The sequence below is a fragment of the Xenopus laevis genome, chromosome 3L, assembly GCF_017654675.1.
Source record: "Xenopus laevis strain J_2021 chromosome 3L, Xenopus_laevis_v10.1, whole genome shotgun sequence".
NCBI lineage: Eukaryota > Metazoa > Chordata > Amphibia > Anura > Pipidae > Xenopus > Xenopus laevis.
Genome location: NC_054375.1, coordinates 71,894,070 through 71,966,158, shown reverse-complemented (window position 1 = coordinate 71,966,158; position 72,089 = coordinate 71,894,070). Strand labels below are relative to the sequence as shown.

At 37.1% G+C, this 72,089-nt stretch overlaps 1 protein-coding gene across 1 annotated transcript; it reads left to right on the top strand.

The window, feature by feature from the left end:
• Positions 1-20,516: 20,516 nt before the first annotated feature.
• cntn1.L (contactin 1 L homeolog) lies at positions 20,517-67,395 on the top strand (the record flags this gene model as incomplete). Its single annotated transcript, NM_001085869.1, is given in 22 exon segments — positions 20,517-20,635; positions 35,718-35,844; positions 36,382-36,554; positions 37,796-37,891; positions 39,509-39,721; positions 40,617-40,716; positions 42,149-42,330; positions 43,116-43,240; positions 45,807-45,924; positions 46,242-46,392; positions 47,705-47,832; positions 51,582-51,757; positions 52,713-52,833; positions 55,081-55,239; positions 56,222-56,371; positions 56,698-56,768; positions 58,291-58,525; positions 59,003-59,106; positions 61,871-62,057; positions 62,638-62,750; positions 64,369-64,525; positions 67,214-67,395. Coding segments are annotated over 22 exon segments (3,018 nt in total). The 3' UTR covers positions 67,294-67,395.
• Positions 67,396-72,089: the final 4,694 nt, after the last annotated feature.

Genomic DNA, 72,089 nt, shown 5'->3' with positions numbered 1-72,089 from the left:
AACTCTTTTAAATAGGAAGTGTGGAAGGGTCAGCTCCCTCGTCCTGACGAAGCGCACATGCGCGGAACATGTTGAGGACAAGTGAGCAATGAGACATTTTGGTTTGTGCGCTGAAGCCTCAATATCTTGTAAGTGTATTTTGTTGTCCAATAAACCTGCTGTGTCCAAGTTGTGGCACTTGGAATGCGTCTCCTTTGTTTTAATTTTATCACTAAGCAGTATTAAATATACTTGGACTGAAGCAACTAGTTATATTGACTCTTGGTATAAAGCTACCGGGCCTACAGGCCCACTCTCTGCTTTCCCATTGGAAGATGAACTTCTCCACTAGCATGCTCCTATGATACTGGGTGAGGTGGCAATGGCATGGGACCTACAGTATATTCTAAGGCGGGATTATAACAGGCTCTACCATACCTCCCAACTGTCCCATTTTCAGAGGGACAGTCCCTCTTTTGACAGCTCAACCCGCAGTCTCTCGTTTTTCTCTGCACTGAACAGCCAAAAAAAGAAACAAAGTTTCTAATTTAATTGGCTTTTGGCAGAGAGCCCAGAACAGCCACAGCTGCATATATGATATTTTTGTAACAATTTCGAGATAAGCAAATAAGTAATTGTAACAATGGAAGATACCAGGTACCTTGGGAGAAGTTAGACTCACAGCTTAAAGGGCAATTCACCTTCATTAGCAAAACTGTAATAACTGGAAAGAAAAACACAGAAATATGTTCAAACTTTCATAACCTGCCAAATTTTGTTAAATGAACATGGTACTTAGGGGGTGTGGTCACAAAAATGGACATGGCCACAAATGTTGCCACAATATGTGCGCCAAATTATTTGTCCCTCTTTTTATTTACAAAATGTTGGGAGGTATGGCTCTACCATTTGGAGGCTTCAATAAGGATTCTTCAGCATAAGTTTCCTTGATCTTTTTAGTCAACACAAATGTGGCATAAGATCCCTCACTGACTTTGGACTTTGTCTTAATAATAGCTAATGCTTTAAGGATACAACATTTGTGTACAGAAATGAAGGCACATACCAATAGAAATATAGTGACCACATGTTTTATTAACTGTGTAATGCTTCCCAAGAAATACCCAAACCAACTAGGCCCTTAGATAAGTTTCCAACTCTTGGGTCTTATTTACATGTCCTACTATTGAGTCATGGTGATCAGAAACATATGTGCAACACTCCTTTCCAGGCAATTTGCACACCACACCCTCTTTAGCCAGCAGGAAATTAAAAGTCATTTGATTTTGTAGGACAACAAATCTGGATTTGTTCTTCATTTAATATTTGCAAAGCATCATATGATTAATTCAGTGTAACATCCAGAACTCCTGCATAGACTTAATGATCCCATAGTTTGGAAAAAGAATAGAAAATAAGTGTTCTTTCTCTGAGATGTTCCAACTATCTGGGATTGACCTTTTCCTAAACCTTTTATCAGGGGTGCTTCGCCAATGAGGCGAGTTGAGGCTGTCGCCTCAGGCAGCAGCGCCCCACTAGGTACCAGGGGGCAGCAAAAATGCTGCTCCTGGTACTTTAAGAGCGAATTTCCAGGTGAGGGGGGGGCAGCAGCAACTGCTGCTGCCTCAGGCGGCAGAGGGGCCAGGATCGCCCCTGCCTTTTATGTATGAAACCTGGTTCTGACTGATGAATTGTGGTAGAACAATAGAACACACTCCTCCTACACCCCAGGGCCAATCTTTGTCTGAACAATGTAGATGAATCTGAATCAATTAGAGTGCAGTGAGCTGTAGATAAATTGTATTTTTTTATTAGTTGAAGAACATTCTTTGTAAACCTGTCATATAAACATGTTTTATAAGATTATATTATACAAAGGACGTGTCTATAATATTTACTTAGGGGCAGATTTCAAGTTTGAAATTTATACCAAACAACAGCACTTTATATTGTGTAAATTCAAGTATATTTAAAAAGCTATGCCATTAAAAAAAATAACAACAATGATTTTTACATAACATTGTTTGTACTATTGACTTGACTGGGCATTGCTAGGTCTATGGTGGTGTAAAATAATAGAAAAGATCTTTGCAATGTAAATGTCACCTTTAAAAAAAACCCATCATAAATAATAATTTTTTAAAGTAATGACTTTTTCAGTTTCTTTCTAAATTTTAAAACACATTTTTTTTGGCATAAAATACGTTACATGTATAAATATACCCTTAAATCATTTAGAATGAATATATACAGTATTTGTCAATTGATTAACTGAAACGGTTTTCTTTTATTGAAGATACATTTAGTATTGAAACTTAATTTAAATGTGTAATGTATAGGGATGTAGCGAACTGTTCGCCGGCGAACTAGTTCGCGCGAACTTCGACTGTTCGCGTCCGCCGCAAGTTCGCGAACGTCGCGCGACGTTCGCCAATAGGCGTTCGCATCAAAATCGTTCGACCATTCGACCATTCGATCGCTAAAATCGAATGATTTTCGTTCGATTCGAACGATTAAAATCCTTCGATCGTTCGAATCGAACGATTTTCGGATGTTCGAAGTTCGCGAACAGTTCGCGAACTGTTCGCATTTTTTGCCGGTGTTCGCGAACGGCGTTCGCGAACACATACTCGGTTACTATGGTTAGCAAGAGGTTATGAAAAGTCAATCTATAAAACTAAAGCAATGATTTCTTTAGGTGTCATCACGAGGTTTCCCTTTTCTCTGCTGCAGGAATTACTATGCAAAACATTTTGATGGGACTTGGTTCTATATGCTTTGCAAGATCCCTGTAACCATGCTTTGCAATCGTATTCACCACTGAAGGTAGGAAGCTCAATTTCACTTTGTTTTGGTGGCAGTAAATGGAAAAATGCTGTGATAGAAATGTCAACTGTTCAGAATCCTGTACACAAATGCCGATTTAGGATTTTTTGATATCCGCTATTGAATGTATGCGGTACTTAAAAACACTGTATCATTCATTCACCGTTGTTGTGAGTGTAATAAATTGCTTGTATCATTATATTCTCGCTTAGATGGATATTCTTATGAGTAGAGACTTCTGCAAACGTTGGTATGGCATACAGTTATGATGTATTTAATACCATCCAAGCTTAGTAATGCACTTATAATGTATTTGATAGTGTTTATTCCAGGTGTAGTTGTCTTCTGACATTGCCTATTTCTGGGGCATTAAAGTAGAACAAAAAGCTTTAATGACACCTCGTTCCAGGTCACAAATAACAAGATAATCCAAATAATCACCCGGATTTACACTGCATTCCAATTTCAATTAAGAAATTACATTGATGTGCACAACTGGGCCCCCATTCATATACCTCAGCATTTTTATTTTTCTGTAATAGGATTATTGTAAGAAGGATTCTGTGGCATGTTTTCAAGTAGTGTTTGAATAAAGAGCCAAGCTCTTGCAATGTAGGAATTTGTGACCCATGTTGATGTCTATAATCTAATACAAACACAATACAAAACAAAAAATGGAAATTCAATCCATTCCACCATTTGATTTTCCGAGTTTGCATTGGGAAAATGCTCTTTTTCCTGCACCAGTGTTCTGAAGTATTTCTCAATTGTAGAATACTTTTTAGCAGCCAGCAAATTAGAAATTGAGTTATCCTAAAGATTTTAATTTGTCTCTCTCGAACGCCAAGCCACCAAGACTGTATGAATAGATCCTATCTTATCTGTGATTTCCAATGATTCTCCTTGGTCAATCTGAGGAGTTGAGGAATCCATTCTCTTCTTGGGCACCAAGGAGTGATCAAGACCACATCTGCCTTGTTGTCTAGTATTCTATTGATTGCTTTTGTAATCAGCATGATTGAAGGAAATATGTATAGAGGACCCCAGTTCCAAGTTGTTAAACCACATCCACAAATACTGTCATCCTTCCACCATGAACAAAATTTCTGTATCTATGCATTGCTCCTGGATGCCATGGGATCCATTTTGAATGGACCCAATTTGTTCCAGATTTTGTTGAAAACTTCAATTTCCATTCTACCAAGATTGGTAGGGATCTGCTTAGTCTGTCTGCAATCCTTTCTTTTCCCCTGGTATACGGATGGCTTTCAATTCCATCACGTCCAATAGCCCAGACTAAAATAGTTGTGTCAAGGACAACAGACTTCATGATGTATCTCACAGTAGAAGTGTTGTCAGACCTGATCAGAACTGCTTTGCTCGTTATAAGATTGCTGAAAGCTAAAAGACTTAAATGCAGTGCTTTTAGCTCCCTCCAGTTGGAAGATCTGTCTGGAAGACTATCTTCATTGTTCCACCATCCTTGGGCTTTGTGTTCTCCTAAATGAACTCCCAGCCCTGAACTGCTGGCATCCATAGTGATCGTGATCCAAAAGTCTACTTTCATCAGAACTGGCACAGATAGATTTTCTTTCTGCAACCACCATATTAGACTGTGGACTGTTTCTTATGTCAGAAAGATGAGCTGATTTGTAGCAAGAGGATCCTGGTTCTATTGCAAGAGAAAGTTGAACTGTAGAATTCTGGAATGCAGTCTTGCCCACCTGACAAACTCTATTGCAGAGATTATCTTTGCCAAAATTCTATGACAAATTTTTGCTATCCTGATTGGATGCACTATGAACTGAGATACACTCCTGGTCAGTTCTTCCATTCTCGCTGCTGGGAGGCTCAAACTCATGTTGCTGGTATCAGGATAGTGCCCAAAAATTCCAGAATTTGTCTTGGAATCAACATTAACATTTTCCAAATTATTTTCCAATAATCTGTAATTCTGTTACTGTCCTCAGATGATCCAGAACAATGTGCTGGGATGGGGCTTTCTGCAAAATGTCATCCAAATAAGCATATATTTAATATCCCATGAGTCTCAAATTTGCCAGTACTGGTACCAAAATCTTTGAAAAAATTATTGGGGTTGTGGCTAGCCCGAAAATTCATTGCTGTGTATTGAAAGTTTTTTCCCAGTATTTTGAATCTCAGAATACCCCCAAGATTGGTATGTGTGGGTAAGCGTTTTGTAATCTAGCTTCACCATCCATTCTTCTTTGGACAGAGTTATGAAAAAACCTTTAGGTAATAGTTCAGATGTTTTAGGTTCAAAATCACCCTGCATTCACAGTTTGGGAAAACCAAATTCCCAAGTGATTTTGATTTGGTGGAACTTTGGCAATTACTTTCTTGTCTAAGAAATACTTGATGATCAGTTTTAATTGTCTTGTAGCCTCTTTTGTTCTTGGTCTGATGACATAAAATAATTTTGAGGATACTTGAGAACTTCTAGGCGGTATTCATTTAATATGATGTCCACCGCCCATTTGTCTTGAATATTTTCAGCCCACACCATCTTGAAACCCACTACTTGTCCTCTTATATAAGACATCGGAGCTCTCACACCTTCATGCTTTATTCTTTTCAGGCTTGGGTTTCCTTTTGAATCCTTGGAAAGTCTTCCATTGCTTGGACTAAGCCTTTCCTGGTCTATATTATCTGGAGTCCTGAAAGGAACTACTCTGATTTTTGTTAGAAAATCTCTTTTCTCTCTTCTCTTGTGGTAAAACGGCTCATGCTTTGGAGATGATCTGATCGAGTTTGGCACCAAATAATAATTGTGCTTTGTAGGGCAAGGAGCACAAATTGTGCTTTGATTGCGAGTCTGCATCCCAAAGTCTCTACCAGAATGATCTTCTAGCTGACACTGCAGTGGCTGACAGCTGCAATTGCACTGAATTTTTCAGTTGGTCTCTTTTCCGATGGACATGTCTGTGAGACATGCATGCCGTACGCTTTAGATGCAATGTGCTGTGGTGACTAATTTCAACAGACAATTTAACTTTGCATTAATAAAAATTCTCTTTGCATTGATGTAAATCCACATTTCCAGGTTAAATTTTTCATGTGGATATTAGCCAGTTTACTGCAGAAGAATAATTTTTTTCAGGTTGAGCTGGTGCACAGCCATTAGAGCACTTTTGTATCTTGATATTTGCTTAAAATTCTCCATGCTTAAGTCTCACATATGCCATTCTTTTGGCATAAATTGGAGGAAATTAATTTTCACAGATCATTTATTCCACGTGAAAATTCACCATATTTCTATCTTAACCCTGTACAGTTCTTTTTTTTTAGTAAATGAGTCCAAAAATATGGCTGACGAGTAGTGATCACCGAATTCATCAGTTTTTGAAGTTGATGGCCATTTTTTGCATCATTTTTTACATTGAAGTTAGTGGGTTTTTTCCTGCTTTTTTCACACAAAATGTATTGAATTCAATTGATTTTTGTTCTCTTCAACATTTGACTGTGGCTTTGAGAAAAAATTTACAGACAATCCATGCCTGCCAAATATTTTTACAGGTACAGGTCTGGGATCCACTATTCAGAAACTCATTATCTAGAAAGCTCTGAATAACGGGACAGCTATCTCCCAGTGACTCTATTTAAAATGCATAATTCAAATTTGTAACAATTATTATCTTTGTCCCAGTAATAATAAAACAGCACCTGGTTATTGATCACAATTAAGATAAAATACCTTATTGAAGGTAAACCAATCTTAATTATTTTTTAGTTGACCTAGGGGCAAATGCACTAAAGGGCGAATTTTCACCTGCGACGGCTTCACCACACTTCACGCCACATCATCAGCCTCTAACTTGCTACCACTACGCTAATTCACGAAAATGCAAAGTTGTGTCTCAGCAGCCGAATGCTGGCGAAGTTTAGCTAGTGTTAATTTGTCAGTCTGAGCTTTTCTTAGTCAACTTTTGCTAATCGAAACTTCGTTAATACACTTACGCTTAGGTCAATTTGAATACGGTGGGTATATACTGTATAGGTAATATATACAGTGTGTCTTAGAGATGCTGGTGTAAATGCTTGATGTGGCCACTTATTATTAAAAATGTCCAAGGAAGCAAAATAAAGACAAAAGAGATCCTCTAATGCCCTAGACATGAGCTCACCCTAAGACAAATGTGGCATGCCCCTCAAATGGTAAAAAAAAGGTTAAAACAAAAATGTTTAATAGTTACAACTTTTAAAGGCAATCCCGCTTAAAATATGAAAAAACGCCAGCATTTTTTATAACTTTTATGACATTTTCGGCATACAGGATATGATGTCACTGACATAAGATTGAGGAGAATGTAGCTTCATCTTCATCAGTTTGCCAGGTCTAAGCTGGCAAGGAAAATCTGGCAAAAGTGTTCTGTAAAATTCACACTAGTGAATTTGCAGAGTAACAATCGTTCGTCTGAGGGAAAATTCACTGGCTATAGAGATGTACACTTTCGCTAGCGAATGGTCCTCTACTCCTGCTAGTAAATGAAAGAAACATGGAAATTTGCTGCAAATCCATGCCTGGCAAATGTAGTCGCCCATCACTACTTGAATAATGCCAGCTGTATCTGTGAAGATAATGTCTTAGATAGATACACTGGGGCAAATTCACTAAAGGGTGAATTCTCGCCAGCAAATGCTCCAACACACTTCGCGCCACTGCACCAGGCATAAATTAGTTAACGCTACGCTAATTCACTAAAATGCGAAGTTGCATCTCAGCAGCTGAATGCTAGTGAAGTTTCACTAGAGTTAATTCGTCAGGGTGAGCATTTCTTAGCGATCTTTTGCTAGCGTTAAGTTCTGCCTAGCGAAACTTCGTTAGTACTCTTACGCTTAGGTCAATTTGAATATGGCAGGTATAGACATCTTTATTAGACGTTTAAAATTCTTGAAGTGGCTACATATATACAATGAAGCAAAATAAAGATATCCTCTAATGTCCTAGACATGAGCCCACCCTAAAACAAATGTGGCACGCCCCTCCAATTGTTTAAAAAAATTGATAACACAAAAATCTTTTATAGTTAAGTCTTTTGAAGGCAATTCCGCTTTAGGAAATACAAAAAAAGCGAGCGTTGTTCATCTGATCTAAGGTGGTGATGGAAACTCTGGCGAAAGAGTTAACGATCTGTAAAATTCACACTTTAGTAAATTTGCAGAGTAACGACTCTTCACCTGAGCGAAAATTCGTCTGGCGATAGGGAGCAAAACTGTGCTAGCAATGGTCTCTTTCGCTAGAGAATTGTCATCTACGCCTGTTACTAAATTGGCGATGTTCCTGCGGATGAGATTTTTGGCTAGCGATGGCCAAAATCTGCCCCTTTGTATTTGTGTAATGGATTAGAGATAATTTTTTATTAGTATATAAAGTGTTACAAAGATTTTGTTTCCCCTATCTTCTGATAAGGATTTTGTTCTTGCTGGTATTCTTTAAGAAACTCTAGTTTACCTTTTGATAAATGAATATAGTGTGAAATGAATATAGTGTGATGCAGCAGGTATGTGTCAGGTTGCCCCATTTACAGCTAAAGGCAATATTTTCACATATAATCTATATAAATGTGAAGAAAATAGAAAAAATATAAACATTTTGATGAACAAAGATATAAATGAGCATCGTTCAGCTATGAGAAATATGACCTTGAAAATTGTATTAGAGATGTGCTTTTAAATTGGCAAAGATAGATGATATATTAATAATCTGGCAAGGAACACATACAGAATTTACTAGCTTCTTAGGAGAACTAAATACTAACAATTGGAATATTAAACTAACTTCCCAGATAACAGATAGAGAAGTGTCCTTCTTAGATCTCAATATATCAATAGGAGAGAATGGTGAATTAACAAACAGTAATTATCGGAAAGAAACGGCCACTAACTCCCTGATGAGTCACTCCAGTTTTCATCTGATAAGTGTAAAGAAAGCCCTACCTATAGGGGATTCCTTAGGCTACGACGGAATTGTACCACCCAGATAGAATTTAAATTACAAGACAAGGAATTAAAGAACAGACTAAAAGATAGAGGATATTCCAATAAACAACTTAAAAATGCCTATCATAGGGCCCTATGTACATGTGTTTTTTGAAGGTAAATGTTGCATATGACACAGTACATTCATTAATATATAGCATATAGTGAAGCTAAACTTTCTTAATCCTCACAATAAGCAACATTGTAATTATTATTTATATAGCCTGGTGTTATCATCTTATTTTAAAGACTTGAAACAAAGTATCAAGTCGGGTAATTTAGGCAGATAAGGTTATCCCTTTCAAACTATACAACAAATAGAAGCTCAGTAACCATGATCATTGTTACAAATATTAAGGGAAGTGTTCGAAATATAGGAGGTCTGGTGAATCGATACAGTCACAAAACAAGGTTCTTTTTCTTTCCTTTCTCCTATATATTTAAATTGGCAAAGGACATGGTGAAAATAACTGTAAAATATAATTATTTGTATTATTATTCAAACTGCATTTTTGTTAGCTAATGTGTTAACGAAGATAATGAGAGAGCTATAATTCAAGTGTGGTAGTCCGGCATCAAAATTGCAGATTCACAAATTTTTCACTCGTTTCGCAAGAAATTCACAAAATTCGTGGCGAAACGGGACAAATTCGCCCATCACATCTAGAAATGTGATTTATACTACTAAATTCATGAATTTTATGCTCTATATAAATTTAAACATATGCTCTATATAAATTTAAACAAGTATCTATCAGTGTTTCTGTTTGTTAAAAATATCAAACTGCTGGAAATCTTTCAGAATTCCTTGTTGATGTTTAATTAATATGTCCCTAAGAATAGATTGAAATATATAGCAAGAATATGTGGTACAGAGCTGGCTATGCATTTAATGACAGATTTGTGACCTTTGCTAAAATACACAGCACAAATCAGAACTTTACGGGTGTATTAACTAACATTGGAGATAAATATCACTGGTGATTTTTCCCATAGCAACCAGTCGGCAAGTAGATTTAGATACCTAGAGAACTGCCGTAACTATATTGGTCTGCTTTTTCTGTAGATGTGTATATTTTGTATATAAACCCCCTCCCCAGTCACTCTTCTACCTGAAAGCGAGGACATTAAAATATGCATAGAACACCCTGAGTGCTGACATTATATTCTGCATATTAGCATGTGTCTCAGAAAGGTGTGGAATGTAGATTGGGTCTTATGAGTGCCTCAGGTATGTGATGACATTGGTATTTTGTGGAAGTTTGATATCTGCAACATGTAACTTAGTGCGCATCTGTCTGCCATGTAATAATTCAGCAGGAGATGATTGGGTTGTTGCATGGCACGTTGCTCTGTAGTTATGTAGGAACTCTGTTGTAAATACTTTCCAAGATTTCCCAGTAAGATTTGCTGTCTGTAGTGCTTCTTTCAGACTTCTGTTGAATCACTTGATTTCTCCATTTGCTTGTGGATAATACACTGAAGATTTCCTATGCACAATATTCCTCTCTCTCAAAAAGAATTCAAACTCATATGAGACAAACTGTGGTCCATTGTCCAATATTAACTCCTTTGGATTACCTTCTCTGCTGAAGACTGTAGACAGAAATGTTATTACTGTAGCTGATGTTATATGAGAAACAAATGCAATTTCTGTCCATTTACTGTAATAGTCCATCAAGGTTATAGCAAATCTATAATCTATAGGAACATCTGTAAAAGGACCGACAATATCAATAGCAAGTTTTTCCGATGCTGAATCAGGAGATGGTACTGGTTTTACATCTGATCTCAACTTAACATTGTGTACAAAGTTCTTTGCACAGCCCAGTGAAGTGTTGCTTTGTGGTGAAATTTTAGACACTCACTATGTGGCAGGCACTGGTGCTTTAGTAATGAGACCATCAACTAATTGTAGGTTTAATGCAGCAAAGAGATCCCTTCCAAGTATAGCAGTACCCTTATTCACAATGTAAAAGTCACATTTTGCAGTATTTGATTCAAATTGTACAGTCACTGGCAAGCAACCAAGCACAGGGATTGGATCCTTTAAGTAACTGACCAGTTTCAGGGCAGGTGCAACAAGCGGATCTTTTGCAAAGTATTTCAAGAAAATATCCTTTGGTAGTATAGAAACAGCTGAACCTGTATCAAGCATCAGGTTAATGGAGTGTCCCTTGTCAGCCAAAGCAGTACTGACACTGACAGTGCATATAAACTTGTCTGGAATAAATGTACCAGCTTTATCCACACTCAATACTGTGACATTTGCAGTAGTGAATTCATGAACATCTTTAGCAGAACTACGGCAGATCTTAGCAAAATGTCTACTTTTGTGCATTTGCGGCACCGTTTAGCTTTTTCGTAGTACATTCTGAGCAGTTACTATATATGTATATGTGTATATATAAATATATATATGAAGCTACTTCATAATACCCTTGACATATCTTTTTCTCAGTGTCAATGCAATAGGGAAATCCTACTGTTACAGTTTACCACTGTCTAAAGTCATGGGTTTCTTAAATGGTATGTGTTCAGCTTTGTTTATCTCACCCTTCTCTCCAGTGTCTAGTTTAGAGCATGTATAAATATGATCGCACTGCAGGAAATCACAAGTGACATTCTTCGCTCTTCAGATGATTACACAGGCTATGGTGCCTCTTGTTAAAAAATGAGAAAGCGATTTTCATCTTGATTTTTATCTTGACCAGCAGTAAATATATATTTTGCTTTGTACTTACCAGTTCTCACTCTTTTATCTAAAAAATCATTGCATAAATAGTATTCACCTTGCATCCATATTGGTTTTTTTAAATGCATGCCAGTTCTGCACTGTCCAGCACACACACGCATATATATATATAATACACAAAAGCCATGAATATCCTGTAAATTATATCCTTATAAACGGTGAGTAGTGATGTCATCAGTTATAAACGGTGAGTTCTGATGTCATTTCTGTCACATGACTTACTAATATTTGTGTATTATAATAAATAAAGTACCCCCAGTTGTAAAATATGAGGATATTAGAAGTTACCTCGGAGTTCCATGACCTGTATAAAACACTCGGCCTTCGCCTCGTGTTTTATATGGTCATGAACTCCTCGGTAACTATAATATCCTTATATTTTACAAGAGGGGTACTTTATTCACTATATATATATATATATGATATATATATATATATATATAATATATATATTTATATATATATATAAATTTCAAAAAGAACCACACTCACAGGACTTGATAATAGTGCAAAAGTTATTATTTGTTTATTTCAACATTTTGGCTCCTAACTCAAGCCTCTATACTAATAGAGAGTGCTAATCCTGCATGATCATATATAGATATACTGTATATGCATGGATGCATTCATAAAGGAACAAGAAAGCTGCAGCCCAACGTAGAACATGGTATAGGGAGTTTGCTTCAGGTACAGGGTAGGAGGCTTAGCCAAAGAGCCTGACCCAGAAGGTAAGTGACGGAGTCTACCATAAGAAAATGTCTTACATATTAGTGTGCTTTCCTATGGATAAGTCAATGATCATGGAGAAATGGCATTGGCTACAGTTAGGCAGTGACCCAGGCTTGTAATAATGTGGACTCTTCTGTATGATTTGCAATTTACGCACAACTTGTTATATCCCATCACAGAACTCCCAGTAAATATGGTAATAATTCCTTGTTTTCACTCTTTTAACCTAAGAGAGAGAGAGAGATTAATTACTGTAAAGTGTTTTCACAAAAAGGATAATTATGAAATGTAGAATCTTTAATTAAAATGTTTGAACAGAGAGAAGCTTTCCTGGCTTTTTCTGAATTGTTGAGCAGCTGTAAATTTAACTAATGATGGGCGAAATAATTGGTGATGAACGTCCGCGTTTTTTATTATTTACTACTACATTTTCCCGAAAATTTGCTTTGCGGGGAAAAAATCTGATTTTCATGAATTTTTCTGACTTTTTCATCTGATTTTCACAAATTTTTTTGACTTTTTCATCCGATTTTCCAAATTTTTTTGTAATTTTCACCCGAAAATTGCCCGAAACCCAGCGCACATCAAAAAATTATTGGGACTTCTCCCATTGACTAATATGCAACCTCGACAGGTCTGAGATGCCGGATTTTCAGATTCAGACTTTTCCATCCTCATCCTCTGGGTTTAATAAATTCTGAAAAATTTGTGATCTTTTAAAAGTCCGATTTTTATTTAAAAAAATCACGAATGTTTTGTGATTTTTGCATTCGGAGTTTAGTAAATAACCCCCCAGGTGTGATGAGGACATGTTTTGTAGTAAAGAATTTGCCTTAGTCATGCAAGGTACAGCAGTTAATTATAAATCAGCTTTTGATATTTTAAAATTGTAGCGTTGGCTGGCTTTATCTCCATATGTTTAGTCAGCTTAACATTTAATACAGATTTTCCACATTTCACTTCATGAGCCCAATATTTTTAAGGAAAGGAAATGGTTGCTCTGTCATCTGTGGGAAATCTCTTTTTCCACAGGTGACAAATCACAAGAAAATAACTTGCCATCAAGTCGGTATTGGAATCACCGCCTGTAAATGTCTTTATACTAAGAGCTATAATTCTTAAACATGAAAACAGCTTTCTTGGCAATCTTGTAGCTCCCCTCTGGATAAATTAATCTACTGTTCCTAGGAGCAGACCTACCCTGTAGACTTCCTAGGCCTATGGAACATGCAGCATTTTAACCCCTGGAGTGCTTTAAGGTAGAACCATGGCAATCAAAAAGCTCTTCCCTACCTGCAGCTGATCGCTGTGTGGGAAACACCATTAGCAGATGCCATGGATAAAGTAGTGCACTTCCATGTTTGCCTACTCATGCGGTTCACAAACAATATCAGTTTCAATGCCACAGGGAACAGTATTTTTATCTTCTTGTTCATCATTTATTCATAGTAATTATAATCATTGCTAGAATTGTTTATAGAGCTAAATTATAAGCAAATGGGTGTGTCAGTCTTAAAGGAACAGTTCAGTGTGAAAATAAAAACGGTGTAAATAGATAGTCTGTGCAAAATAAAAAAATGTTTCTAATATAGTTAATTAGCCAAAAATGTAATGTATAAAAGCTGGAGTGAACAGATGTCTAATAAAACAGCCAGAATCCAACTTCCTGCTTTTCAGCTCTATAACTCTGAGTTAGTGAGCGACTTGAAGGGGGGCCACATGGTACATTTCTGTTAAGTGAGTTTGTAATTGATCCTCAGCATTCAGCTCAGATTCAAAAGCAACAGATATGACCCATGTGCCCCCCCCCTCAAGTCTCTGATTGGTTACTGCCTGGTAACCAGGGTAACCAGTCAGTGTAAACCAAGAGAGCTGAAAAGCAGGAAGTAGTGTTCTGACTGACATGTTATACATCAAATCACTCCAGCCTTTATACATTACATTTTTGGCTAACTAACTATATTAGAAACATTTTTTATTTTGCACAGCCTATCTATTTACCCAGTTTTTATTTTTACACTGAACAATTCCTTTAACGAGAGCACAGTACAAACCTTTGATCACTTGGACTTACACCCTAGGACTGGGGTGAACTGTGAGTATATTCCACATGATTCACTTCATTAATATTTGATTATGAATCACTAATTCGTTTTGTAGTAGTACCTATATAGATTTTTTGGCACCAACATAAACCATATTATTATAGCAACTGTAATAGCCTTTGCAAGAGTTAAATCCTGCTCTAGGAGCAGTCTCTCTCTAATGCGAGGTGAGTTTGTTTTTTCCACTATTTGGTCTCTTAGCATTTCATCTGTTAGATTCCCAAACTCACAGGTAACAACCAGCTCTCTCAAAGCTGCTACACATTGTTCTGTGGATTCGCCATTACGTTGTCCACGTTGGCGGAATTTAAATCTTTCAGCAGCCACATTTACTCTTGGCACAAAAAAGTTCTTTATAGCAGTAAGAGCAGTTTCATACGTATCATCAGGTAATGGTAATGTATAGAATATATGCTGCCCCTCTGCTCCCAGGCAGTGAATAAGTAAAGCACGCTTTCTAGCAGCAGAAATCTCCCCTTGGTCAGCAGCAATAATGTAATTTTCAAACATACGGATCCAAGCAGTAAAAGATATGGTAGGCTCACCAGGGTTTGGAAGAAAAGGTGCAGGCTACTGCAGAGGTAGAAGAGCCATCCTTGTCACCATTTGTTATGTTTTGGGTAGCCGAGGATGAGTAGAGTATAACAGTGCTTTATTAGCAGAGAATCATGCAGCCATTACACAACAGTAACTTTCACTTTCACTTTTAAGTTACCAGGAAGTATGCACATTATGTCTGAGCACAGTAACATCTACAGGCCATTTGAATAAACACCACAAAAGGCTGTATGGTTCTGCCTCCTCATGACTTAATGCTGCTTTTCTCTGCCCCTGTCTATCAGCCACAAATAAATAAATATATATTTATATATATATATTTGTATTTCAAAAAAGAACCCCACTCACAGGACTTGATAATAGTGCAAAAGGTATTATTTGTTTATTTCAACGTGTCGGCTATACTAATAGAGAGTGCTAATCCTGCATGATCATGATAGATATAGATATACTGTATATGCATGGATGCATTCATAAAGGAACAAGAAAGCTGCAGCCCAACGTAAAACATGGTATAGGGAGTTTGCTTCAGGTACAGGGTAGGAGGCTTAGCCAAAGAGCCTGACCTAGAAGGTAAGTGATGGAGTCTACCATAAGACAGTGTGCTTTCCTATGGATAAGTCAATGATCATGGAGAAAATGGCATTGGCTACAGTTCTTCAGTGTTCCTGGTTAGGCAATGACCCAGGCTTATAATAATGTAGACTCTTCTGTATGATTTGCAATTTACGCACACAACTTGTTATATCCTGTCACAGAACTCCCAGTAAATATGGTAATGATTCCTTGTTTTCACTCTTTTAACCTAAGAGAGAGAGAGAGAGAGAGAGAGAGAGAGAGAGAGAGAGAGATTAATTACTGTAAAGTGTTTTCACAAAAATGATAATTATGAACTGTAGAATCTTTAATTAAAATGTTTGAGCAGAGAGAAGCTTTCCTGGCCTTTTCTGAATTGTTAAGCATCTGTAAATGTAACTTATGATGGGCGAAATAATTGGTGATGAACGTCAGCATTTTGCCAGCAGCGAATAAATTAGAGAAACTGTGGCGAAAATTGGCCAGCGAAAAATCTGGCGAATCAAAAAAAAAATTGTTGCGTGTCAGAGTTGTTGCACATCAAATTTATTTGGATGCCCATTGACTTTTGACAATGTATTTTGCGAAAAAACTCTGCTAGGCTTTATTACTCTTATTTATTATTAAATTTTCCCGAAAATTTGCTTTGTGGGGAAAAAATCAGATTTTCATGAATTTTTCTGACTTTTTCATCTGATTTTCACAAATTGTTTTGACTTTTTCATCCGATTACAATTTTTTCGTAATTTTCACCCCTGAAAACTTCGGGGCATTGCCCGAAACCCAGCGCACATCAAAAAATCATTGGGACTTCTCCCATTGACTTATATGCAACCTCGACAGGTCTGAGATGCCGGATTTTCAGATTCAGACTTTTCCATCCTCGGGGTTTAATAAATTCTGAAAAATTCGTGATCTTTTAAGTCAGATTTTTATTTAAAAAAATCACAAATGTTTTGTGATTTTTGCATTCGGAGTTTAGTAAATAACCCCCCAGGTGTGATGAGGACATGTTTTGTAGTAAAGAATTTGCCTTAGTCATGCAAGGTACAGCAGTTAATTATAAATCAGCTTTTGAGATTTTAAAATTGTAGAGTTGGCTGGCGTTATCTCCATATGTTTAGTCAGCTTAACATTTAATACAGATTTTCCACATTTCACTTCATGAGCCCAATATTTTTAAGGAAAGGAAATGGTTGCTCTGTCATCTGTGGGAAATCTCTTTTTCCACAGGTGACAAATCACAAGAAAATAACTTGCCATCAAGTCGGTATTGGAATCACCGCCTGTAAATGTCTTTATACTAAGAGCTATAATTCTTAAACATGAAAACTGCTTTCTTGGCAATCTTGTAGCACCCCTCTGGATAAATTAATCTACTGTACCTAGGAGCAGACCTACCCTGTAGACTTCCTAGGCCTATGGAACATGCAGCATTTTCAAACTACTCCTTGCAGCACTGGATTCCAGGAATGGCATACTTCTTAACGTTCCCGTTTTTCACGGGACAGTCACGATTTTGACAGCTCAGCCCTCAGTCCCAAATTGTTAGTGAAATGTCCTGACTTTCTTTTTGATCTCCTGCACTGAACGGCGAAAAAAAAGAAGTTTCTGAAATGTAATTAAAGAGACTCTTGGCAGAGAGCCGAGAATGCTCAGCACCTGTACTTTGATATATTTGTAGCAATTTAATATAAGCGAAGGTAAGATTTTAATTATTTTAAGATAAGATAGTCTCTTGGAAGAACTCAGCTTAAAGGGCAATTCACCTTCATTAGCAAAACTGTTATAACATATAAAACATTGCTCTAAAACTCCCAGAAATGTATTCCAACTTTCCATAACCTGACAAATTTCGTAAAATTAACATGGTATTTAGGGGGTATGACCATAAAATTGACTTAGTCAAAACATTTTGTCCCTCTTTCTATTTAAATGTTGGGGGTTATGGTATAGCATTGCAATGATTTCTATTTTTTGCATGGGTTTTCTGGTTTCTTTAAAAACATACAAGCAGGGTAAATGGTTCCTGATAGAATTTGACCACAGTGGGGATCATTTATCAACACTGGGCACATTTGCCCATGGACAGTAACCCATGGCAACCAATCAAATTGCTGCATTCATTGTTCTACTTGCAGCTGGCTTTAAAAAGCTAATCACTGATTGGTTGCTATAGGTAATTGCCCAACTGTTGTATGTATGTGATAGGGACCTTAGATTGTAAGCTCCACTGGGGCAGTGATTAATCTATTATCTCTCTTAAGTACTGAAGAATACATTAGCATTATCTAAATAAAGAAAACTAATAATGCATATTAATTATATTATATATATAATAATAATAATATATATAGAACTCCAATAGGTACACGCACACCGTTTTTATCTCATCATAATTTATTTAGAAAAAGATGATAAACATCGCATCGACGTTTCGCTTCTTGATTTAGACCCTTTCTCAAGATGCCATACTTTACAAATACATATATATATAATATATATATATATATATATATATATATATATATATTTCTACGAAACTGGAGCACTCATACATTAAAAAAACAACTGGCTGGGTGCAGTATTCAAGAATTATGTAAACCAAATACTGTACAAAAACCGCACTCTCAGGGCTTCATAAAGGTGCAAAAAAGAAAAAATTGTTTATTTCGACGTTTCGGCTTTTGTACTGAAGCCTTCCTCAGGTGGTGTGTATATATATATATATATATATATATATATATATATATATATATATATATATATATATATATTAGAGTCATATGGGTTATAATATCAACAGGGCATGCATGTTATTTTTCCCATCCTGTACAGCACAGGTTTCCAAATGAATATATCAAGCACCCTTTAATTGCTAAGAGCAGTGGATGAGCTCAGCGTAAAGTCACTTTAAGTCTAAGGTTTGCTTTCTGACTTGGGAAATAAAGCAGTGGTACTATTAACATATTTTTGAGCTTATGGGACCTGCCAATATAGATGGCAAACCTTGTTTAAATAGCAAGTATTTCAAGTTAAATGTATGTAAAATAGGAATATTCCTGGCCAAATTGGCAATAACCACCCCTTTCCAAAAAACAAACAAAAAAGATATATGTGTGTATTCTAATTAACGAGTTGTCAGTTCTGTTTTACATCAACCAGTGATTAATAGCCTCTGTTCATTCAGTCTCAAAAATAGATGTTTTTAAGAATCTTCCTTCCACAGATGCAGTCGTGTTGCAAAACCCTGTTGGTGTGGAGAAGGTTGCTAGGAAACATTCAGCTCGGAGATGAAATTCCCTACTGGGCATGTCATCTGATAAGCAATTAAAATTGTTTATAACATAAGCAGAAGCCACTGCAAGTAATAGTATTTTATAAGAAAAGGTGGGAATGATTACCAAGGTATTTAGTATAAATATGTGGCGGTAGGGAAGTGGGAAATTTATAACACAGCTCTTGCTTTCATACTGTAATTAGTGAGAGAGAGAAATTAATTACCGGAGAAGTACAACTCAAATGACATGGGAATGACCCGAAAAGACTTTAAGCTTCCATCAGGCATTCTGTTCATATAATGAAATTAGACAATTCCTTTTAACGCAATTTAGACAAGAATAGAAGAAAAAAAGGGGGCTTGGGTGGAATTACATAATGAGGCCTAAAAATACATTTACATCCAAAACTCTAGCCTTTAAGCTATACATCAGAAACAATGTATCTGTTAAAAGAACAGTTCAGTGAAAAAATAAAAGCTGAGTAAATAAATAGGCTGTGTAAAATAAAAAATGTTTCTAATATAGTTAGTTAGGCAAAAATGTAATGTATAAAGGCTGGAGTGACTGAATGTCTAACATAACAGAACACTACTTCCTGCTTTTCAGCTCTCTTGGTTTCCACTGATTGGTTACCAGGCAGTAACCAATCAGTGACTTGAGGGGGGGGCACATGGGTCATAACTAGTGATGGGCAAATTTTTCCCATTTCACTTTGATGAAAAATTAGCGAAAGGACTGAAAATTTGTGAAATGCAATGGGCATCAAAATAATTTTTATACGTGCGCCTATTTTGTCCAAAAGCATCAAAGTCAATGGGCATCAGAAAATTTTTAATGCGCAACAATTTTTATGCGCGCGACTATTCTGGTGCACGACCATATATTTTTGACGCTGTGAATTTTCGCTGTGAATTTTCGCTGCAGATTCGTGAATTTATTTTCTGGCGGCAAAACGTGGAAGCTCCCGTGAATTCGAACCTGCCAAATTTATTCGCCCATTACTAATCATAACTGTTAGCTTTTGAATCTGAGCTGCATGCTAAGGATCAATTTCAAACTCACTGAACAATTATGTCCCATGTCGCCCCCCTTATAGTCGCTGACTAACTCAGAGTTAGAGAGCTGAAAAGCAGGAAGTAGTGTTCTGGCTATTATGTTAGACATCCAGTAACTCCAGCCTTTATACTTTACAATTTTGGCTACCTTACTATATTAGAAACATTTTTTATTCTGCACAGCCTATTTACCCAGTTTTTATTTTTATACTGAACAATTCCTTTAATTATTGGTTGGTTATGATTATTTGTATAATATAATGTATATGTATTTTTCACCAGTCTTTGTCACATCCTTCTGCTTTGGTATATCTTGGTCTCCTTGGTTTGGAGAAAGAACATAATGAAAGGAGCAAAAGAGAAAGAACATGGTGGTCGTTATTTCTCACCTCATATACACCACCTAATGTTTTATAATCTCCTTACAGTATATCAGTCGGTTGCCTAGCCTAGTTGCCCTGTACAGATAAATAGAAATATGAGAATTTTGAAATAATGTTTAGGAATTGTGGTTATTAAAACTTAGGAAATGGAAAGCATTGCTATTAGTACAGTACTTGGTGATGTTTGTATAAAAATATTGCTGTTTGTAATTAGAATTGCCACTTATTTTTTACTCTTTTACAAATATCTAATGTTTTTTTCCAAACAGCTACAAACAGCTACATAAAATAAATTCAACATTTTGCACTTTGAACTGAACACTGAATTACATCAACATGTGGCCTCTAGTAACCCAACTGGTGATCTACTTCTTCTTCTGCTGGGCGGGTAAGTGAATTCTTATATTCCGAATTAATTACACAATTTTAAAAAATTCACAATAGGGTTTCATTGTAATTAAATTGAATGAAAATAAAAAAAATTGTTGGTGCCTGAAAATAATGTATATGTCTTGGTATACGGAACACTTCAAACTGAGATACTGTGACTCACAGTCCCAACCAAATCTTGCAAATCCACTGAGAAACATGAAAATGAAAAACATTTACTTATGCAGCCAGAAATAGTGACTATAATTTTTATTGTTTAAACAAGTCCACATAGGACAAATCCTTCCCCTGCTTTTCTGTCTGTAACATCATCCAGCCCAGTTGCAGGCTGGAGATCCATCCAATTGTCTGGGTGCCCCAGTGGATCCTTAGGAGAGAGGGTGTGTCTGACTTTGGAGCCAAAATGTACAGGGTCTCCAACAGAGCTTAACATGGGCTCTGTGCTGCATCATCCAGCCAGAACCAGTTTTTTGGGAGACTGTCCAAGAGTGCAGAGAAGCTGCTGCATCTCTAGAAGTGCAGAGAGAATCCATCCTGTTCCCTGCCAAGCTGCTAGAGACTCAGGAGAAGAAAGGTGCAACTGGTGAGATTGATCCTGCTGCAGAGCTGCCTGTAATCTCCAGTGTGACTGCCTCTGAGAGCACCCCGGTGAGTGAGCCACCCAAGGGAGGATGCTGGCAAGGATACAAACATGGGGCCCCGGTTTGAGGGCAGTTCTTGTGCATTTACCTGCTACGTGTGGAGTGGCTGCTAGGTTCCAAAGGGAGAGATACTTTTTGGAAAGATATAAGAGTTATTTAGATATTCTATTTCAATCCTTCAAAAGAAGCTCTTTTACAATAAGGATTTTTATTCTGCCTTGTATGTAGTGAGCTTGCCTCAGCTGCCACAGGCAGTTCCAGCTCTGAAGCTGCAGTAACCGAATTAGTCGCCAGCTGTGCTGTCTTCTCTTGCCTAGTTATGACGTCACACCATGTATATTTCCAATTTGTTTTCTGTTCTTTTTGTTTAATACTTTGCATGTACCAAATTAAATCGAATTCCTCTTATGCAGAGACATGCAGCAATACAAATTCCTCATTATTGGTTAATTGTTTTTAAAGATAAATGCACTTAGCTGCCTGATGAAATAACAAGTACAGTGAGATTAGTTTAACAACTCGAGAGCAATGTATTCAAAAAGTACCATCATTTCTTATGGTAGCAGAAGTAAAGTGCAGGGCTCCCTTTCACCTGTTAATCCAGCGCAAGGCACTATAAACAACAGCAGAGTCCACGAGCATGGGTGCAAGTAATAAGTGAATGGGCTGGAAAAGGTGCTTGTGGATGGGGAGGGACAATGGACCCAAATGCTTACAACCAGATTATGGTAAATGTTAAGCACAGTACTCTTTGTTCTATATTTCTAATTCAAACAAGTGGAAGTGTTCAGCAGCTCAGACTAAGAACAGGAGTGCATATGGTACAAATTTGTGTGTTCAGTGTGTTCAGAAATGTCAGTGTGTTCAAAAGCAAATGTGTCATAAAAAGAAATAAATGCAAGAAAGTATTGTTTGTTTCTCCTTATATAAATTATACATAAGTGCAGAGTGCAGCTGTCTGACTCAATTTAATATAATGCAGTTACAGGAAGGTCAATAAAGGGAGAGAGAACAGCAGATGTTATGTTTTAGCACATGATGCACAGATGCACACATAATTTCATTTACATGGATATCTTTGGAAGTTATGCAGTTAATTTTGAACTTTATCAAGGAAAGCTACATTTGGCTAGTTTTTGCTCAGCTTCTAATATGCGCTTTGAAGGAGGATGACTCAGTGGCCATCAGTAAAGCATGTACAGCAAAGGCATTGAAGAGTAAATAGCATGGAATTTATTTTAGACTTGTGATTTCATTTTTATTGATTAATGAATGGAATCTTTGTGAGTGAACTGGATATCAGCCATTAGTCAATAAAAATGAAACCACACCATGGGTGTCCATTCTTCCATGGCTTTGCTTGTAATTTTTATTACAAACAGCAGACTGCTCTCAGTCTGCTGTCACGCACTATACACTGTGGCAGCTCCTCTACTACAGCGAGTCCATAGAATTCAATGTTTAAAGAAAAATTTCATATATGGTATATATAAATATATGAACATATATACATACTAAATCATTTACATTGCTGACTTTACTATTTTCATCAAATAAAATGTTTTTCAGGTATTAATATTTTCCGATGGTTATACCGTTTTTTTTTTAAAATTGTCTGGGGGGCATTTACTATTCTGAGGAAATCGCTGCGCTCTGCACTTCGCATTGGATATCAAATCTGGCACGGGGTGCAGTGTGCTGTTATAGTATGTAGGCAGGTGGTAGGGACAGGGCCTTTGTCTATTGCCACTCTGTAAGTGACAGGTAAGGGACCAGAGGGAGAGATGCCTACATGCCTCCCCCCACTCCTGCATGCTGCTAAAAGCAGGCAGTGCTGAATTCAAGGGGGTAGATGCAGGTCTCTGCACATCAGAGCAGAATAAGGTTTATAATGTTTTCCGAATTCATTTATTCACTGTTATAGTAAATGTGTCATTGTTTTCCTTGCCCTTTACTATTTGACATAAAGATTGCACAAATTACCCTGCTCTATGATATATCTGAGCCACCCTTTTCTAAAAGGGAGACTATATGAAAAAAGAAATTCCAGCATTGTGCTGTAAAATACAAATGTTCATTTTAATCCGAATCTGTATATTCATATGTAGTATAAAAACAGAAAAATGTAGGGATTATGGCCAGTGGTTGGGCATTCACATGTGTACATAATGTGTATCCTGTTGCACAATGAAACAAAACGTTTTGAATGTTTTATATAAATAATATACTGTATTATAGGAATTGCACACCACAAATCAGGTTAGGAGAGATCTGCTAGGATCTGAAGACCAAAAGAGTCATGTACTACATACCACACTGGCCACAATTGGCTATTATTTTTGCACTTTGCACATTGTGCGATGCTTTATCTGTGGTATCGCAAAGACATCCCCCACCCATCTCCTAGTTAGAGAGCATCAGAAGGCACTTTTTAATTCTGGCATGAGGAGCTGTGAGTAGTTTACCCAGAGGTGCAAGTGTCTTTTAAAGAATAACATTTGTTTTTCTATCACTAAAATTACTCTAAACAGCCCATAGAATAACACATCTTTTTCTCTGCATTCAGGTTTATTTCCTTTATGCATTACAACCAGTTCAAATACAGCTCTTTTAGTACACTCTTGCCTAGCATGAAGCTCTGCTCGCTTTGCTTTCTGGGCTCTCCTGCTCTCTCTGACAATGTAGACCTCAAAGAAGTGTCTACAGTGCAAGCTCACTGCCCCTACTCCAATGAAAATCAATTAAGCATGGGCATTAGGCACCTCTTTGAGGTCTCCATTGTCAGAGAGAGCAAGTGCTGTGCTCTAGCACTTGCTAGAGATAGCATATGGACCCTAAGGGGGTTATTTAATAAGCTCCGAATATACGAAATTGCCCGAAATCCGAAAAATTTGTGATTTTTTTATAAAATCGGACTTTTAAAAAAATCACAAATTTTTTATTAAACCCCGAGGGCTAAAAAGCCCGAATATAAAAACACGGCATCTCACACCTGTCGATGTTGCATAAAAGTCAATGGGAACAGTCCCATTGATTTTTGGTTGTGTCGGGGGTTTCGGGCAATTTCACAATGTTTTTGGAGCTTTCCGGGTGAAAACTCTGAAAAATTTGGAGCTTTTGAGGAAAATGCCCGAAAAAATCGTGAGCTTTTCCCGCAAAGCACATTTTCGGGATAATGTAATAAATAAGCGTTAAAAACCCGAGCCCGGGTTAGATTTTGTAGCAGCCGATATAGAGATAAATTCGGACCTTGATAAATAACCCCCTAACTGTTACTGAAGAATATCATCGGAAATAAATATTTTTGAATGAATTCTGGCTTGCTTTAATTGAATAAAATGATTGTGTATTGTACTTTTATATATGATGGCAAATTACAAGGTTTAGTTAAAACATCCACTGTAAACCAAGACAATTGTTTTATGCTTTTGACATAACCATACAATGCTAACATCTGTAACATGTGCCAAGTGGATGTTACATATTCCTTGGCGAAATTATAACACTACTCTACAAAACCAAGAAAATTAAACCGAAAGGTTTATAACATATTTAGTGATTTTTTTTTTAATTTTGGTTAATATCTTTATAGTACATACACAAAATTCATATACATTCAACCATTTTCTGATTAGCAAAGAACAATGAAATGAAAAATCTTTAAATGTCTGAGGTAATCTTTAGATTCCAAACTGTCCTAATAGATATTTCATAAATGATGCGTTGCAAAGATAAGTTGGTCCTTTTTTATACTATCCTTTAGTAGACTGCACAAGACTTAATGCTGATTGCTTTTATTAAGAGGGCAATATACCCCACCTGTTCAACATGCGTTCAATGAATAGGGCGTATGCTAAACTACAGACCCTGCTATTGCATGGGGCCCTCAGGTACTGTGTTGTCTGCTCTAGGGATGTAGCGAACGTCGGAAAAAAAGTTCGCGAACATATTCGCGAACTTGCGCAAAAATGCGAGCGGTTCGCGAACGGTTCGCGAACCCCATAGACTTCAATGGGAAGGCGAACTTTAACATCTAGAAAAGACATTTCTGGCCAGAAAAATGATTTTAAAGTTGTTTAAAGGGTGCAACGACCTGGACAGTGGCATGCCAGAGGGGGATCAAGGGCAAAAATGTATCTGAAAAATCTGCCTGTGTGTGCTTGGAAGAGATAGTGTAGGGGGAGAGCTGTTAGTGATTTCAGGGACAGATGATAGTAAGCTTGCTGGCTAGTAATCTGCTTGATACTGCTCTGTATTGGAGGGACAGAAGTCTGCAGGGATTTGAGGGACATTTTAGCTTAGGTAGCTTTGCTGGCTAGTAATCTACTGTTCTCTTTAAACAACTGCCATACGTTGACCTTGTAGGCATTGTTTGCCCAGTTTTTTTGGACGCAGCCACTGAAGCACAGTTGCCAGAAAAAATATGCCATATAAATGCTGAAAATAGTAATTTTTCGCCATACGTTGACCTTGTAGACATTGTTTGCCCAGTTTTTTTGGACGCAGCCACTGAAGCACAGTTGCCAGAAAAATTATGCCATATAAATGCTGAAAATATAAATTTTTTTGGTTGCAGCCACTGAAGCACAGAGGCCAGAAAAATTATGCCATATAAATGCAGAAAATATGCATTTTTTTGGTCGCAGCCACTGAAGCACAGTTGCCAGAAAAAATTATGCCATATAAATGCTGAAAATATAAATTTTTTTGGTTGCAGCCACTGAAGCACAGAGGCCAGAAAAATTATGCCATATAAATGCAGAAAATATGCATTTTTTTGGTCGCAGCCACTGAAGCACAGTTGCCAGAAAAAATATGCCATATAAATGCTGAAAATAGTCATTTTTTGCCATATACGTTGAGTCAACGTATGGCAAAAAATTACTATTTTCAGCATTTATATGGCATATTTTTTCTGGCCTCTGTGCTTCAGTGGCTGCGCCAAAAAAACTGGGCAAACAATGCCTACAAGGTCAACGTCGTTGACCTTGTAGGCATTGTTTGCCCAGTTTTTTTGGCCGCAGCCACTGAAGCACAGAGGCCAGAAAAAATATGCCATATAAATGCTGAAAATAGTAATTTTTTTGGTCGCAGCCACTGAAGCACAGTTGCCAGAAAAATTATGCCATATAAATGCTGAAAATATAAATTTTTTTGGTTGCAGCCACTGAAGCACAGAGGCCAGAAAAATTATGCCATATAAATGCTGAAAATATAAATTTTTTTGGTTGCAGCCACTGAAGCACAGAGGCCAGAAAAATTATGCCATATAAATGCAGAAAATATGCATTTTTTGGTCGCAGCCACTGAAGCACAGTTGCCAGAAAAATTATGCCATATAAATGCAGAAAATATGCATTTTTTGGACGCAGCCACTGAAGCACAGTTGCCAGAAAAAATATGCCATATAAATGCTGAAAATAGTCATTTTTTGCCATACGTTGACCTTGTAGACATTGTTTGCCCAGTTTTTTTGGTTGCAGCCACTGAAGCACAGAGGCCAGAAAAAATTAAACCAGTAGGGTTTGCACCCTAGTTTGTAACGGTGGCGGAGGGAGGAGGAGGACGCTAAAGGACAGCTGTGTGTGGAGTCATGAGGCTTGAAGAGAAGGACAGCTGCATAGAAGTCAGAACAAGTCTTCCGGCGTGCAGTAACCCTCCGAGATCCACCCCTCATTCATTTTAATAAAGGTCAGGTAATCGACACTTTTGTGACCTAGGCGAGTTCTCTTCTCAGTTACAATCCCTCCTGCTGCACTGAAGGTCCTTTCTGAGAGCACACTTGAGGCTGGGCAAGACAAGAGGTTCATGGCAAATTGTGACAGCTCTGGCCACAGATCAAGCCTGCGCACCCAGTAGTCCAGGGGTTCATCGCTCCTCAGAGTGTCGATATCTGCAGTTAATGCCAGGTAGTCCGCTACCTGCCGGTCGAGGCGTTCTTTGAGGGTGGATCCAGAAGGGTTGTGGCGCTGCCTTGGACAGAAAAACATTTGCATGTCTGACGTTACAGACTGGCCAAAGGGCTTTGTCCTTGCAGGTGTGCTCGTGGCAGGATTACTGGCACCTCTGCCCCTGGAATGTTGATGAGTTCCTGAAGTGACATCACCCTTAAAAGCATTGTACAACATGTTTTGCAGGCTGGTTTGTAAATGCCGCATCTTTTCGGACTTGTGGTATGTTGGTAACATTTCTGACACTTTATGCTTGTACCGAGGGTCTAGTAGCGTTGCGACCCAGTACAGGTCCTTCTCCTTAAGCCTCTTGATACGGGGGTCCTTCAACAGGCATGACAGCATGAAAGACCCCATTCTCACAAGGTTGGATGCAGAGCTATCCATCTCCGCTTCCTCATTATCAAGGACTGCATCATCCACGGTCTCCTCCCCCCAGCCACGTACAAGACCAGGGGTCCCCAAAAGGTCACCACTAGCCCCCTGGGAAGCCTGCTCCTGTTGGTCCTCCTCCTCCTCCTCCACAAAGCCACCTTCCTCCTCTGACTCCACTTCTGGCACCTCTCCCTGCGTTGCAGCAGGTGCCTGGGTTCGTTCTGGTGATTCCGACCAGAAATCGTGCGCTTCCAGCTCCTCGTCACGCTGGTCTACAGCCTCATCTGTCACTCGTCGCACGGCACGCTCCAGGAAGAAAGCGAAGGGTATTAGGTCGCTGATGGTGCCTTCGGTGCGACTGACCATATTTGTCACCTCTTCAAAAGGTCGCATGAGCCTGCAGGCATCGCGCATAAGCACCCAGTAACGGGGGAAAAAAATCCCCAGCTGTGCAGATCCAGTCCTACCACCCAGTTCAAAAAGGTACTCGTTGACGGCCCTTTGTTGTTGCAGCAGACGTTCCAACATAAGGAGCGTTGAATTCCAGCGAGTCTGGCTGTCAGAAATCAAACGCCTGACTGGCATGTTGTAGCGCTGCTGAATGTCAGCAAGGCGTGCCATGGCTGTGTAGGAACGTCTGAAATGGGCCGACACCTTTCTGGACTGGGTGAGAACGTCCTGGAATCCTGGGTACTTGGAGACAAAACGTTGGACTATTAAATTTAACACATGTGCCATGCAGGGCACATGTGTTAAATTGCCTAGTCTCAACGCTGCCAACAGATTGCTTCCATTGTCACACACCACTTTTCCGATCTGCAGTTGGTGTGGGGTCAGCCACCGATCGGCCTGTGACTGCAGAGATGACAGGAGTACAGATCCGGTATGGTTTTTGCTTTCCAGGCACGTCATCCCCAAGACAGCGTGACAACGGCGTACCTGGCACGTCGAATAGCCTAGGGGAGCTGGGGTGCACAGGTGTGGAGGAGGAGAAGGAGGACCCAGCAGCAGAGTAAGAAGAAGAAGAAGACGAGGTAGAGAGCGATGGAGGAGTAGAGGTGGTGGCAGAACCGCGTGCAATCCGTGGCGGTGACACCAACTCCACTGTTGTTGTTGAGCTACCCATTCCCTGCTTCCCAGCCATTACCAAGTTCACCCAGTGGGCAGTGTAGGTGACATACCTGCCCTGACCATGCTTGGAGGACCATGCGTCAGTAGTCATATGGACCTTTGGCCCAACACTAAGTGACAGAGATGCGGTAACTTGGCTCTGCACATGTTGGTACAGGTGTGGTATTCCCTTTTTAGAAAAAAAATTGCGGCTGGGTACCTTCCACTGCGGTGTCCCAATTGCTACAAATTTGCGGAAGGCCTCAGAGTCCACCAGCTGGTATGGTAAAAGCTGGCGGGCTAAGAGTGCAGACAAGCCAGCTGTCAGACGCCGGGCAAGGGGGTGACAGTCAGACATTGGCTTCTTACGCTCAAACATGGCCTTCACAGAAACTTGGCTGGTGGCAGATGACTGGGAATGGGAACAGGTGGTCAAGGTGGAAGGCGGAGTGGAGGGTGGTTCAGACGGGTCAAGGAGAGCAGAGGTAGAGCAGTAAGATGCTGGACCAGAAGGAGTGTGGCTTTTAGTTTGCCTGTTGCCTTTGAGGTGTTGCTCCCAAAGTGCTTTGTGCTTGCCGCTCATGTGCCTTCGCATAGAAGTTGTACCTATGTGGCTGTTGGGCTTACCAAGGCTCAGTTTCTGACTGCACTCATTGCAAATTACAATGCTTTTGTCAGAGGCACACACATTAAAAAAATCCCACACTGCTGACTTTTTGGAAGTGTGCGATCTGGCGGTAACAGTAGAAGTTGGCGGAGTTGGCGGTATTGGCGGCAATGGCGGGTGCGTTGGCCGGCTGAACACAGGTGCCGATACATGTTGTTGCCCTGCTGATCCCTGCGGGCTGTCCTCCCTGCTTCTTCTAAGTCTTATTCTCCTACTGCCTCTCTGACTCTCCGTCTCTCCATCTGAACTACCCTCCTCTTGCTCTCTTCTACTAGGCACCCACAAAACATCAATCTCCTCATCATCATTCTCCTCAGATGCATCAATTTCTTCTGACACATCACAGAAGGAAGCAGCAGCGGGGACCTCCTCCTCATCACTCATTATGTCCATCTCTATCGTGTTCTCTGCCAGAATTAAATCTGGTGTAAGGTCCTCATCTCCTTCATCTTCTTCTGGCAATAATGGTTGCGCATTACTCAGTTCAAGAAACTCATTGGAAAATAACTCCTCTGACCCCAGTGAAGAAGGGGCACCGGTGGTGGAGGAAGTGTTACGTGGGGTGGCCATAGCAGTGGAGGATGAGGAGGATGTTGTGGTAAAGTTAGAAACGGTAGAGGATGGGGTGTGCTGTGTAAGCCAGTCAACTACCTCTTCAGCATTTTGGGAGTTCAGGGTCATTGGCTTTTTAAAACTGGGAAATTTGCTAGGGCCACAGGATTGCATAGCAGCACGGCCCCTAGCACGGCCTCTGCGTGGCGGCCTGCCTTTGCCTGGCATTATTTTTAAAAAAACAACAACAACAACAAAAACTCAGTTGGTTTTTCTGGAAACGATAATACACACAGCTAGATGGCGGGTTGAAGAAAACACTGTGCAAATAATGCCTACAAAGTCAACGTATACACTACTACAGCGGTGGATACGGATTACGTAAAATATATGAATGCTGCTTGAAAAAAAAGTAACTCAAGTGGTTTTTCTAGAGACGATAATATTATCAATATTTAGACAAAATGTGAACAAGGTCACACAGCTCGATGGCGGGTTGAAGAAAACAGTGTGCAAATAATGCCTACAAGGTCAACGTATACACTACTACAGCGGTGGATACGGATTACGTAAAATATATGAATGCTGCTTGAAAAAAAGTAACTCAAGTGGTTTTTCTAGAGACGATAATATTATCAATATTTAGACAAAATGTGAACAAGCTCACACAGCTCGATGGCGGGTTGAAGAAAACACTGTGCAAATAATGCCTACAAGGCCAACGTATACACTACTACAGCGGTGGATACGGATTACGTAAAATATATGAATGCTGCTTGAAAAAAGTGACTCCGGTGTTTTTTCTGGAGACGGTAATATTATGGATATTTAGACAGAATGGGAACAAGGTCACACAGCTCGATGGCGGGTTGAAGAAAACAGTGTGCAAATAATGCCTACAAGGCCAACGTATACACTACTACAGCGGTGGATACGGATTACGTAAAATATATGAATGCTGCTTGAAAAAAGTGACTCCGGTGTTTTTCTGGAGACGGTAATATTATGGATATTTAGACAGAATGGGAACAAGGTCACACAGCTCGATGGCGGGTTGAAGAAAACAGTGTGCAAATAATGCCTACAAGGTCAACGTATACACTACTACAGCGGTGGATACGGATTACGTAAAATATATGAATGCTGCTTGAAAAAAAGTAACTCAAGTGGTTTTTCTAGAGACGATAATATTATCAATATTTAGACAAAATGTGAACAAGCTCACACAGCTCGATGGCGGGTTGAAGAAAACAGTGTGCAAATAATGCCTACAAGGTCAACGTATACACTACTACAGCGGTGGATACGGATTACGTAAAATATATGAATGCTGCTTGAAAAAAAGTAACTCAAGTGGTTTTTCTAGAGACGATAATATTATCAATATTTAGACAAAATGGGAACAAGCTCACACAGCTCGATGGCGGGTTGAAGAAAACACTGTGCAAATAATGCCTACAAGGCCAACGTATACACTACTACAGCGGTGGATACGGATTACGTAAAATATATGAATGCTGCTTGAAAAAAGTGACTCCGGTGTTTTTTCTGGAGACGGTAATATTATGGATATTTAGACAGAATGGGAACAAGGTCACACAGCTCGATGGCGGGTTGAAGAAAACAGTGTGCAAATAATGCCTACAAGGCCAACGTATACACTACTACAGCGGTGGATACGGATTACGTAAAATATATGAATGCTGCTTGAAAAAAGTGACTCCGGTGTTTTTTCTGGAGACGGTAATATTATGGATATTTAGACAGAATGGGAACAAGGTCACACAGCTCGATGGCGGGTTGAAGAAAACAGTGTGCAAATAATGCCTACAAGGTCAACGTATACACTACTACAGCGGTGGATACGGATTACGTAAAATATATGAATGCTGCTTGAAAAAAGTGACTCCGGTGTTTTTTCTGGAGACGGTAATATTATGGATATTTAGACAGAATGGGAACAAGGTCACACAGCTCGATGGCGGGTTGAAGAAAACAGTGTGCAAATAATGCCTACAAGGTCAACGTATACACTACTACAGCGGTGGATACGGATTACGTAAAATATATGAATGCTGCTTGAAAAAAGTGACTCCGGTGTTTTTTCTGGAGACGGTAATATTATGGATATTTAGACAGAATGGGAACAAGGTCACACAGCTCGATGGCGGGTTGAAGAAAACAGTGTGCAAATAATGCCTACAAGGCCAACGTATACACTACTACAGCGGTGGATACGGATTACGTAAAATATATTATGGCTGCTTGAAAAAGTGACTCCGGTGTTTTTTCTGGAGACGGTAATATTATGGATATTTAGACAGAATGTGAACAAGGTCACACAGCTCGATGGCGGGTTGAAGAAAACAGTGTGCAAATAATGCCTACAGGGCAAATAATGCCTAAAAGGTCAACTTATACACTACTACAGCGGTAGTAAAATAAAAAAAGTAAAATAAAAAAAAATGAATATTAAAAAAAAAAATTAAAGTTGGTGCTGCTGAACTACTAGGAGCAGCAGATTAGCACACCAGTCCCACTCCCCAACACTGCTAGACTAATAGCACTGGGCTCTTATAGTAGTAGTAGTAGTAGTAGTAGTAAAACAACAAAAAAATAAATAAAAGCAGTCCTTACAAGGACTACTGTTATTGCAGCAGTCAGCAGATGAGATCAGAAGCAGGACAGCTGCCCACTGCAGCTACATACAGAGCACTGCAGTAGAAGGTAGATTACTAGCCAGCAAAGCTACCTAAGCTTAAATGTCCCTCAAACCCCTGCAGACTTCTGTCCCTCCAATAACAGAGCAGTATCAAAACGATTACTAGCCAGCAAACTTTCAACTGTCCCTGAAATCACTAACAGGCAGCAGCTCTCTCCCTACACTATCTCTTCAGCACACACAGGCAGAGTGAAAAAACGCTGCAGGGCTTCGGTTTTTATAGGGAAGGGGAGTGGTCCAGGGGAGAGCTTCCTGATTGGCTGCCATGTACCTGCTGGTCTGGGGTGAGAGGGCAAAAAAAAGCGCCAACAATGGCGAACCCAAAATGGCGAACGTCGCGCGACGTTCGCGAACTTCCGGCGAGCGCGAACACCCGATGTTCGCGCGAACAAGTTCGCCGGCGAACAGTTCGCGACATCTCTAGTCTGCTCATGGTAATCACCACTCCTGACTATTCTGCCATGTTAACTTTACCACCTGTGCTAGTTTTTGCCAAACAGGAAAATTTAAGCTACTCCATGTTTTAGTTTCCAGTGTTCAAAATTACTAGCCACCTGCTGCAGTCTATAAAGGCCTGTCAAAAAGGGCCAAAAGAATTGGAATATAGCCCCCAGCTCACAAGGGCACCCATATCAAGCTAAAAAAATATATATTCCAAAACATTCTTTCAAAGTTTAAAAAATGTACTCTTTATTTAGCATAAATATTAAAAAGTAGGCATACAGACAGATTGATACCGCGCCTTACGCGTTTCGTGCCCACCGGCACTTATTCATAGGCATTACTGTTATTCCACTTGGTCACAACATTTATACCCCAGGAGATCCCTCCCCAACCATTAAAACCAATCACGTGTTGCCACCTCACGTCTACTTTTAAAGCAACATACACATATTCCTCAATTTGATCATATAAACATTATTTTTCTGCCTATACTCTGTTACATCACAACATTTTTATAATTTTTTCAATAGATATATTAGGGTGCCTGATTCAAACAACTTAACCTAGCAATCACTGCCATATAGTCTAGGTCTAGGCCAGGTTTTATTTCCTGATAATATTGTTTGTATACATCACATTGTTTCAGTTTTTATTGCCCTATATCACCCTGATCCTGCCTCATTATGAGTTTATCACTTTACATGTTAAATCAGGTAAAACATGTTACATCGAATTCGTAGTTTAAACCAAGTGGCAAACGAGTATGTAAATAAAAAATCCAAAATAATTCTCTTTTTGCTAAAAGCCAAATCACCTCCTCTACTCCCCAATCTCACCTTTTCTATTCCCTGTACAGAGCAGCATGACAAATCACTTCCATTACATTGCGAAAAATGTCTTGTTAAATTACTTTTTTCAACTGCTTTTGGATTTTTTATTTGACTCAGATGTTCACGTATCCGCTCTTTTAGTGTTCTACTCGTACAGACCACATATTGTTTTTGACACCTTAGGCAATGTTTCCAGTGTTGGCAATGTTGTTTGTTGCAGGTCATATTACAGTCATGAATTTCCAGTACATCCTCATGATTCCCACGTAATAAAACTGAAACAGTCTACAGGTTGAGAACAAAGAATGGCATGTCAGAATTTAAGAGGACCAAAAGATTGATCAAACCAATGGATGTTGTAAAATTAGGGAATCGCTGCTGTCAAATAATGCTTGTGTTGAATCACAAGACAGACAGGTTTTTTTTTCCAACCAAAGGCTGTATTTTACTACTTGTTTCTGTGCCTGAAGAAAAGATGTTAGCTCTATTAAAACATTTCAGCATTGCAGAAATTTGGACTGATCAGGAAAAATATTTAGAACTGTACAATGTGTTTGTGTATCTTAAAATGACAAGCAATCAATAAACATTATTTTTTAAACAAGGATTTGTCTTATTTACCCATGGCACCTCCTTCTGTTTGCCTGACAACAGTGAAACATTTTCTACCGATGTTCTGATTTGATAATGAAATTGCCAAATCTGTGTTTTGAGATTAAACTTCCAGTACACTGAGTGTATCTAGTATAGGTCAATCTAAAAACAACTGGACTTGCTGATTAATCAATGAAGACGTTTCACTACTCATCCGAGCAGCTTCTTCAGTTCAACTGAAGCAGTTGAACTGAAGAAGCTGCTCGGATGAGTAGTGAAATGTCTTCATTGATTACTCAGCAAGTCCAGTTGTTTTTAGATTGACCTATACTAGATATACTATGACCTGGATGAATGAAAATCTTCATAGTCATAGTACACTGAGTGCTTTCACTTAATAAGACTGAGGGGAACAACTACATCTGTGTATGGTATAAATAGTGGACTTAGCATATGGCAGCAGCCATAGTATTATTTCTACTGGACCAGTAGCATATTATAAATTAAATCAACTCAGAAGATCAATTCAGCTTTACATTGAACTAACTTTATATACTGAATAACATTGGGTTAAGTCAAGACTATGGAATGATTAAAAGCTCACACTTGGTGATGCTGCTCTCCTTGAACTGTACTGGTACTAAAGCAAGTTCTCAGGATCAAAGCTGTCCTTCATACAGAAGATGTCTGATGTGGATTTTCCTGGAATTTTAATGAGACTGTAAGGCATGTGTATATATTTTTAATGCAGTCTACAATGTGCAGTTGTCAAGAAGATACTGTGGTATAGATGATATGAGAGAGTCAAAATTATCATTCCTTTATAAAAAAGAAACTAAACCATACTGAATTAGAATAGCAAAATGCAAAACACTTGGTAAAGATACTAAATGTAGTTGTGGCATGATTGGAGAAGAAGCACTCATTGATTCCTAAAATTAAACTGTAACCCCTTTAATTTTTCATAAAATATTTTTATTTTTCCCTAGCAAGGAGAGAACAGAATAAATTGTGATGTATATCTATCTCTATCGATCTCTCTCTCACATGACAACATAAGAATTGACATGTGATAATGTTTAAACTGAATAATTGACATCCTTTGACAATTTGTATCCTTTGTGGATTATTGTTTGACTGGTTACATCTGTCTTGATTCCATGAAAACTGATTTATTTTATGTTATTATTTCAGAGGAAGGAAAAAGATATGGACCTGTTTTCGAAGAACAACCAATTGACACAATTTTTCCTGAAGAATCTACAGAAGGCAAAGTCTCGGTGAACTGCAGGGCTCGAGGAAACCCTCCTCCTATTTACAAGTAAATACTATATTTGATGTTGCGCTTTAAGGAGAACTAAACCTTCCTCTATATATTTTACTACCAGCCCTGTTCCCAACTGCATCAATGCCTGCACCTGTGGTTCCTTATAGTGAACCTCTTAATGTGAGCAGACCACAATGTGTGCTTTTTACCAGTGAAAAAAGGACAAGAGGTGCCAAATTCAAAAGAGACATGTATCTATAAATTGTCAAATGCTACTTGTATTATTTCTAGAAGGTCAATATTTAAATGTTCTTGTGAGAACCTTGTAATTACCATTAGCCATAAGGCAAAGGTTACTTAAAGGTTCCCACAAAAACATGGCAGCTATTAAACCTGCACACCCATCAAGTGAAGGTGAAAGAGTTAAGGTTGCCTTTTATGTATGGCTGTTTCTCAAATGGCATACCCAAATTATTTAATATACGTATAATTAGCCCTCTTGTTGACTTCGTAGTTTGCATAATCCTCTAAATATATCACTTTCAAACAAATACCAACATAACATATGATACAATTTTTTTCTTTTTTCAGGTGGAGAAAGAATAATTTGGAGATTGACCTTCTTAATGAGCATTACAGTTTGGTGGGCGGTAATCTTGTCATCAACAATCCAGACAAGTACAAAGATTCTGGGAGATATGTTTGCATTGTCTCAAATATTTATGGGAAAGTCTGGAGTAGAGAAGCCACTTTGAATTTTGGATGTAAGCATTTAAGTATATACAGTACTGTACTGTATAAAAGTCTTAAGCCTTAGTATGCCTTTTGCAAACTAGCATTGCTACAGATCACTTAGATTTGTGGATAAGTTCCATTGCTCAACAATTTTATATATATATATATATATATATATATATATATATATATATATATATACACACCTATATAATAGAAAGCAGGTTGTCTACCAAAGGGCTGGAGAGATGCAGTGAAAACAGTGTATCATAGGGAAAGTTCCCTACAGGTTGTATTACAGGGATGCATTTCTTTAAAGGGGATTGGCGAGTTTGTCAAAATTGATGATCCCCATCATACAATACCTTTAGGAAGGAGTCTGATTAGTCCCAAATTCACAAAGCCAAATAATTAAAGAAACCCTGATCTCAACATCATTGACCTAGTCGGGGATTACTTGCAGACAGAGACAGAGACAGATGCTAGTAAGACAACCAAGTCTGCAACAGAATGCTAGTTGATTCTTTAGGATGCTTGGAAGATCTGAATACATTTAGAAGGTTCAATTGAGGGATGTACCTCAAGCACAGTTGCAGTCACACAAATTTAATTGCTATGCATTACAGGTACTTGCATCAATATGCACTCCTTGCACTTCCTTGCTCAGTGCCGCACAGCCTGTCCTGCCTCATAATTATGAATTGTGTGCTGTTGAACCTATTGATGCAGGGGAACCCTGAAGTTACTGCCACCTCCAAACCAGGCTGTAGCTCTAGGGTACCTAGAGTGAGCAATGCAGTGCAGTTGCAGTGAAAGGAATACAGACCATTCTCATTCTTGAAATGATGCCAACCAAACTTAGAAAATGTACAGCCCTTATTGTCATTGAAGTGCAAGCTAAACTGCATCATATAAGCTGCAATTGCGTCAAGCGCAGCTCCTCCTGGTGACCACAATGACAATGGAATTATGGGGTAAAACACTGCATTAAAAACATGGCAATAGCATCTGAATTTGCACTTTAAAAATTGCAGTAAAATAAGTAAATGACTCCTAAAGTGTTTATGATTATTCTTCTTTATTATAGCAATGTTCAAGCTGCTTGCTATTTCTGAGTAAAATAACATTTTATCCATTAATTTTAATGGGAAGATGCTCCAAGTGCCAAAATTACATTCTTTTTATTATGAGGAAACGCCATAGAAATATGTTAATCCTATAGTTGAGAAATAAATTCAGTTAATAAAACACATCATTATTTCTTTAATAGATCTGGATCCATTTCCTACGGAGGAACGCTATGAAGTAAAAGTGAAAGAAGGAACTGGAGCAGTTCTAATATGTGATCCCCCTCCACACGTCCCTGGTAATCATAAAGCTCTTTTCTTTAGGCTAAAGTACATATCGGTTCAGTTTAGAATTTCATGAGTAGGAAATAAATAATTATATAATTATACATAAATATAAACATGTCTGTAACAACTGATTTATTATGAGTGTATCTTTGGAAATAAACACATGGTTGCCTTAAGGGCGAGCAATCCTTAAAGGACCACCTATTATGTACTCTTGAATTGTGTTTAGTACATGGGAATGCCTAAGTTCCTTTTGTCATGATAATGTTATTAGTACATGGAGAGAGAACTTACTGAAGAATCATGAACCGAGAGTTGTTGTCAGTGGAACTTTTTCTGATTGTATTTAGGCTCTAAATGATGTGCCACAGCATTCTTAATTAAGGGAGAATATAATAATAACTATATAAAGGCACCACATAATTAATTGTGGTATTTTAGTCGTCAGTATAACTTTCAAGAGAAGGCTAGAGAATGCCTTAAGACAGGGGTCCTCTCTACCCTTGTGCTACATTCAACTGTAAAAAAAAATTGGGAGCAACATAAGAATGAAAAAAGTTTGTGGGGTACCAAACAAGGACTGTGATTGGCTATTTGGTAGCCCTGCATGGATTGGCAGCCCACGTGAGGCTCTGTTTGGCCATAAACCTGTTTTTTATGCAACCAAAACTTGCATCCAAGCCAGGAAGGGGACAATAAGCATCTGCTTTGAGGTCACTGGGAGCAACAGCCAAATGGGTTGGTGAGCAAAATGTTGCTCACGAGCCACTGATCGGTGACCACTGCCTTAAAGGAAAACTATACCCCCAAAATGAATACTTAAGCAACAGATAGTTTATATCAAATTGAATGACATATTAAAGAATCTTACCAAACTGGAATATATATTTACATAAATATTGCCCTTTTACATCTCTTGCCTTGAACCACCATTTCGTGACTCTATCTGTGCTGCCTCAGAGATCACCTGACCAGAAATACTACAACACTAACTGTAACAGGAAGAAGTGGGGAAGCAAAAGGCAGAACTCTGTCTGTTAATTGGCTCATGTGACCTTACATGTGGTTTGTATGTGAGTACAGTGAATCTTACGATCTCAGGGGGAGGCCCTTATTTTTTAAAATGGCAATTTTCTATTTATGATTACCCAATGGCACATACTACTAAAAAAGTATATTATTATGATAATGGCTCATTTACATGAAGCAGGGTTTTACACATGAGCTGTTTTACTCAGTATCTTTTAATAGAGACCTACATTGTTTGGGGGGTATAGTTTTCCTTTAAAGGAACAGTTCAGTGTAAAAATAAAAACTGGGTAAATAGGTTGTGCAAAATAAAAATTGTTTTTAATATAGTTAGTTGGACAAAATTGTAATCTATAAAGGTTGGAGTGAGCAGATTTTGTATTGTTATAAAGCACTAGGGATGAGCCCATAATTTCCCTAAAGGATGGGAAAGGATGGGCAATAGTATGCTGATTATTTCTCTTCTTACTATTCTTCGAAAGAATCGATGCAGTCCTCAAATACACTGTACTGAATTCTATGGTGTTTATTTATTCCTCTTCTAAGAAATGTCCGTTGTTTTGTTAATATAACCTCTGTTTTTTCCTTCTCTTGTTCAGATGATCTTAATTATCGCTGGCTTTTAAATGAATTTCCTGTGTTCCTTTCACCTGATAACAGAAGATTTGTTACACAGACAAATGGAAATTTGTATATTGCAAAAGTTGAGCATTTGGACCGAGGCAATTACTCATGTTTTGTTTCCAGTCCTTCTGTTACAAAAAGTGTATTCAGCAAATTTATTTCACTTCTTCCACAAACTGACACTTCAGGTAAGAAAATGTTATGTTTTGGACTTATCTTTAGATGCTTTTGCTGAGATACAAGTGTTCTTGCAGTTTTGCCTTAAAGTCTGAAGAGGGCAGGTCAAGATCCCAACGCACTGTTTATTAGAAGTACATGTATAGCTGTAATTAATTGAATTAATTAAGTATCTTCAAAGAAATAATGTCTTCAAAGGCATGCTCACAGGCATCAATGTCAGTCTTAACCAAAATATGACTGAGATGTTGGGGCAACAAATTTGTTCAAAATATCTCCATGGCAATTGGAGACCCTGGTCAACATATTCAGTATAGTTCATTTTTTTATTTTGCCCTAATGACTGTAAATTCATACATTGATTCCTTTCAATAATTTTTTCTCAATGCACATTAGAAACTCAATTTTTTTTCTGAGATAGACAGAAAGAAATTGCAATGTCTTTTCCATCCTTAAAGGGAACCTGTCACCCTAAAATTCTTTCCAAAATGTATTTTATCATGTTAGTTGATAAAGCATGTTTCCATAAGTCTTTCAAAATTAATTATTAATAGTCTTTCAATTAAAGCCTAAAGATAGGTGGCAGTTTGTGGAAACTGTTATCAAGGCAAGCTTTGCATCATCCCAAAATCTCATGTACTTTAGAAAAGGGGACCTGATTCCCATGCACAGACCTTCTAAGTATAGACTGCAAAAAGGGTGAGGGCATGTGAGGAGGTCAGTGACATCAAGGAAGTGATTATTGTGCCTGATGCATAGAGGCATGCAACGCAATGCATGATTGACAGCAGAGATATTCAAATGAGTTGGATTTTATGTTTAATTTGAAAAGGACTTCTATTATACAGCTTTTTATGTCTGTGTGAAAGGACCCCCATTTACTAATGAGATATTTTGTTTTTTTAGAGAAACCTAAACGGTATACACCTGTTATTAATGTCAAATTTAAAGATACACGGGCCCTTAAAGATCAAAACGTCACACTGGAGTGTTTTGCTTTGGGAAAGTAAGTAATACTTTTATCATTAACATAAAATTTAAAGCATCTGATGGTAAACATTTATTTATGCACACAAATGGCAGAATAGACTATAGTAAAGCAGGCCCAATTATATATGGCAGTAGACCAAGATTTAAAAGTCATATAAAGTACTAGAAGTCAGATAAAAATTAAACATCATTGGTTCCTACAAGTCCCCATTAAATGAATTTCAGAATAATAAGCATCACAGTGTTGGAAGACAGGTAGGTAAAGGGCGAGCAGTGCTGTAAAATATAGTGAAAAGCCACAGTTCATGGAGTTTTTTTTTCCCTTTTGTAAAAAGAGACTCATGAATATATCCATATTCAAAACAGAAGGGGACCCTAAATGTGGCTTGGCCCCTAGTATAGTTTTAGTCTTAGGACACATGGAGGGGCACTGTATATTTTACAGTATATACTGTATAATGTTTTTGCACAAATGATTTTTAAAAATGCACATTTTTTCAGTTGGGTCACATAATATTGCAAATACTGTAACCTAGATCATCAACAGAGATGACAAGCAAGTACTTCAGATCTAACCAATACTTATATTCTAATAGCACCACGCTGTCTTCAGCAAGCTGGAATCCAATCAAAGAAAACTGTCCTGTTATAGACTGAAAATAGGACCAACAGAGCTCCCCTTTATGATATCAATAGAATTGCTCTCCCTTTATGATGTCAGTTGAGTTGCATATTTTGATAGGGCTGCTGCTAAATATATAGCCTTGATAAGCACCATTCATTATCTGGAAGTCTGAGGCATCACAGGGTATGAAATAGCCGTCCATAGGTATATTAATAGTGAGTTGTACTACTGGCAGTTGTATAGCTTGTGCTGCAAAATGATGGTGTAGGAGGATGAAGACATAATCCATCTTATACTGATTCCTGGAAGTGGAAAGTGTGGCATTAACAGTTAAATTCAGGAGGAGATTAATGATTCCTAAAATGAAATAATGTCTGTGTGATAATCATGTCATTATTTTTCAGCATGCAAATGTATGTTTTCTTTGTTATTTTGTGCTCAAAGAGAATCTATTTATTAGTGTTTTTGTTATTTAAATTGCTTCATGGTAGCAGAGTAGTGTCAGTTATGTATTCAGAAGAAGAACAATACCTTTAATGTTTAATACTTTTGTTATTTTGAAAACAAATCTCTTTATGCATTGCAAACAAATAGGTCTTTGTGTGATTGATTTTTGTTTTAGCTGAGCAATGCAATATAATGCATGGTATATCATTTGTGAAAGTTCACGGTAGATATTTGAATTGTCTTTATGAAGAGCAATTATGGAAATACGTTTGTTGGAATGGATATCAGTTTTTTTTCCTATGGTGACATTCTCTTGTTTCCCACACATTTACAAATACTGTATGTATTGTATTAACACTGCTACCTTTATTTTTAGTCCTGTTCCTGTAATCACATGGAGAAAAATAAATGAAGCAATGCCAGCTTCAGCTGATATAAGCATGTCTGGGGCTGTCCTAAAAATTTTCAATGTCCAACCTGAAGACGAAGGGACATACGAATGTGAAGCTAAGAACATTAAAGGGCTGGACAACCATAGAGCATATGTATATGTAGAAGGTATGCCATGTGTTAAAATAATTGAGTTCTGCTAAGCAGCTTTACAAAAACCGAAGGGTTCCTCTGCCTCTTTAAATCGATAGTCATAGTGGCGTTTCATTTCTGCCTTATGATGGCTTAAACTACCTTGCATTTGACAATATATTTTAAACTTTGCAAAATGTACTTTTGTATGAGTTGCACTTATATAACAGTGCTAATATAATACAGTAGTGGTTAATATAATTTATACTTTTCCCCCTAGACATTGTACAGTTTCCTACTGGTAAAATTGCTTTTTAAAAATTCATATGCTGAATATTGTACGTTCCCAAGTTTTGAAGATGAATAGCTCTTCTAACAAAAAAAAACTACAGGGAAATGAATAAATGAATTCATTAATAAGAGACTTGTTTCTAGGAAAGAGTAATATTACTCATTTTCTGTCTTAAACTAAGAGTCACTGATCCATTATAAGCCAAGTTAAATTAGTATATAATGAAACTTTTAGACTGCATAAAATTAAATTACCCACACCGATTAGGATCTAATCATGTTAATAATATACTTTAGATTTTACGAGTACTGAAACAGTACATGTAATTCTACTGCTGAAAATCTGATATAATATGGATGTAAACAGTGAACAGCTTAATTCCATCCTTGGTTCATGTTACCAAGAAGATTATTGAATTTAGAGAGTAAAAACAACATTTCCAGTTTTTAATTGTGGTTTAAATGTTCTTGGAAGTTTGGCATAATGTTCAAAAATTATGTTTAATAATACATATTGTTTTGATCTCTAGGTGTGCCAGAATGGGTAGAACACATCAATGATACAGAAAGAGATATAGGCAGTGATTTGCATTGGGCCTGTGTTGCTAGAGGCAAGCCACAGCCTAGCATTAGATGGCTAAAAGATGGAGCACCGGTAAGAATAATATGGACTCTTAGGGGGGTTATTTATCAAAGGTCGAGTTTTAGAGGTTTGTGAGATTTTTTTATTTCTCGAATGAACTCGAATGTTTCCCTAATTCAAGAAAAAACGGAAATGAAAAAAAACACTCGAATCAGTGAATTCAGGGTTAAAAACCTGAAAACTCAAATTAATTTTTCTGCCAGAATTGCTCAAATTAATCAAGTTTTCAAGTGAAACCCAAGGAAAAAAACCTGAACATCAGGAAGGCTATTTACATCTTCAAATGGTTAAAAGGACCTCTGCTATTGACTTCTACATGACCGCGACCGGTTTTAGCTGCAGTATTTTCATACTCTGGCTATTCGGGATATAATAAATCTCAAAAAAGTTTGTTTTTACAAAAACCCGAAAAATCTTTTTTAAAAGTTTTTTTTTTAACCTGAAAGAATCCAAGTTTTTTCTAGCCCGAGAATTTTAGTTTTTCACTGAAAACTGCCCTCGAAAAACTCACATTTTTCGGGAAACACAACTTGACCTTTCATAAATTTGCCCCTAAATGTACTTTATCAATGGAACAATGACTGAACATGTGATTTATATAATTAATCAATGATATTTATTCCTTTCTCACAAGACTTATAAAACAGTTGCAATCAGGCAATAAAACAGAATTTAATAGGTAGTAATGATAGTAAGTAGAAACAATGAGGGGCCCATTTACTTTGCTTGAGTGAAGGAATAGAAGAAAAAATACTTCAAATTTCGAATGGTCGAATATGGCTACTTCGACCATCGAATAGGCTACCTCGACCTTCGACTACGACTTCGACTTCGAATCGCACGATTCGAACTAAAAATCGTTCGACTATTTGACAATTCGATAGATATTTGAAGATATTTGAAGTCGAAGGATTTACATTCGGCAGTCGAATATCGAGGGTTAATTAACCCTCGATATTCGACCCTATGTAAATCTACCCCTGAGTGTCACATATACATTACAAAAATCATTATAAATGTAAAAACTTGTTGAGCCTTGTGGTCTTATCAGTGGCATGCCTCCAGTCTTCTGACATACAAAGAGCAGCTGTAAATAGAAGAATCTGCTGCAAAGTCTTTTGCAATTACCGTACATAAAAGCATTTTAGCTCTTCATTTCATTATTTTATAAAGAAACAAAAGCCAGGCATTGTCAGTGAGACGTTTGGACAGGTTTCAGAAGCTGTTCACTTAAAAACTCTGGAGTATCTTTAGAAGTCAATAGGAAATGTCTCAGAAGATTTCAAGCAAGTCTACATTCCACTTTTTTTTCAAAATACTGTACATTGCCAATATCATGTACAATATAATACCTTCATACATGGTGGGTAAATTAAAGACCCCTTTCTATGTATAATAGCTTTGTTCTGTTTTTTTGTGGGGAATTCATGGTGGCCAATTTATCAACAGTCTCATTTTAGAACATTTGAAACCACCACTAAATACAGTGGGGGTCATTTATAAAGTTTGTGCAGTGCATATTTATTTGCCAATGTTTTTTCCTGAGCGCTGAAATATTACACAGCTGTGCCCATCTTTCTGGGGTTTTTTTGCAAATTGGCATTGCACAAAAATATTTGCAAATGGCTCGCAAATTAGATGAAGTTTGCAACTGTTTGAGGTAGTTGTGCACGAAAATATCTGTGACAGTCATTTAAATTCACAATTTGTGGAAACCACTTGCACATGCCCCCCATAGTGTAACATTAATGCTGCAATGCTTGACCCTTGTTATTAACACAGTAAATATTGTATCTCAAAGTAAAACTGACCCCTGTGATAATATCCTTTCATTACATCCTTGCTGATTATGATAAACAGATTATGCTGATTAGAGCAAAATTGCAGAGTATTTATTCCTGAAAGATCTTATTTACAAGTCATATTGAATTGAGAAAGCCAGTTGGATGACTGGTGAAACATCTTCAAGAAAAAAAAAAAAGAAAGCAAGTCCAGTTGATTTGACTGATATCCTTTCAGTACTTGAAGAAAAAGTTGCTTTAACAAATTTCCCTGATTTTATATTTTCCCAGAATTTATATCATTTTTCCCTGGTCCCCTGAAAACCTTAAAATGGTAGTTCTACTGTATGCATCTAAATTTGCCTTTCTATCTACATTTTACCTGGGACATTTTACCAGGGACATTTTACCAGGGACTGAGAAATACTAATTTCAATTGTAACTACATTTACAAATAACTACCACTGAAATAATCACTGAAAATATTTAAATAATGTACATTGATAAGTTACTTAGAATGATATATATTCTTTTATTAGGCATGGGTTTACACCACTCGTATAATATCAATAAATCCCTATGAAGCAAACTAATTAATAACATGTATGAGAAAAAGTTTTGTTGGAAGCTTGCAAGTCAAAACTACTTATTTTACCAATAAAGATTTTGTCAAAATGTAATATATATATATATATATATATATATATATATATATATATATATATATATATATATATATATATATATATATACACATATATATATATCAATAAGTTATGTTTGATTCTTTATTTCAGTATGGAAAGGGTGACATAATAAAGAAAGGATTGACTCTGGAGGACGCCGGAATGTATCAGTGCATAGCAGAAAATATACACGGAATTATTTATGCAAATGCAGAACTGAAGATTCTTGGTTAGTAGATTTCACATTTTTGGAATAAGTTTTTGGTATTTATAAAAAATATTTCTCAAGATCTCACTTTTAACAAAGACATTTCTTTGTTTAAATTAAATTGCCAATTATGTACTACAGTCTGCAACAGTACTTTCATTTGAATGTGTCTCATACAATATTACACAAATGCACTAACTCACCCTTTGTTATTTTACATGTGTGGGATTGTATCCCTTAATGTCTAATTTTACAAATACATTCATATTGGGTAGCTAAACTAACTTTTCCCCTTATTCCCTTAATAACTGATTCACTTATATGTGTTTCCTGTTTAGCTTTAGCACCAACATTTGAATTTACTCCTATGAGAAAGAAAGTTTTAGCTGCCAAAGGAGGCCGTGTAATCATTGAGTGCAAGCCAAAAGCTGCTCCAAAAGCCAAATTTTCATGGAGTAAGGGAACAGAACTGCTAATAAACAACAGTCGGTTAGTACCAAAAGTTGTATATTTCTCGTGTCATTTTAAGTTCTCAGCCAATGACAGCTTTTGATGCCTATATAAAAATAACCCAGGATTTTATGTTTTTTTTTATTATGGTTCTTTGTTTTATGCTTTATATTATGGTCTAGGAGAAATTAGGTTATGATACATTTCTGCACTGGCGCATCTAAATTGAAGTACTGCTACAAATGTGTCAAATTAAGCTCTATCTATACTGTAAGTCAGGGGTCTCCAACCTTTTTTTACCTGGGAGCCAGATACAGATGCAAAAACAAATTGGAGAGCAACGCAAGCATAAAAAATGTGGTATCCCCTATGTGACTGCCAGACTACAGGAGGCTCTATTTGGCTGTACACTTGGTTTCTATACAACCAAAACTTGCTTCAAGCCAGAAATTGAAAAATCACTTGCTTTGAGGCCACTGGGAGCAACATCCAGGGTTGGGGAGCAACATTTTGCTCAGAAGCTACTGGTTGGGATCACTGCTGTAAATCATTTATAAAATACAATGGAAGATTGGATTGCTTTGCTGACCAATGCTTTATTGCCATCTAGTGTTTTGAGGCAAGCACAACATATTTACAGATGGGATTCCTCCATTATAGAGATGCAACGAATCTACTATTTTGGATTCGGCCGAACCCCCGTGAAAGATTCGGCTGAATAATGAACCAAATCCAAACCCTAATCTGCATATGCAATTAGGGGTGGGAAGGGGAATTTTTTTGACAAAAAGTTTTGCAATTTCCCTCCCCACCCCTAATTTGCATATGCAAATTAGGGTTTGGATTCAGTTCGGCCAAGCAGAAGGATTTCGGGTGAATCCGAATCCTGCTGAAAAAGACCGAATCCCGAACCGAATCCTGGATTCTGTGTATCCCTACTCAATTACCATAAGCAAAAGTTTTTATATTTTGAGTATATTCAGAAATTCCAGATTTGTTATTTAATATAACTGACTTTGCCTGGGAAATGTTTACTAGTCACACTGATTTTTAAACAGAGCGGATGCAAGTGCACCTTAAGTAATAGAAAAAGAAATCAGAGGCCATTCCATATTTCTTATCTGCAGCAGGATTCTAGACCTTTAATTATCCCCACAAACACAACACAAACAGCTGCCTCGCATTGGATTTCATGTAAAAAAAAATTGCTGCAAAATCGTAGCTTATAGACATGGGGATTGTCATACATTCTTATAGACATAGAGATTGTTATGCATTCTTAAAGAAATCAGCTTTCACAAAATATGTATTTTATTCTCTGAACTCTTACTGTGTTTTATCCTTTAATTAGAGTATCAATATGGGATGATGGTAGCCTGGAAATTACAAACATTACAAAATTTGATGAAGGCAGCTATACTTGTTTTGCAGAAAATGACAGGGGAAAAGCAAATAGCACTGGAATAGTTTCTGTCACAGGTAATTCAATATAAATCGTAATATTCCAGAGAAGATCTAAATAAACTCACAATACTCAGTCTCAGTACAAAATGTATTCTGATTTACCTGAAATGCATAAAATGAGTATATTGTAATGATTCATGCAACTGTCTATTTTGAAGATGTAATAAAAGTCCTATGTGCATAATGCACAATTTTCCTTTGTGTTAATAGTTTTCCTTTTGCATGCATTTAATAAAAGATCAGCAATCCCTTAGCTATTCATGTCATTTTAACAATACTGCATGTTTTGAATGCCAAAACACATCTTAATGAAGTTAATTTATGTGCCCAAAAATGATGCCACCTCCGAGTGGGTGTTTTAAAAGGCGATGCTCTCTATTTAATATACAGTGTAACTCTCTTGCAAGAATATTGAATTGCCATTTGCAAATACCCTTCTTTTTAACATATCTCGATGCCTGGTACATATGCTACACAAATGCACTAGAATGCACTAGAATTGGTAATTAATGCAATATGGACAAAACTATACATTTGGATAAAAAAAGAACAAGCTATTTCATGTAGTCATGCACTTCAAGTAATCATATACACATGAGTATAGTTGGTCAAAATAAATTGAAGAAAGTAGAAAGAATCATCATTATTAGTGATGGGCGAATTTATTCGCCATGCGCGAATTCGCGGCGAATTTGCGCGATTCGCGTCGAGCGAATAAATTCGCGAAACGCCCGCGAAAATTCGCGGTAAAAATTCGCCGGCGTCAAAAAAAATTTTTTTCGAAAAAAGTCGCCGGCGCCAAAAACGGGCGCCGGCGTCGGAAAAACGGGCGCCGGCGTCAAAAACGGGCGCCGGCGTCAAAAACGAGACGCCGGCGCCGTTTCGCGAATTTTTCGTCGTTTCGCGAATTTCGCGCGAAATTCGCGAATTTTTCGGCGAAGCGAAACGGCGCAAATTCGCCCATCACTAATCATTATTACATATTATCTATCTTTGTCACTGTTGATTTATAGCTACAGTTGCTTTTCATGCTGCTATTTATATTGTCAAGCATGCAATCAGTAATGTTCACACTATGATGGTGCTGTGGGAGTAGAGCAGAAATAGTAACCCTATAGGGAGAATGGAAAGCTACAATAAGCATGTAGTTATTTTAGCACTGCAGATAATATACTTATTTTGAACAAATGACATAAAGTGAGCTTCACTGCAGTAATACTTGCTGTTCTGTCTCTTAATGTTGTTGTGAATTTAATTCATGGCACATGTGGTCAGCTGGACCCAGTACCAGTACTATAAATTGTATGTTTCAAGTGGGTTGATTTTATGAAGGTTGACATCCTAAATGGCAATGTAAATTATAAATAGTCTATAATGCTCTTGTTCAATCCCAACTAGTCCTCTATCTAAAGAGCCTGCTGCTACTACTCAATATTCACAGGTTCTGTACCCAAAATGCTGTCAATTCAACCAAACCCCCAACTGACAAGCACAACGTCTTGATGCAGATAAAACTATCTGCATACAGTAAAAACTTAAAAACCAAAAATAAACGTGAGTATCTAGCATTCAGAAATAAACTTCAATGTGTTGTGTTTCACCAATATCAGACAGTAAAAATTTAAAAAATCATCACATTGAAAAGCATGCTATAAGTACCCTCACACCTCCTGATGTCTTTGCATATCATTAAACCCACTATGTCTAAACCTAAGATGCTCACCATAACCATTTCTTTATTTACTCAAAAAAGGGCCAATTCAGCTGCTTCATTAAAGGGATACTGTCATGGGGAAAAAAAATGTTTTCAAAATGAATCAGTTAATAGTGCTGCTCCAGCTGAATTCTTCACTGAAATCCATTTCTCAAAAGAGCAAACAGATTTTTTTATATTCAATTTTAAAATCTGACATGGGGCTAGACATTTTGTCAATTTCCCAGCTGCCCCAGTCATGTGACTTGTGCCTGCACTTTAGGAGAGAAATGCTTTCTGGCAGGCTGCTGTTTTTCCTTCTCAATGTAACTGAATGTGTCTCAATGGGACATGGGTTTTTACTATTGAGTGCTGTTCTTAGATCTACCAGGCAGCTGTTATCTTGTGTTAGGTAGCTGTTATCTGGTTACCTTCCCATTGTTCTTTTGTTTGGCTGCTGGTGGGAAAAAGGGAGGGGGGTGATATCACTGTAACTTGCAGTACAGCAGTAAAGAGTGATTGAAGTTTATCAGAGCACAAGTCACATGACTTGGGGCAGCTGACAGTATCCCTTTAAGGCCACTATGGTTTAAGGGTAGGGGCACACGGTGCGATTTCGCCGCGATTCTGCGCTAAGCGAGTTGTCGCTGCGTTTTTTAAGCCGAAATAGCTTTGCTAACTTTGGCGCTGGCGTCAATGCAAATCGCGGCGAAATCGCTGCGCTAATTCACACGCGGCGATTCGTTTTCTATTGTCGTCCGAAGTTGCCTCGCTGGGCGTTTCCGGGCGACAGTAGAAAAAGAATCGCCGCGTGTGAATTAGCGCAGCGATTTCGCCGCGATTTGCATTGACGCCAGCGCCAAAGTTAGCAAAGCTATTTCGGCTTAAAAAACGCAGCGACAACTCGCCCAGCGCAGAATCGCGGCGAAATCGCGCCGTGTGCCCCTAGCCTAAGAGTATTAAAAGCCATACATATCTAGGATGCCTCCTTAAGATTTCTAGATTTCATTACTCTAGTGATGTCTTTTCAAATTGTTTTATCTATATTTAACTAAGATCACAAGGGCAGTTTTTGGTATAGCCCATCTGTTTAGATTGGCACTTATAGGGATGCAATATTTATCATTGTTTTGCAGTTGTTTTGACTAAAAAATGAATTATTGCACCTTTCACAAGTATGCATTCCTTGTACTTTATTAGACATAAAGCAATTCCCAGACTCATTATTAGTTAGCTTAGAAGGAGCCACAATCTGCCTGATATTTAGTGCCCTAAACTTGAGTTTCGGGGCCTATAATGCCCAAAATATGCCAGTATTTGCAAATGTTCCTAGTATTACAACTATTTATCACACTAAAATCTAGGACCATTGGCCCCACCATATCCTCATGTATTATCTGTAATCATATGTTGGGCACACTCCCATTCATATATAGGGACCCTTCTATTAAAGTTGCACCATCTACAAAAAGTTCCTCCTAAAAGATGTTTACTTAATGCCTTTCAACCAAAAAGCAATGGTTCCTAAATTCTGAAATATCACTACATTTCCTCAAAATACAGAGAAACTGTCCATAATAATTGATTATATCTATTCTAAATAAATAAACAAACTAATCGAAATAAATAAACAAAGTTGAATCTACCTTCTTAAAATGTGTAGAAGTGAACAGTTGGACTATAATGTCCAAATCTAAATATATCATTTGAATAGCCTTAAACTCAATACTAAAGAACTAGATGTTTGACTGATATATGCATAGCTCATTCTTGGTTCTCCCCATACCAAAATGATGACACGCCTCCCATCAATGCTGGAGATATATATGGGTGTAATAAGTGACTACATATACCCCTTCATCATGGAGTATACATATATATCAAGACATCTCTCTCTCTCTCTCTCTCTCTCTCTCTCTCTCTCTCTCTCTCTCTCTCTCTCTCTCTCTCTCTCTCTCTCTCTCTCTCTCTCTCTCTCTCTCTCTCTCTCTCTAGTAACTCCAGTCTAGTTTCTGTGTATTCCATCAGTGAGGCACAATTTTGTTTATAATTCTGTTGTTTGTTTTTCCAGCTGCCACAAAGATAACCCTTGCACCTTCGAATGCTGATGTGACTGTTGGTGAAAATGCAACCATGCAGTGTCATGCATCTCACGATCCCACATTGGAGCTTACATTTATCTGGGCTTTAAATGGCTTTCCTATTGAATTTGACAAGGAAGATGGACATTATGAACGGGCGATACGGGTATACAAAAGAGCCTTTATCTTAAAATACAGTAAAATGAAATATCATTTTTGTGAAATGTCAAAAAAAGTGCAGTGATTACAAAGCAGTATTATGCTGTTAAAACACTGTTACGGTACTGAAGAAACTGACCTAACAATTCCAGCTTACACAAAGTTCTTACACAAAGTTCTTACACAAAATATTTGTTTAGTAATGTTTTGCAGACAATTTTATGACAGAATTGAATAATCATAAGTCCATACTTGGCACCTTTTTGCCAAGCAAATCACACCATGGTTTATCACTCTAAAGAAAATATTGGGGTGATCACTGTTTAATATTATCCTTTACTTATATAGCTCTACATATCCTTCGGGCACTTTACATAGCATATATAGCATTCACATCAGTCCCTGCCCCAGGGGAGCTTACACTCTAAGGTCCTTACATTCATACACTGTGGTTAATTTTCTTGTGTGGCTTATTTATGAAACTTAAACTGGGGAGTACTATAGGATTTGATCGGTTTTATGATTTTAAACTGTTTGAATTATCCATGAAACTAGATTACTAGTGTCACTTTAGCAAAATGTGCTCAACTGCTTGATCAGTTGCCATTCTGCCCTATAGAGTGGCAGTAAGTAGTTTATCTCTCCTCAGCAGCTGCAGTAAGTACTAGCACTTGTCCAACAGATTGATTTCTTCCATTTATAATGAATAGTTTGAACCCATGCTACTTGCAGGAGCAAGGAGTTGGACCAGTGACAGTTGTAGCACTGAACACTTCTACTTTTTAGGACTGAATAGCATTCAACTGCTCAAATCTGTTAAAACATTATATTGAATTGACACCTGCATTTACACCTGCATGATGATTTCCATTTATCAGATCTTTCTAAAATGCCTTGGGACTGATAGAGCTAGTTTCACTATTTTGATAAAATTTCGAGCTTCTTTTTTATTTTTATAACAGAATGTTGTGGGCAGCGAACTCGTTATAAAAAATGCACAACTAATACATGCCGGGAGATACACTTGCACAGCACAAACAATTGTTGACAATTCCTCAGCTTCAGCTGATCTTGTAGTCAGAGGTAAGAATACTAACATCATTGTCTCTGGTTTTAAAATGGTATGTTGATTTTTGTGTAAACTCCTATTTGGTATTTATCATTATTAGGGCATTTAAAACACTTGTTTTAAAACACCTTATCTTAAATATGAATTTTTAATCTATTTTAATGTTAATTTAACCCTATAAATTGTACTGTCCAGTATGTTTTAAATAAAGCCCATTTGTGTTACCAATGAAACTTATTCAATGTAAAATTGCTAAGTATTGGGGCAAAAATAAATTCTAAATAAAATTGTAAATTGTTCCTTTAGTTTCTCTCCAGTTACATTGCAACATTTAGATTTCAGGACAAATGATAATGCACGTCAACACAAATTACATAGAGCATGTTGTTTCTGTAACATGTGGAAGACAGTTTGTCATGTTCACAAGATCTAACCTGCTGTGTTCAAACAGTGCAGTACTCATTGGAATTCTGCAGACAGATCTGGAAAACTATTAATTATTTATGTACCTTATAGGAAATTTTACATGTTGGACAAGTCTATTTATAGCTTCTCATTCTTGTTACTGCAAACAGTATATCATGAAATATGAAATGACTGTGTATAGCAAATAATCGTATATATTTGTAAAATTAAAAATAAATATACACAATTCTAAAATGACATTCGATGAATGATTTGATAATTATTATATTGCTATAACCTGCAGAAACAATTAATTTCACTGGACTGGCAGAGTGAATGTGGCAGAAGTAGATTTTGAGTTTAGAAATTAATATGAACTTGGACAACAATAGACATTTTTCCATTTCAATGTTTAATGTTTTATCTACTGCATAAATCAGAAATGATTGTTCCATTCTGTTACGAACTACGGAGAAACTGTCAGTGAAAGTTGGTGAGACACAACACTACAGCTGATTACTTTGAATGAAGCAGAAATAAACAGCCTCTAGACTGAAATCATTTTAGGGACTACTGCAAATATTTTTTAAAGGAGAACTAAAGCTTAACTAGAGAAGTAATGCTAAAATGTTGTACATTATGGGGCAGATTCACTAATTTCGAAGTAAAAAATACTTCGAAATTCGACCCTCGAATTGAAATCCTTCGACTTCGAATATCGAAGTCGAAGGATTTAGCGCTAAACGTTCGTTCGATCGAAGGATTTTTCGTTCGAACGAACGATTAAATCCTTCGAATCGAACGATTCGAAGGATTTTAATCCAACGATCGAAGGAAAATCCTTCGATCAAAAAAAGTTTAGCAAGCCTATGGGGACCTTCCCCATAGGCTAACATTGACTTCGGTAGGTTTTATCTGCCGAAGTAGGGGGTCGAAGTTTTTTTTAAAGGGAAAGTACAAGGGAAAGTACTTCGACTATCGAATGGTCGAATAGTCGAACGATTTTTACTTCGAATCGTTCGAATCGAAGTCGAAGGTCGTAGTCGAAGGTCGAAGTAGCCCATTCGATGGTCGAAGTACCCAAAAAATACTTCGAAATTCGAAGTATTTTTCATTCGAATCCTTCACTCGAGCTTAGTGAATCGGCCCCTATGTTTTGAGCTTTTGTACCAGCCCAAGGCAACCACAGCCCTTTAGAAGTGAAAATGCCCCCATAGCTCCCCATCTTTATTACTGACTCACTGTACATGCTCTGTGCTGCTGACCAGAGTTTAGGGACAGACACAAAATATACTGTATATATAGAATATGAATATCACAATAAATATCTGATTAGTAAATAAGATTATAGTACATGACGGCTCGGAAACCAGTGCAGTTAGTATCAGAATTTAATTTAACAGCCCTGTAGCATCATGTTATACACACACATTATTTTCTGCTTGATAGTTTGCAATGACCTGCCTGGAGCACACTGAGCATGTGCATGTCACTGATACTCCTAAAAAAAATCCGAAATAGGTAGCTCTTGTAACAATTTTGAAGGCCTGGAACATTACTACTATAGAGATGCTGGTGCAATAAGTTCAATATATAAACTATGGCATTTCTAGCCAAATTCATCATAGGGTTTAGATCACCTTTAAGAAAAAAATACATGTTTATATTTTTCCAATGCTTTTCTTTTAAACAAGTTAGCAGGTTTGCAAGTTTTAAATAATGGCAAATTTTTTGTTACATATCCATTTATTACGTCCTAGGTATGAAAATAATAGTCTTGGGCTTGATGTACTAGAAACATTTCTTACAAATAAAAGATATAGAATATTTGCTAATACTGTATGTACATTTTCTAGGTCCCCCTGGTCCTCCCGGTGGAGTCAGAGTAGAAGAAATAAGAGATACTTCCGTAAAATTAACATGGAGTAGTGGAACAGACAATCACCAGCCAATTTCCAAGTATAATATTCAGGCGCAAAATATTTTGTCTGAAGATTGGAAAGATGTAAAGACAGGTACGTCATATTTTTCAGTGATATCATCTAAATAAAACTGGATATTGATTGGATTGGTACACAGTTTGATTCATTTGAAGTAGTCCTCCATGATTCACTGTGTAAATTAAAACATGTCTCATTTAAAATGAAAGTGGTATGATTAATAGCTATATAAAAGTGTCCTTAAGCATTTGCTTTTTACATCATAGTGGTCTTAAACATGCCAGATAAACACCTTTAGCTAGGAATTTTAATTTTGAATACATTTTAAAAGAACAAACAGTATATCATATCCCCAGCTGCATAGTAATTTGATCTTAAAAACCAACATATTTTCCATTTGGATCTGGCAATGCAGCTCATATAACACTATGGAATTACATTCCAATTGCCATCTTCATGATATCCTTATATCCATACACATTTTCTGATAAGATTAGAAACAAAAAACAAAAAAAAATGAAATAATGTTTCTTTAAAAATTACCTGAAATAGGTTGCTTGATTGGGTTTCTTTGTCTTTTTACAATTTGTAATCATGTTAGCCAAGTCAGCAAGTTGTAAATTGACCTGTATTTTACCTGCAGTCCTTAATTCTTTTTCAAAAGCAGCATTTTATGGTTTGTTGGATAGCAGGCTGGTTGTATGGCGACAAGTGGACAACCTTTTGCAGAATCTCTTTTAAAGCATATCCAAAAACAATTGTGGTTTCACTCTTTGCTCCTGTCATTAGTGATGGGAGAAACTGCAATAATTTGTTAAAATTTAGTGAAATCTATGGGGGTCAAATTTTTTTTGGCTCGTGACACCCATTGAAATCTATGGGCGTCATTTTTGCTGCGAAACTCTGTAAATACTGTGAAAAATGGATGGATAATTATGAATCCTTGTGTACATCACAACATTTTGGAAATATTTGATTTTTTAAATTCTCCATGTAACAATTGCATTGTCTCGATATATATTGTTAACATTTGTTTCACTATTGTTAACTTTTCTAGAAAATCCAAACATTGAAGGAAATATGGAGATGGCAAGAGTTATAGATTTGATTCCTTGGATGGACTATGAATTCCGGGTTATAGCAACAAACACGTTAGGAGTTGGAGAACCTAGTTTGCCATCACCAAAAATAAGAACAGAGGGAGCTGGTATGTACCATAACTTTTGTGTGGTATGTCAGTTGGATGAAGTCAGAATTGAATGCTTAGAATTCAATAAGTTCATTATGAACTGAACAAGCAATGGATTTAATGGCCACAGCATGCAAACATATCCATGTCATTCTGTGAGCTTTATGGTGCCTCATTTTATAATAACCACTAATCATACAAAAACATTTTTTTCTTTTTTCTACTAGCTATGTATTATTCAATGTATGCACCATATTGTAAAGATTATAAGTAACATATGTATAGATGTTATTGCCGTTATTTCTTTTTCTAAATTTGCTCATGACATTTGTTTCTTCTTCTAGCACCTATTGTAGCTCCTGCAGAAGTTGGGGGTGGTGGTGGAAGCAATCGGGAGTTAACAATAACATGGCAGGCGAGTATAATCATGATTGCAGTACTGAAAAAGGAATTAAATAATTGCACTTACTGGGTCATGTTTGAAAATCTGTGTAGAATTGTGCATTCTTAACATTTGACTGGGTAATTTTTTCTGTTATTTATGCAATAAGCATCTTTACATCTACACTATAATATCAGGAAATAAAGTGTCCAGAATACTAGCTGCTTGGCTAAATACACATTCAAAAGAACATGAGAGATGAATTGGAGCATGGAATGAAAATCATTAGTGAATTGAATGACAATGTTTATTTTTCATATTAGGTCTTGTATAAATACAAAATTATTTATTGACTATTGCACCTTTTTTGTATTTTCACATGAACAAATGTAATAATTCATTTAATTTTGGGATTTCTTTTAAGTGGATATGAGAAGCATTGGACACACATATCTGGTTGTTTCTGTTCATATTTTATAACGAATGATATTTAAAATAATATGAAAATACTGATAATTCCCAGAACGTGTGTCCGTGTTTGCAGAGCATTCACTCCACTGTCAGAGAAAACACAGGGATTACCTGGGAAATTACAGTTGTTAGCTAAACATCATTCAATTTATATGTGGGAAACATTAAAAGGAAGAATGTAAACCATTCATGATCAATGATCACAGTGGTTAATTCATCGTTTATAAAGTAGAACCAATCACAAAACAGTTTGTGTTCTTCTGGCCGTAGCAGTGACTCATAAATCGAGTTTTTGTATTGGATTCAGGAGAACTCTCCAGATCTAAAAGTCATTTTATTGTATCTCAAATCTTTGTCTTTAAGTGAGCTTTAGATTTGAAAAAAGTGGTCCCCTTACTTAGATATACACTAGATTGTGAGGATAGGTAAATGATTCAAAAAATAATGTATAATTCTGAAGAACTTTTTTCTCATATCCTTTGATGTTCCTTAATTTCGTTATGTCTTTATTGTTTTCCTTGTTATTGTAGGATAGAGAGTAAAATGTTTATTCATTCTGAGAAATTGCTCATTATATATATATTTTAAGTGAAGTCTTTCATTTTATTTTTATGATTTATTACACTGCAATGTAATATTCTTGTATTCACCCTATGTAAGCTGGTGTTTTTTTGGTGCATTGTTATTATTATATTATTATTATTATTATATTTCTATATTTGGAAAAGAAAGAGAAGAGCCAAGAGAGGGGGTGCTGTTCTGCTATAATAATAAAGGGTTATTAAAGGCATGCATGTCTTTTCTATTAGAGGCTCTTACATAAACTGCTCCTGCAAATACAAAAGCACAAGGATTGTGCCAGTGGGGACAGATAAGGGGCTATTACAAGGCAATAGGCTGTGGAAGTGGCACAGCACTGCATGTAGAACTAGCACTAAATGTCATTGATTTCATTACCTGTCATTTAACCTACAAGTTTGTCATAATATTTCTTAAAAATAATTATGTGCTTGATACCTATTAAGACTGTGTTGAAACTTTTTGCATAGCGCTTTACTTTAACGAGGTATTATCCTCTTAACAGCCTTTATCACGTGAATATCATTATGGCGATGGCTTTGGCTACGGTGTCGCCTTCAAGCCCTTCAATGGCAGGGAATGGAGAAAAGTTATTGTTACAAACCCCGAAAGCGGTCACTATGTACACAAGGATGACACCATAACTCCAGCAACACAGTTTCAAGTAAAAGTAAAGGCCTTTAATAAAATCGGTGAAGGTCCATACAGCAGCACTGTTGTAGTATACTCAGCAGAGGATGGTAAGTGCAATAGGTTTGCTCAGTCTCCTTAAATTTGCATTCACTCCCTGATTGTGAAACACTTGGATTACTAATTTTTAGGGAACAGAAAGGATATTGAATGTATTTATTTTGATGGGTAAATGTTCCTTAAATATAAAGAGTCAACATGTCTGCACTTGTTCTCAGGTCTCCTCTTACCTGGTGCCTCCTAGGATACAACAGACTGCACTGGCTTTAACAGTTGCACCAGAGACTGAAATTCAGGGTACCCAAAGACTTACTAATGCTTATGTTTAGTAAATGCTTTAGTGTGTGCAGATTATGTGTTAAGACTTTATCAAGTACTTAATATCTACCTGTGCAAACTGCCACTGTACATTATGCTTCAGATTAGTAGCATGCTGCAATATTGTAACATGAACCCTTGTCACATTATCTTGAATTGTTTTCTAATTAGCAAGGTTTAGATTATATTATGTTGTTCTTCTTTGGCAGTGCCTACAGAAGCCCCAACAGCAGTGGTATACAATATATTGTCATCTTCTGAAGTATCTGTTGCCTGGCACCCAGTTTATGAGAAGTCTATTGAAGGTTACCAGGTAGGTGCTGCTCTTTAAAGTTATGGCCTGTGGAGTTTATAGCCTAAGGGCAAAATTGCACAGATGACTTTGTGATTGACATTCCTTGTTCACATGCAGTCTAAAAGGAGAAGGTGCACCAGTTTTCAGAACAGTGAGTAGAATTACATATGTGGAGTTATATATTGAACTTAATTTAGTGTGTTACAGTTGTTCACAATGAATAGTTTATAGGGATATCTGTGGGTCTCATATTACAGATACTACAGTATTTGTAAAATGCTTGGTTGTTGCCCATCTCTGTTATTGCTTCATAAAAGAACTGTCAGAGAATCCATAAAGCATAACTACAATAGACTAACTGAATCTAGTTTGGCAAGAAACCTCTTCAATCAGTAGTTTCATCTTCTGCAAAGTCAGATGTTGCATTTTTATTTTCTGTCCCTGTTGATAACACTTAATTCCATATCCTGTTTCATAAATCTGTTGAAACTTGATCAATAGTATATTGTTTTATGTGGTATTAATTGTAGAACAGTTTCTCCAAAATAATTATGCTGTGTTTAAGCAATCTATAAATAAATTTGTCCTTTAAGCAAAAGGTATTGGATATACTTAGAATAAAAATCAGAAATGTTTGCACCAGGGCTTTCTATCAGCAGGCAACTTTTATTTGTCATCTGTCTGAAAGCAAACATATTATTGGATGATATGGGTTACTAGATCTGCAGCAGCTTTTATTACATTACTAACATAAGGGGGAATGGAATTAAAAATCGTGAGTGATGTTTAATTTGGAGTTTTTGCAAATGTCTGCACTGCTTGCAATGTAAAATCATTTGCTGGCGAATATTACATCTGTAAGCAAAAGTTAGCATTAACACCTACTCTGGAGTATACTTAAATATTTAGTCACAAAAAACGCTTTGCAATTAAGAAATATTATTACATACACTGCAAATGTTTACATTTGGTCACAAACTTTGCTAGACAGAGGTCTGTAATCAGTCAAAAACATGGTTGCCAACATTTGCAATGGTCTTTGCAAATATGTAATATGTCAAAACATATTACATTCCCCCAAGAGTCTTTTAATGGCATTATATACTTAATAATAGATAACTCTTATAAGGCTAAGGAAAATGGCTAAAGGTAAATAACTTGCATATAGGTCTTACTTTTACCTGCTTAAAAGGTGCGCCAAGCCAATATTAACCTCTGATTGTGTTCCCTGTATCATACTAATCATCTAATCAAGGTATATTCTTTACTGGAGCCAGCATCTCTGCGGTCTTGTTCTTGGTTGCATCCCTGCAGTGAGATGTAGATATACTGTAGCTATTTACAAATTCTATATGCAACTCTAAATAAAAGAAATTCCTCTTTGTTTTCTTCACACACCCTTCCTTATTGGTTATGATACCTCCTCATCTCTACCCTGACCTAACATAGAGCACACAGAAGATAATTTTAAGCAGAAGTCGATGACCCAAAATCAAAATATAAGAAATGTTCTTACAGCAATATCTACATGACCTTTAAAGGAACAGTCCGGTGTGAAAATAAAAACTGGGTAAATAGATAGGCTGTGCAAAATAAAAAATGTTTCTAATATAGTTAGTTAGCCAAAAATGTAATGTATAAAGGCTGGAGTGAACAGATGTCTAATAAAACAGCCAGAATCCAACTTCCTGCTTTTCAGCTCTATAACTCTGAGTTAGTCAGCGACTTGAAGGAGGGCCACATGGTACATTTCTGTTCAGTCAGTTTGTAATTGATCCTCAGCATTCAGCTCAGATTCAAAAGCAACAGATATGACCCATGTGGCCCCCCTCAAGTCTCTGATTGGTTACTGCCTGGTAGCCAGGGTAACCAGTCAGTGTAAACCAAGAGAGCTGAAAAGCAGGAAGTAGTGATCTGACTGACATGTTATACTTCAAATCACTCCAGCCTTTATACATTACTAACTATATTAGATACATCTAACTATATTAGAAACATTTTTTATTTTGCACAGCTTATCTATTTACCCAGTTTTTATTGTTACACTGAACAATTCCTTTAAGAATCCATTGACTATCACTGATACTTTTGGTTGACTGACCTAATTTTCACAGATTTTCAGTTAAACTATTTTTTTAGTTAATGAAATATTTTCTGTTTTAAAAGTCACTAGTATACAATTAGGGGCCGATTCATCAAGCTCGAGTGAAGGATTCGAAGTAAAAAAACTTTGAATTTCGAAGTATTTTTTGGGCTACTTCGACCATCGAATGGGCTACTTCGACCTTCGACTACGACTTCGAATCAAAGGATTCGAACTAAAAATCGTTCGACTATTCGACCATTCGATAGTCGAAGTACTGTCTCTTTAAAAAAAACTTCGACCCCCTAGTTCGGCAGCTAAAAGCTACCGAAGTCAATGTTAGCCTATGGGGAAGGTCCCCATAGGCTTGCCTAAGTTTTTTTGATCGAAGGATATTCCTTCGATCGTTGGATTAAAATCCTTTGATTCGTTCGATTCAAAGGATTTAATCGTTCGATCGAAGGAATAATCCTTCGATCGTACGATCGAATTTTCTGCGCTAAATCCTTCGACTTCGATATTCGAAGTCGAAGGATTTCAATTCCTAGTAGAATATCGAGGGTTAATTAACCCTCGATATTCGACCCTTGATGAATCGGCCCCTTAGAGTAGTTTTATGCACAAATGTCAATTATATGGGGAAACGTCCTGCTTAACTGCTGGTTCGACGACTGAAGGAAATCTGATTAACATTTATAGGTTCGCTACTGGCGAATTCAAGACAAAGAAGCAGCAGCACATCGAGTACAGGTGAAAGCTTCAGATATTACAACCAGGCTTGAAGGATTGATGCCAAATACCCATTACAACATAGAAGTTCGGGCTTTTAATAGCGCAGGGGATGGGCCACCAAGCAAAACACTAACGTTCTTAACAAAGAAAGCTCGTAAGTATTAACTGTCGTAAAAGCAAGTATTTATTATGCTGGCTAAAAAAAAATTCACCGAAAAAACAGTGTATTTTTATGCCTTTGTGGAGAATTATTCTGCATTTTCTTACACCACATACTGTAATACATCTGCCCTTGGTGTTGTGTTTGCTATTATTATTGTTTTAATTCTGTAGCAAATCTGATGCCTCATAGAAGCATTAGAGAGTTTTTATTTTACAAAGGCCGAGGGCTCCTATTGCCATGGTTACTGTGGCCTTTTTTAGGGAAAAACAAAATGCCTTTGCCTACTGACAGCCATGCTCTGCTTATGTGAATAGGAAATTGGCTGTCTAAGGTAGATGGGCATTCTTAAGTAGAAATCCTGTATTTGCCATAAACAGTGCATTTCCAATTCACATGAATAGTGACTGCTAGTGATCATTTTGGCAGTGGGTATTTTGGTTGCTACAGTTCTGCTTTGGGATACTGCAGTTATCTTAAATGACCTTTACATCAGTATTACTTGATTGGCACTTTACTGTCGAGATTGACGCTGCTCTTATAAATGATATTCCTTTTTCTTCTTTTGCTCCAGCTCCAAGCCAGATACCACAGATTACTAGTGCTGTGAGATATGGCTCACAGTATATTATCACCTGGGAACATGTAGTACCTTTATCCAATGAATCGGCTGTGAATGGTTACAAGGTAACTTTAAGAACTGTATTTTTTTAGAACAAAAATACTTAAATACTTGTGACAGTTAAACCCTCCTCATAACGTTTATGATATTATACGGGTAAAGGACCTGTTATCCAGAATGCTCGGGACCTGGGGTTTGCCAGATAACAGATCTTTCCATAATTTGGAGTTTCATACCTTAACTCTACCATAAAATCATGTAAACATTAAAATAAACCCAATAGACTGGTTTTGCTTACAATAAGGATTAATTATATCTTAGTTTAGATCAAGTACAATGTACTTTTTTATTAGAACAGAGAAAAAGGAAATTATATTTTAAAAATTTGGATTATTTGGATAAAATGGAGTATGTGGGAAACAACCTTTCCATAATTCAGAGCTTTCTGGATAACAGGTTTCCAGAAAAGGATCCCATACCTGTACCTCTATAGTTTTAATATTTAACTTTGCTATGTTCATGATAATGGTGGAATTTCAGTTATGGAGAAATAGTTCCCCAAATAATGTAACAAAAAAAACCCACCAGAAATGTTATTTTCCAGTAGTGATGGGCGAATTTGCGCCGTTTCGCTTCGCTGAAAAATTCGCGAATTTCGCGCGAAACGGCGAAAAATTCGCGAAACGGCGCCGGCGTCTCGTTTTTGACGCCGGCGCCCGTTTTTGACGCCGGCGCCCGTTTTTCCGACGCCGGCGCCCGTTTTTGACGCGAATTTTCGCGGGAGTTTCGCGAATTTATTCGCTGGCGGCGAATCGCGCAAATTCGCTGCGAATTCGCGCCTGGCGAATAAATTCGCCCATCACTATTTTCCAGCAATATACTATCAGGATTGGCATAATATTGTCATCCTTTATGTTTGAACAAGTGTTTTTATAGGAAGATTTACATGGATTGCAAGGGCATTGGTTCAAATGTATCATATTTAAAAATATGAAATGTATAATTTATAATAGTGTCTGAAATATTGGTTTATTTTTATAAACTGTATATGCATACAAATCAGTATAACGGACAGATTGGCTCAGAATAAATTACTTATTCATTAACTCATTTATGCTAATGTAATTACATTTCTAAAATCATGAGCTAGCCATAGATAGGGTAGTAATGAACGCTGATTAGCCATACCTGACCATTTTCACAAATGGCCTGCCCAGACATCAGTTAAAGAAGAAAACATCAGCACATGAATGCAGTCATCTCCTCATCTTGCGCTTGATTGTTGTTATTCTTATTATATGATTAATATTATGTGATCTTATTGTTGGCCTAGGGGGGAAATGTTTAGATCAGCCTGATTCAGCCCAGCTATCTGTATGAGCTGGAGATTGAATTAGTATAGATGGTCAACTATCATTAATACCCTTTCAGTTAGCTTTACTGGGCAGAAATGTAGCTATAGTTACAGTATACATCTTCCAAAGCTGCACCTATTCTTGTCCCTGATATTGCTTAATGCCCACCTAATTTTAAGCTAGAAGAATCTTCAGGCATTTTCATGTCACATATTAATAGAAACAGTTATGTTGGGTGTAGAATCATTATATTCTCTAATATACTATATACACCTGTATATACTGGATATGCATACAAATCAGTATAAAGATACTTCTGTCTGGTCAGGTTCTTTACAGGCAAGATGGGCAGAGAGATGGAAAGCTGTATTCAACAAGAAAACATTCAGTAGAATTACCTGTCCCGGAAGAAGGAGTATATGTTGTTGAGGTTCGAGCTCACAGTGAAGGAGGTGATGGAGCAGTTGGTTTCATTACAATTTCTGGTGAGTCACAGGTTTAGCTACATCAGTTTACAATGTACAAAAAGGTTCTTTATATGTGCATACTATGTTTTTCTTTGTTAAAAACGAATAATGTACTCTGTTTTACCTCTAAGAATCACATGAAAACACCAGTATTGATTACATCCTCATGAGATCCACATGTTTCTTATACTGTCTGCACACAGCCAGTGTATCTTCTATGTACTGAATACATTCTATTAGTGATGGGCGAATTTATTCGCCAGGCGCGAATTCGCGGCGAATTTGCGCGATTCGCGGCAGGCGAATAAATTCGCGAAACGCCTGCGAAAATTCGCCGAAAAAATTCGCCGGCGTCAAAAAATTTTTTTCGCCGTTTCGCGAATTTTTCGCCGTTTCGCGAATTTCGCGCGAAATTCGCGAATTTTTCGGCGAAGCGAAACGGCGCAAATTCGCCCATCACTACATTCTATTATGGATCTCATATAAAAAAGTAAAAAAAAAAAAAGGAGTAAATGTGTACCAAGAGTCAACTTTTTAAAATATATTTTTCGTTCTGACTCCTTTGCTTTAAATAATGAGTAAATAATGAGTAAAACATTCAAGTTATTTTCTTATTTTACGTTATCGCATGGTTCCTTTCTAAATTCATTACTAAATATAGGTGCTTCCTAATACGTGCATAAAAACTGTTTCTCTGCATATTTGGAAACCTGAAGCTGAATTTTCTTTGATAAAAAATGTTTTGGTAATAATAAATAAACTGTATTTTTATATCAATATATATCATATCACTTACATCTGAATTCTGGCAAAACGTCCCCTAAAACATATACATAAATCAAATGCTGATCCATTTTAAAAATGTTACAAAGCCATTTCGTTTGTTTCACAAAGCAAGAGACCTAGCACTCAAATGCTGCTTTGGGATGATAATGAATATTGTCAAAAGTTGGCATCTGCTAATATTAGTCGAGAACTACAGCAGAACCCCAAAACAACACAAGGATCAGATGGTTTAACAGGCCTTTGTTAAAGCTTCATGATTACATCAGGAAAATATTAAGTAACAGAAAAACAGTAGATCAGACTCAACTTCTAGAGTTCCAGAGTAATGTACAGGTATGTGATATATTATCTGGAAGGTTTGGAACCCATGGTTTTCTGGATATGAAGTGTTTCTCTTATTTGGATCACCATACCTTAAATATTAAATAATAGGATAGCTTTGCCACCAATATTGATTCATGTAGCTACAAGGTACTGTTTTATTATTACAGATAAAAAGGAAATCATACATTTTGAATTATTTTCTTAAAATGTTATGTAGCCTCTGGATGTGAAAGGAAGCATGATTATTTTTTTCACATAACTTGTCAGATAAAGATCAACTGGGTCTTGTAGTACAACATGGTTTCCAAGTGGACCAGAGAGAACAAATGTGTAGGAGATTATCCATCAGTTTGTCGGTTCATGTACCAACAATCTGTAGACCCATTCACATACTTTAACACATATGAGGGTCAGTTTAAGCTTGAGCCACTTGCCTTTAAAGGGATAATGTCATGGGGAAAAAAAATTTCAAAATGAATCAGTTAATAGTGCTGCTCCAGCAGAATTCTGCACTGAAATCCATTTCTCAAAAGAGAAATCTGACATGGAGCTAGACATATTGTCAATTTCCCAGCTGCCCCAAGTCATGTGACTTGTGCTCTGATAAACTTCAATCACTCTTTACTGCTGTACTGCAAGTTGGAGTGATGTCATCCCCCTCCCTTTTCCCCCCAGCAGCCAAACAAAAGAACAATGGGAAGGTAACCAGATAACAGCTCCCTAACACAAGATAACAGCTGCCTGGTAGATCTAAGAACAACACTCAATAGTAAAAACCCATGTCCCACTGAGACACATTCAGATACATTGAGAAGGAAAAACAGCAGCCTGCCAGAAAGCATTTCTCTCCTAAAGTGCAGACACAAGTCACATGACAATGACAGGATCCCTTAAAGTTTTGGAGCGTGGGAGGAAACTAGAATTCTCCCATAAGCACACATAGACACAGGCAGAACATACAGATATACAGGGGCAGATTAGAGTTTAGAGCTTAATAGGCAAAAACTCACTCACATTCTATTCATGTCAATGAGATTTTTGGAATTATTTTTATCAATGGGTGAAAGTTAAAACTCACAATTTGATAAATATGGTTCTAAAAATCCATTCTAAACGGACATTTTAAAAAATCTGCCGCTAACACTACAGTACTGTGATTACTGATCCAGAAAGCTTCAAATTACAGGGAAACCATCTCCCATAGACTGCATTTTAAAATAATTTTCAAATAATTCTAATTTTTTAAAAATGATTTCCTTTTTCTCTGTAGCAATTTAAGTAGACAAGATATGGAGATCCAAATTACAGTAGCACCCCTTATCCGGAAAACCCCAGGTCCCAAGCATTCTAGATAACACGTCCCATACCTATACAGGAATTGTTGCTGTTAAATGTTGTTACTTATTGACTCATTCATAACTTCTAGAGGAAGTGGACACAAGACATGCCAGTCTTCTTGTTTTCAGACTAAACAAGAAATCTGAAATTCTTAAAGCACTTGAATACTCTTTCAGGGAAATGTGAACTGAAAGAGAATGTGCTGATATGGCAATATATAGTAACTCTAGTAACACCAGCCTTTTTTTTAAATTGTAGGTGTTGCAACAGGAATTCTCCCCTCTGTTCTTGGAGTTCTTCTGCCAATCCTAAGCCTGCTGATGTATTTGGAATTTTGAATGTAGCTATGTTTACAATGTCCTGAGTGCAGTGTACTCTCCTCACAGCTGAAGGCGATTATTATGTTTTTTTCTTTTCTTGTTGGAGATTACTCCGGTACCATCTTAAGCCAAAAAGAAAAAGATATTACCCTACTGATTTATTATGAACTGAAAAAAAGGCATTCAGGAACGCCACACACGAAGGGATTATTTTCAAGGAAGAAAGTTTTTAACTTGTTCCACTATGCCTTATGAAACACGTACGCCAATATTTGACAGTTGCATGAACAAACGGGCAAGTTACAGTGTTACATTGCAATACCTTAGACTGTACAGTGAAAGCAAAGTCACCATCCATAGGTGATTTAAAGAAATAAAAAAAATTGTGATATATATTAGAGATACAAATGTTGTATATGGTAAGTGTAAGAAAAAAAAATGCCATCTGTCTATACTGTTTTGTGTGCTACATACTTTTAAATGGCCCCTGTCTTTTGTTTGCAAGGTTCAGGCTTCTAGACAAATAGTCAGAACAAAAACAGTCATTACATGACAAAAAACTAATGTTTTCTCTACAATAGATGAATGTACTTTCTTAATATATGATAGGTTTGGGGGTGGGAGGGGGCAATGGGTGACTGTGGGAACTAGTTTCCATGTGGATCTATTGAGTGCATGAAAAGAATGTAGATTTCCTTGGCATTATTAGGATTTATGACACAAGCATTTTTCTTTTACAGTATATAGGGTAATTCCCACTGTAAAATAATTAAATGGTGATACAAACATTCCAAAACTTGCTATAATAATATTTTCGTAAATTTGACTGCCATACAATTTGGTTTTTATTAATCATATCTCTGCTATGGAGTAGCTATAGTCTACAGTAATGCCAATTGTAATCCTGCCATGAGGAATAATTTATACTTTTTGTCTGGTGGCTTATAGGCAAGAGGGAAGGCACTGACATTTTCAAAAAAAAAAAAGCACAGAGGTCTACACTCAGCATAGAATGCAGCTTTGATTATTGGCTGGGATTCAAAGCACTCCTAATTTATTGTCCTTCAAATGTTTGATGTTTGTAATGGTCAGACTGGTAAGGCATTAACCCAGACAAATCCCTGAAAACTGCCCAGGTTAGGGAATTGTATTTTTAGCACTGAGGATTTTATTATTAGTTCTCTATTATAAGACTAAGAGAATTGAAAGGCTTTGGAGTACTGGTAAACCATGCAAGCGAGTTACCATTTCTTTGTTACTACACTGTCTTGTCCTTCGTGTAAAGGTTCCTAATGAAGCATCCTGGCATTTAATCGGGTTCTTTTTATTCGATTGCTTTGTTTAGCAATAAGCCAATTGTTCTGAATGTGACTATATTATCTGAGAAATGCAACGTGTACTACTTTTTAGGTCTGTCAGAATGATATTTACTATTAGATTGCTTTATGTTCCAACAAATTCAGAAGGGCAGGAGGTTTATAATTCTGTATCATGCAAACTGGTATTTTGCATCTCTTCTTTGTTGCTGTTTACACTATGTGATCACAAATGGTTGATACAGTGTGGCATGGTGTGGTAAATTTTACTGTGACTTTGTTCAGAGTTTGTTGTGTATAGTTAAAGATGTGAAGACTGTCGTCTGTGTGGTACAGTAAAAAAAAGTTGATGCAGTGTATTTTGAGAGATGGTAAATAATAATAACATCATCGACCAAAAGGCATCTGGGAAAAGGTGTGTTAACAGCCCCTTACTAATGAATGTGTTTGCTCTGGCTTTGTCTGTATCTCTTATGTTCAGCCATAAAAAAGGATTTACAAGGTGCGCTTCAAATTTTTAACATTCTGTGTGAGTGGTATTGAGAAAAGACATTTTTATTCCAAGATGGTTCCAGTAATAGTGCAATGTTTTCTTTTCTTTTTGTTATTATTAGCACAAACTTGTTATATGATTAAATATAGCTATTTACTTTTTATATATAAATTACCCTACAGATTTTATTAATAGAAGAAAAAAAATCACAATTTACTATGTACTTGTCATACTGTATAGTCGAGATTGCATTCTGAAAAAAAAAAAAACAATACTAATATGGAAGTACCACTGAATTTATATGGAAATGTTTAATACCTTGGGAGAAAAGCATATGCATGTACACACAGTTGTGTGTGTATGTGTGTAGATGTATTTTCCTAATACATTACTTTATTTTCAAATGCATGATGTCCTTTTACCTTTCTAATATACACTATGAAAATGAAAATGTGCTTGAATCTGAGGAATAGAGAAAGGAAAATTGTTTAATGCAGATTTGGCTTTAAAGCAAATCATAATGTTACTAATATTCAATGCACTTACCATATGTCACTACTGGTACTGACCTGTGGTTAAAACTGGCATCACCCATTCACAGGACAAATGTCACCCATCTGTAGTTAAGAATGGCCATTTGGGGTTGGAAATGCAAAATCATTTATTAGAATAGAGCAATACCCTCTTTGCTGTTAACTTTTTTTCCTTTTTAACACATTTCTTAACTACTTACACATGTTTAATTTTCTTCTCTTGAGATGTGTTTGGGTTTCTCTAATGATTCAATTGTGTGAGAGAATTTTTGCACTTTTTTTTTACTTTATTGGTTTACATGTTATATTTTTTTTCACAGTGGAATAGGTAGGAATGAGATATCTTTTTTTAAAGAAGGAACCCAAATGTAATAAATATCAGTATTACTCACAATGTAACTGTTGGCCTATACATTTATCAAAATGTTATGTTTTGTTAAAAAAAAATAAAGTAAAAGAAAACTTCCACCAAATAAAGGTATTTGACAAACAATTTTCATATTAAGAGATGTGAGTTTCATTTCTGATAAAATGTAACAGTATTGACAGGATTGGGATGGTGTGGACAAAGAAACAGGAACCGGCAGGCGTGAGTGTGGTGTTCATGCAAATGGCCTGTAGATGTCACTGTGCTCAGACTTATAATGTGCATACTTCCTGGTAGCTTAAAAGTGAAAGTGAAAGTTACTGTTGTGTAATGCCTGCATGACTCTGCTAATAAAGCACTGTTATACTGTACTCATCCTCGGCTACCTAAAACATAACAAATGGCGACAAGGATGGCTCTTCTACCTCTGCAGCAGCCTGCACCTTTTCTTCCAAACCCTGGTGAGCCTACCATACCTTTTACTGCTTGGATTCGTATGTTTGAAAACTACATTATTGCTGCTGACCAAGGGGAGATTTCTTCTGCTAGAAAGCATGCTTTACTTATTCACTGCCTGGGAGCAGAGGGACAGCGTATATTGTATACATTACATTACCTGATGGTACTTATGAAACTGCTCTTACTGCTATAAAGAACTTTTTCATGCCAAGAGTAAATGTGGTTGCTGAAAGATATAAATTCCGCCAACGTGGACAACATAATGTCGAATCTATAGAACAACTTGTAACAGCTTTGAGAGAGCTGGTTGTTACCTGTGAGTTTGGAAATCTAACAGATGAAATGCTAAGAGACCAATTAGTGGAAAAAACAAACTCACCTCGCGTTAGAGAGAGACTGCTCCTAGAGCAGGATTTAACCCTTGCAAAGGCTATTACAGTTGCTAGCCAAATTGAAACAGCAGTGGCAAAGGCTAAAACTCTTAGTCAGGGAACTGCTGGGAATGTACAGATTGTGAATTCAGCACTGTGGCCTAATAATGCACAGTCACATGCAAAATACAGTGCTAAGGAAAGGGATTCACCTACACTGAAAAACCGTGCAGCAAATACGAATTGAAAATACTGCTAAGATCTGCCATAGTTCTGCTAAAGATTTTCATGAAGTCACTACTACAAATGTCACAGTATTAAGTGTGGATAAAGCTGGTACATTTATTCCAGACAAGTTTATATGCACTGTCAGTGTCAGTACTGCTTCTGCTGACAAGGGACACTCCATTAACCTGATGCTTGATACAGGTTCAGCTGTTTCTATACTACCAAAGGATATTTTCTTGAAATACTTTGCAAAAGATCCACTTGTTGCACCTGCCCTGAAACTGGTCAGTTACATAAAGGATCCAATCCTTGTGCTTGGTTGCTTGCCAGCTTACAATTTGAATCAAATACGGCAAAATGTGACTTTTACATTGTGAATAAGGGTACTGCTATACTTGGAAGAGATCTGTTTACTGCATTAAACCTACAATTAGTTGATGGTCTCATTACTACAGCACCAGTGCCTGCCACACAGCCAGTGTCTAAAATTTCACCACAAAGCAACACTTCACTGGGCTGTGCAAAGAACTTTGTACACAATGTTAAGTTGAGACCAGATGTAAAACCAGTACCATCTGCTGATTCAGCATGGGAAAAACTTGCTATTGATATTGTTGGTCCTTTTACAGATGCTCCTATAGATTATAGATTTGCTATAGCCTTTATGGACTATTACAGTAAATGGACAGAAATTGCATTTGTTTCTCATATAACATCAGCTACAGTAATAACATTTCTGTCTACAGTCTTCAGCAGAGAAGGTAATCCAAAGGAGACAACGGACAACGGACCACAGTTTGTCTCATATGAGTTTGAATCCTTTCTGAGAGAGAGGAATATTGTGCATAGGAAATCTTCAGTGTATTACCCACAAGCAAATGGAGAAATCGAGCGATTCAACAGAAGTCTGAAAGAAGCACTACAGACAGCAAATCTTACTGGGAAATCTTGGAAAGTATTTACAACAGAGTTCCTACAACACTACAGAGCAACTCACCATGCAACAACCCAATCATCTCCTGCTGAATTATTACATGGCAGACAGAT